At 34.1% G+C, this 72,089-nt stretch overlaps 1 long non-coding RNA gene across 1 annotated transcript; it reads right to left on the bottom strand.

The window, feature by feature from the left end:
* Nucleotides 1-17,692: 17,692 nt before the first annotated feature.
* Nucleotides 17,693-58,985, bottom strand: LOC125175631 (uncharacterized). Its single transcript, XR_007155907.1, has 4 exons — nt 58,930-58,985; nt 50,139-50,218; nt 47,489-47,605; nt 17,693-17,807 (listed from the first exon to the last, which is right to left on the bottom strand). It is a non-coding gene; the product is annotated as an uncharacterized LOC125175631 (long non-coding RNA).
* Between the last annotated feature and the right edge of the window lie 13,104 nt (nt 58,986-72,089).

Raw genomic sequence — 72,089 nt, 5'->3', positions numbered from 1 at the left:
TATAAGTTTAAAATTTCTTTTTTTTTTAACTAACTTTTCTGGATGCCATTTAAGAATGTAATTTATTTTTAATTATCTTACATTAAGTGAAATTATTGTATTTGCTTTTTAGTTCTAATATTTCTTTAGGTTTTCCTGGATTGTGTACATGCACAATCATTTGACAATAAATAATAACAAATTTATTTCATTCTTTCCAGCCTTATGTTTTTTTTAATTTCTTTTTTTTCCCTTTTGGATCCTTTAAGATGTCAAGTATGATTTTTAATTAAAATCATGAGAGCAAATACCTTTGCCTCATTCCTATTTTGGGGTGAAGAATTAAATACATTCTATCAAATTAAGAATGTCCCTTTCTCTTCTTAGCATATACACTATCTTTGTCATTAAATTTATGCTGAATTTTATAAAATGCTTTTGCTGCATCAGTTGAAAAATGTTTTTTCTCAGGATGCTTGGGCGGCTCAGTTAAGCGTCTGACTTTGACTCAGGTCATGATATCAGGGCTCATAAGTTTGAGCCCCTTATCGGGCTCTGTACTGACAGCTCAGAGCCTGGAGCCTGCTTCAAATTCCGTGTCTCCCTCTCTCTCTGCCCCTCCTCTGCTCATGCTCTGTCTCTTTCTCTCTCTCTCTCAAAAATAAATAAACATTAAATCTTTTTTCTCTTACTCTATGGATATATATTTGGTTAATTTTATTAAAAACTATATTGCATTCTTCAAATAAATCCAACTTATTTATGAGTTTTTGGATAGTTGCTGGATTTGAATCTTTCATTTATTGTTATTATTTAAATTTCAAATATTGTGTTTATGAGAGAGTTGGTCATGCAATCAACCTTTCATACTGTGCTCTAATATAGGATTTTCTTATCAAGATTATACTGGTCTCATAAAACACTTGGGAAATGTAAATATATGGAAGAAGTATTAAAAGATTATATAATTTCTTTCCTAAATGAAGGAATAAACTCAATTAATAAAACCATCTGAGTTTAAAGATTTATTTATGGGAAACCTTTCAATTGAAGGTTTATTTTCTTTACTGAGTATAGGATTATACTGGATTTTTATTTATTCTTGTGTCAGTTTTGGTAAGTTATGTTTTTTTCATAAAAGTTATCTTTTCTTTCCTAAGTTTATTTGTTAAACTTGATCATAATATCTGTTATCTCTTTAATATTTAACACAGAGTAGGTGCTTCAAAACTGCTGACTTTTTTTTAAATGCTGACTTTTCCTCAGAATGGTATTGATATGTATTAATCTGAAGTTTTCAAAAAATGAATTATTTGTACCAGATACAACTACAAGTTCCAAAGAAATGGGCGGAAGGCAAAAATATATGTTAGGTATTTACTACTCTGATATCAATTCATATTCGTAACTACTACTAGAGTTAAAGATTTATTTTCTATAAAATATAAATATGTTATTTTGAAAGATAACTGAAGCATTCTTGCTACTGGTTTCATTAATCCAAGTTTATATGGAAAAGTAAATTATTTCTAAAAAATATATTATTGTTTATACTTATAATAGATTTTAGCTAAATAAAATAACATTCTTATATACTGTTTTATTTGATTAAATTTCAATTTCCCACCTTGGTACTGTGTTGGTACTCAATAAGGACATTTTAATGAATTAAAATCTATTTTTCTATTGTTTAGAATCAACATTTATTTAAAAATAGTTTATAAAAGAATGGAAAATATGTTTTGCAACTGCATTACAGTATTCATTATCATTACGATGTTTCTAAACCATAATATTAGTAAAGGGCTTTTCAAGTGATTAGAGGTTATGAGGGTTTTTTTTTTCATATATATATTATCTTTTTCTACTTCATATGAGTCTTCTAAAATTAGATCTTGTTAATATTCAGATTGTTTTATAACAGGAAACTGAGTCTCAGTTTCTTACAGAATGAAGGAAATATTAAATAAGATATGTTCTTAAAACCTTTGAGAATATCCAAACTCATTACTCCCATGTAATGTGTACTTCATAATTAATAGAGGTCAAAAGAGCAGTTTCAGATGGTGATATACTCTGCAGACTATGTTCACTCACTTCCTATGTGGTTTTCTATTTCACATCAGCTTTGAAACACAAGCAATTAAATTTTTTACCTAACCTCAGCAATAGCACAAACTACCGTGAAAAGTTGAAAACTTTCTAGGTTATCCACAGATGGCTGAAACTATAATTGTGTACTTTGACAATCCTACATGAAAAATCCTATCTTCTTCTCAGTATAGTAAGCAAAGAGAAATCCAATACTAGTCATCAATTATTTGGCATCTCAATGTATTAGTGCATAAGCAGGCTATTCAAAATAAAAATTAATATTATAAGAATTTCATTATATTTCATATAAAAATTACAAGTACATCAAGATATTCACTGCATTCTTCTATTGTAACTTTCTGTAAGATTTATCTGTGTCATGCTATTCAAATATATATATTTTTTATTTTTACACATGAGAGCGTGTATATCCTGTTATTATTTTTTATGAGTGTTTCTCTGGAAAGAAGAATTACATACTGTGTCATCCTGAATATAAACATTCCTCTGTCTCTTTATGAGGACCATAAACTAATTTATATCAATAAGGTAAAAGAAAAATGCATATGTCTCTTTAAGAGCTTCACATCAAATTAGCAGTGATGGACTTGTAGTTGTCTATCAAATAGGTAACAATCCTACAATGAACATGATGTGTATGCTGTGCACTGAGGCATAATTGCTTTTCTAAAGTGAACACATATTTCCAACCTCAATCAAATATCTTCATCTTTACCTGAAACATTACTAACACTCTCGGTCCTGATATCAGTTTTTTGTTAATATTTATAATATAGTTAGCATTTAGCAGTTAACTAAAGAAAAGTATAAAAGTCTGCTACTGTTTATATTGCCATTTATCTTAGAATATGTTTGTATTGTTGTGCTATACTCATTTTAATTGCATTTTTGCAGAAATATTACATAGTTGCTCCACTTATAAAAGCATGATTTATAAATGCTTTTACCATAAATCATTAATTACCGCTGCTTCTTTTCTGTTTACTCTTTGCGACCGTAATACCTTTTAGTGCAGTCATGGAGGCCATAGAAAAGCAAAAACAAAAACAAAAACAAAACAAAACAAAACGGCAAAGAAAAGCCAACCAGGAAAAACAAAAGCAAAAAAAAAACCTGGCTTTTAAAGAATCAGTGAAAAGGAGTGCAAAGTTATATATCAATGATAACAAGAAAAACTATTGACAAAATTTCTCAGAGCAGTCATTAGCTCTAGTTTTGCTCAAATCCCTCTTGATTATTAAAATGCAGATTTCCAGGCTTTCAAATTTATTAAATCAGACTTTCTAAGAGTATAGCACTAGAATACATTAAAATTTCAGCTAAAACCCTATGATAGTGACACATAGGAAATTTAATAACCTAATTTGGTGGGCCTGGACTGAAGCTCCGTGAAACCTGCATTACAATAAGCATTCACTTATTTTATTTTATTTTTATTTTATTTTTTTTTTCAATGTTTATTTATTTTGGGACAGAGAGAGACAGAGCATGAATGGGGGAGGGGCAGAGAGGGAGAGGGAGACACAGAATCAGAAACAGGCTCCAGGCTCCGAGCCATCAGCCCAGAGCCTGACGCGGGGCTCGAACTCGCGGACCGCGAGATCGTGACCTGGCTGAAGTCGGACGCTTAACCGACTGCGCCACCCAGGCGCCCCGTGCATTCACTTATTTTAATGAAGTTATTCATTCACCAAACACTTTCCTAATATTCTCTTGGACTCAGAAAGATAGAACCAAAATCCTGATTCTAGAAATGAAAAAGTAATTTTGGAACATGGCCTTCACAGAGTGATAAGGCTGCCATTGATGGAAGGTTATGTGCAATGTTAGGTCCAGGTTACTTTATAACAAAAATGATTGACAAACTTGGAAGATTCACGTTAATAGAGGGTGGATTCACAAGTTGTTTTAATCTTCTGCTTATCTTTGACTTGATGAGAAAATTAAAAATGTTTTTATAATATTCTGATAAAACATGACCTCCTTTTCCAGGATGCCAGACTGTTTTATTACATACAAAAATAGAAAATTATTATATCCTAGAAATAAAAAATAAACCAATACTGGAGAACAAGCATAAGCTACCCAGAATTCTAGATCATAGAAGCTAGATTTTTAAAACCCATGCAGAGACAGGGAATGAGAACACAGGTTTAACATGAGACAGAGAGCTAAGGGAGGTTATTTGAATAAAGCAAGGAGCTGAAGCAGTGTTCCATCATCCATAAGTGGGAACCCATCTTTGCCTGGACAACCTGAAAAGAGCTGTGAATAAGATTTTAAACTGTATTATTTTTTTCTATAGCTGTGTAATAAATTACCTCAAAACTTAGTGGCTTAAAACAAAGTAGGCATCTCACAATTTATGAGGGTCAGGAACTTACAAGTCATTTAGCCGAGTGATACTGGCCCTGGGTTTCTTATATTGGTGCATTAGGGTTCTCCAGAGAAACAGAACCAACAGGAGCTAAATACATACATATGTACATGTGTGCATACATACATACATAAATGAGAGATTTGTTATAGGAACTGGCTCATGTGGTTATGGAAGGTAAGCAGTCTTGTGACCTGCCATCTACAATTTGGAGAACTAGGAAATCTAGTGGTATAATTTAGTTTGAGTCTGAAGGCTTGAGAATTGGGAAGGGATGAAGGTAGGCTTGGAACTGGTGGTCTAAGTCTGGATATGAGTCCAAAAGCCCAAGAAGTAAGAATGCAAATGTCTGCTGGAGGATAAGATGGATGTCTCAAGTTGAGTAGAGAGAGACTGCTTCACCCTTCCTCCACCTTTCTGTTATATTTGGACTCTCAAAAAACTGATTGATGCCCACCTACATTGAGAAGGGCCATCTGTTTTACTCAGTTCCTCAATTTGAATGCTAATACATTCTGGAAACATCCTTACAGAGATCCCCAGAAATAATGTTTTAACAGCTCTCTGGACATCCCTTAGCCCAGTCAAGTTGACAAATAAAACTAAAGATCCTATTCAGTAAAAAGTCAGATGTTGAACAGAGTACTGTCATCTGAATTCTTGAATGATGTGAAATAATCCATTCCAATGCATCTCACGCACATGCCTGGAAAGTTGGGCTGGATATTGGCAGAAAGCCTCAGTTCCCTACCATTTGGATGTCTACGTCGGCCTTTTGACGTGGTGACTGACTTCCTCCGGAGCAAATGATACAAGAGACAACAAAGTGGAAACCATGATGTATTTTATGACCTATTATTATTGGAGGTCACACACAGCCATTCTCACAATGTCCTTTGGGGTATTATTCAGGGTGGGAGGAGACTTACACTAAAGTATAATGTGAATAAAACGGTTTGGTGTGTTAAATTTGCATATGTCAGGGATGTTGAATGATGGGAAAGAGAGAGAACAGAAACAGAGAGAGGGAGAGACAGACACAGAGAAAAGAGAGAAAGAAAGATTATACCAATCTCTAAATTCTGAAAACCAAGATCTTTATTCATCTGAGAAATAATCAAGTTGAAGCTACTGAATATTGCCTAGGCTTACCAGTGTTCTCTGTTACACTAGAAACAAAATAGAAAGGAAACCAGCATCATACTTCTTATTAATGGAATTTCATGAACACATTTCATCTCAATTTATATTTCATGGCATCCAGGTGCTAAGTGCAGTTTCAAGCATACTCTACCCTCCCATAAATTATACAGTAAATCATCACTTGGTAATGGGCATTTTATTTTTCATGCTGATTTCCTTAAGTGCTCCACTCTGAGGTCTCTCAGTCATGGCCATATGCTTTTCTTTCCTTTCACATATTTGAATATAGAGCCATACTGATAGTTCCAAGATTTTTTTCACTTTTTTTTATGAACCCTGGGTTATTTAAAATTGTTCTTTCAGATCAAGAACAGAGTAAAAATCTTTCACAGAAAACCAACATGTAGGTAACTCTTTTTTTTTCCTTTTATCATTCCTGCTAAGATTCATTTGAAAAAGGTTTTCCTGAAAAAAGATGAAAGAAAGTATGACAACTTTTGAATCAAAAATGCCTTGAAAAGCAGAAACATAGCTCAAAAAATGTGTTTCAGTTTTTAAGAACTTTGACACAATAAAATATGTGTTATTTTATTTGTTTGTTTTGCTTTGCTTTTTTTTTTTTAACTCTCTTGCTCTTTTATTTGGGTGTAGGTATACTCGGAGTCAGACATGAAATAGAAGATAAATCATATTTCGCCAATACATATCATATCAGCTACACTAGTATAGACTGATAAACTATTCTTTTCCCTCATCTTCCTCAGAAATTCAGCACAATTAGCTCATTTGCATTGTGACAACCAAACTACTAGGCAGTCTTGGGCTGCTGTCTGGGCAAAAGTTTCTCCAGGCTGCTAATTCCATGTACTGTTCTGGCCTGTTCCCAGCTGTTCAGTTTCCCTCGTCTCAGATTGTAGTTTTCATTTTTCAAAGGTTCCTAGCATTCTTCAAAACAGGTTTTTAAGAGAAAATGTTTTCCACTTTAAAATTTTGTTACCTAATTCTCAAATATCACATGTATTCATGATTCCTGGTTTTTATGAGTTGTTATGACTTGAACTGTGGAAGATAGGATGCAGAAACTTTTGTACCTAATTCTCTTTGATTTTCTATAAGACGTGATTTCTTCCTGTATTCTCCTTTTAATATTTCTAACACTTTTTGGACCTAGTTCTGTTTGATTTCCTATAAGATGTGATTTCTTCCTGTATTTTTCTTTTAACGTAACACTAAGTAGAAAATTAAAATAATTCTTATGAGTAATTTATAAGAATTTATAAAGATGTTTCTCTGTGGTCTTAGAGATCAGGGGTATAGGAATGGTTCTTAACAAACAATGGAGAATAGAAGGAAAACAGAAATGTTCACACTTCCACAAGGGACTTATTCATTGCGCAAATGGCAGGGACTTGAGCAAACATCTATACCAGTTGCTAATCAACAAGTTTTAGATTTATGGTGAAATCTTTTAAAATGAGATGGAAAAGTGTTTCCAACAAATTTTGATGCATATTATTGTTACCATTTTAAAATTTAATAACTGAAGTCATTATTTGTAAGGATATAGGTAGATATTAAAAGTTTTTAAAAAAATAAACATAAAAAAGTTTTACAAATAAAATAATTTTGGTTATTGGGAAAATTATTTAAAGAGTAGAATAATTTATTTGGAATTTTTTGGAAAAAGAGACCTTTTATTGAAGCATATTTTGTAAGCAACTAGTCAAACTTCAAACAAGTCTTCCCTTGACTTCATGGAAATATTTCTAGAATATAAGATGCAATGTTTTGCCTTCTTAACTGAAGTATTTATATGCCCTATATCTCTGCCTACCTGAATTCTCATAACATTTTGAGCATTCTTTTGACAAAACAAGAGCATCAAGAAACCATAAAATGCTTTAAACTATTTGTCTATACTTTGATAGTCCCTAGTAAGTTTGGTTTTTGTTTTTGATGTTTTCTTTCTACTGTTTTTCTTATTCAGTGTTATACTATTATGTGCTACTCTCAAAAACATCATCTGGTCCTTTCAATACCTTTGAAAATCACATTTTTTTTTAATCCATCAAATCACCCTGAAGGTTTCTAAACTGTATGCTCATGTACTCTATAACCAAAATGTATCATTAGTAAGTTGGCATGGGCTGGATGATCTTTAATACTTTTTTCTAAAGCCATGTAGTAGTTTGTCTTATTTAGCAAACTTTCAGAGCAATTATTCTAATTACTAACTTCTCCTTGAGTGTGAGGTGGTGATTTCACGTCATATACATCTCGTCCCACTAGCCTGAAAAGAGGCAGACTATCAGTAGGAACTCAGAACAAATGTCTTTCTTCTGAAATATACGTTGGAATTTTATCCTCCCCGCCCATCCCCTACCAATTGTTCTTGTTTCCCAGATGTGTTGGTATGAGTTGTATGGAGACAAAAGGGAAACTAAATGTTCCTCTTTTAACTTTCTTTAATTACGTTAAGCAATAGACTTACTCTGTTCTTGTCTTAAAACTGTGAGAAGCTTTGCTACCTGCCACTTATATCTTGCAGTATTTTTTGTAATGTCGTTCTATTTCGGTTGACAGCATCACTTGGGCTCCTCTTTGCTGGTGAATGTTGCCACTGCTCCTTTGTTAAATGTTGTCCATCCATATGGTCATTTTCACTAGGCCCTCCAACAGGGAGTCCACAGATGTGGGAGCAGGACGTAATGCTATTAACTCCGGGTTCAGAATGGCACCAGATGGGCCCATGTCCTGCTCAACAGATGCAGCACATGGTTTGATTCCCCTGTTCAGCCCTGTGCTTTTCTATTTGAAGGATGTACCTTCGTGTCATAAGAGTTATAGGCAATAAGTGTCTAAATTAAACCGAAAGTATACACAGGTTAGAGGCTGGGCTTTAGGAGAACTATTCATGTGTCTCAACTATTTACGTGTTGTTGCCTTTTTTTAGACTGTTAATGCTACAAAGTTAGTTGGTTAGAAGTCTGACCTTAAGACATATTAATATATTATAGATTATTAATGTAGAATTAATTTCTTTGGCTCCTATGCCTGCTGTAAAATTGACTGTATTTTTTTTTAATTTTATAATGTTTATTTATTTTTGATAGAGAGACAAAAAGCATGAGCGGGGGAGGGGCAGAGAGGGAGACACAGAATCCGAGGCAGGTTCCAGGCTCCGAGTTGTCAGCACAGAGCCCACTGCAGGGCTCAAATCCATAGACCGGTAGATCATGATCTGAGCCAAAGTCTGATGTTTAACCAACTGAGTCTGAAGCCCTAAAATTGAATATATTTTTTGAATATATATGCCATAATGCAATTTCTTGTTTGTATATCTCTATCCATGAGATATGGTTGTTGGATAAGTCTATTACATTCATTAGTTTCCTCTTATATTAAAATATGAGGTACTGGTGTTACAAGGACCAAATTAACAAATCACTTGAATTACAATCATGTATTATGAATTGTTAGGCTACTGTTGGTGGCACATTGTCAAATGAGACTGTTGTTCTCTTATAGAGCTTGCATTCAATAAGGGATAATGAAAGTAATGCATAATCAAATAAAGAATATATAATTTCAGGTATAGATTCATCCTTTGAAGAAAAATAAAACAGTGTCAAAGAATCAAGAATGCCCTGGGAGTGAGAATAATGAAATCCTCTTTAACCTTGAAGAAAAGAGAAAGTAATTAATATATTAATGTCTGGAAGAAAAACATTCCAGGAAAGGAAACACAAAGGCAATCTCTTAAAAAAACAAAGAAAGAAAGAAAGAAAGAAAGAAAGAAAGAGAAAGCCAATAAATAATGACAAAGGTCAATATGACTGCAGCAGAAATAAGCACTAAGTAAAAGGGGAACATGGGATTAAAGAGAGAACCATGAAAAATGGTCACATATAACTTTAAAAGTCACGTAAGGGTTTGTATTGTGTTGTATTCTAAGAAAAGAGTTGTGACTGGGATCGGAAATGTAGATAAGTAAGATTTTCTTTAAACAAATTTTTTTAATATATAAAGCCTATTAAATATGTTTAGGAAAGAGCTCATATGAAAGAAGAGCTTTAAGAAACTTGAAAGTGCAAAGCTGATGAAAAGCAATTTAGGCTAGGAGAGGAGGTGTCTTCTATATAATGGGAAGAAAGAACAGAGTGATGTGTATGTAAGTGTGATGGTGTGTTTGCTAATATGCTCCTGGAGTTGCACCGCTCTGATCCACCTTCAAGGAGGCATCGATTGTCACAGCTGTCATCTGGTTCAGCATTGGCCTCAGCTACAGAGAGTCACTTTGCTCAAGGGAATGGCCTTCCCAGGACAGCCCACATCAATGACTGATTAAAGCTGAGGTATATTTTCCCAAAACATCACACAATTCTGATGGGGCATACATGTTCCGGAGTTCTCCATGGGATTGTCCAATGTCACGGTTCTAATTCTCTTCCTGCTGCATCCTGCTGTCTCCCACTTTCTTTAATAAATCTTGATCTCTGATAAATACCCAGCAAGATGAACTATCACAGAGACCCTAATCAGTGACAAAAAACTGAAAAAAAAGTTATCTGGTATATTGGGTTTTTGTTTGTTTTGTTTTGTTTTGTTTTTGAGTTAGAGGACAAAGTCTTCTCTGAGAATGAGTAATGAAATGCAGGTAGGTTTAGGAATGGTAAGTTCAAAGTGGATGTAAATGTTTCAAATAGTTGCTAGGAAAAAAAATGGGGTTAAGAACAGACTAAGGAAACAGAAGAATTGCTGGTCTGTCTTGTTAAGCAAATTAAGAGCACTGACCAAGAGGACTGTGAGAATTCCTTCCTTCTTTAAAAGTATCGTCTGCCAGCTATTTTGGAACACATATTTGTGATGGGTATTGAAGAGGGCATCTTTTGGGATGAGCACTGGGTGTTGTATGGAAACCAATTTGACAATAAATTTCATATATTAGAAAAAAACCAAAAACAAACAAACAAAGGAATACATATTTGTGGCTTTCTTTCCATCTGTCTCACACTGCTTCTTATCTCCACTGATGATGCCTTTTCTTATCCTTACTTACCCTGTTAAATTTAATGCTCTCAGAGTCTGTCCTGACTCACTTCACACATTTTCCTAAATGGGTTTATCTGTTTCAATGCTTCAGTTACCCTCCATATAGTGATGAATCCCGAAACTCTTTTCCAGCCCACAGGTCTTTCTTAAACATATAACCATATATCTGGTAGTTTATTGGTCATCCTTACCTGGAAATCTCATAGGTGCACCAAACCCAGCATACGTAAAATTTAAGTATTTGTTTTTGCTTTTTTTTTCAAATTTATTTCTCTCATCTTTAATATTACATTCCATAAGTTATACAGGATTTTTTTTCAGTTTTTAAATGAAGACAATTATAATTTCCTTTTTTCTTAATTATTAAATGTCAACTTCTTAGCCTAAATAGTATTTGAATCCATCTAAGGTACCAGATTTATGGCCTCCAAAGTGTCTAATCTACATTATTGCCATACCCTATAAATTGGTCTCCCAAGCTTCAGTCTTATTTTCTCCCATCTCTTTTTTTTTAAGTTAAAACTTATCATTTTATTGGATCTTCATTAACTTGTTGGAATTGAGCATCAGACATAAGTTGAAAAACCCCAAAATAGGTCTTGAAAAACACTTTCTTCTTAGGACAAGCAGTCAGAATAAGCATGTAAGCAAGCTGGCTTGTCTGTACACCAGCCACATTAGCTTTCCCCGTAACCAGTCATACTCTGCCCTCCTTTCATTTAACACCATTCAGACACCCTGTAGATCTAACTTAAGACGTATTATGTAGGACACCTTGGCCTACCCAGGAATGCTGGAAACATGTTTTTTCCTCATATCGTTGAAGAAAAAAAAAATTTTAACTTTATTTTTTTAATGTTTATTTATATTTGACACAGAGAGAGAGAGAGAGAGACAGAGACAGAGACAGAGCATGAGCAGGGGAGGGGCAGAGAGAGAGGGAGACACAGGACCTGAAGCAGGCTCCAGGCTCTGAGCTGTCAGCACAGAGCCTGACGCGGGGCTCAAACTCACGGGCTGCGAGATCATGACCTGAGCTGAAGGCAGATGCTCAACCAACTGAGCCACCCAGGAGCCTCAGAAAGAAAAAAAAAAAAAAATTAGAGCTGCCATTTGATAGCTTTCTTGTATCTATGCCATACCCCAGTATGCAATAACATTCAAGTATAAAAAGATTTCCTCCTTCCCACCAAAAGCACTGCTATCTGAAGGAAATTGGTTTCTCAGTTGCTATACCAGATACTAAGAAAGCTCAGAGGACCAGGTTAAGAAAAAGTTAAAATTCTAGGATAAATTGTTGTGCAGCATTGAGCCCTCAGTCTACAACCTATATAGCCTCGGGTACTACCATGTGACTTCTGTTTGGCCACAAGGATACCAATGGCCTATTTTTCTTGAGCTTCCAGTCTGTGACATTTGGCTAGTGCTGAGTCTGATCTAGTTTTTGAAAGAATATCTAGAATACCTCTTCTGCTTCAAATGCTTCAATGATTTCCCAATGTTCTTGTAATAGTTACAAATTTGAAATGTCTTAACATGGCTCACCTGGTCCTTTAACATCTAGCTCTTGCTTTCCCGTCTCATGTTTTGCCAATTACCAGCTCTATCCCCAACCTCACTCTAAATTCTAGGTTCTAACTACACTGAATCTTTTTAGGTTCTTAGAACATATCATGTTTCCATGAAGCTTTGAGACTTTCATGGAGTATCAGGTATCTTATTCACGATAATATTGTGTCACAAAAATCACAAATTATTTGTGGCCTCCATGCTAAACATTTCTTTAGTCTTTGACTCTGTGATTCTGATTTAGGCTGGTCTTAGTTGGATGCACTTACTGATCTATAATGGACTTGGCTGGGATGACTGCACGTGGTAGGCTGAAAAATGCTACCTCCCGAAAGATGTCAGGTCATAATCCCTGGAACTTGTAAATCACTATATTTGGAAACAGTGACTTTGGGGATATAATTAAGGATATTGATATGATTGAGCAAATTATTCTGGATTATCTAGGTGGATCTAAAATGTAATCATATATATTCTTATAAAAGTGAAGCCAGCGGTAGGCTGAGAGGGCAAAACCAGGAGTCCGCAGGCTAGAGCCTCTAGCCTCAGAGGTTTATTGTTAGGCCTTAAAAACTAATGGAACTTGCCCTGCTGGCTAATTTGAAGTGGCTTGAAACTGGTGATCTTTTTCCTCCTTCCATTTTCTGCCTTTGGGCATAGGAATAATTATAACTGTTCTCTGCCTGTCCCACCATTGTATATTGGAAACATATAACCTATTTCCTAGTTTCACAAGTCTACAGATGGGGAGAAATTTTGCTCCAGGGTGAATCATACACAGTCTCACACATATCTGATTTAACTCATGAGATATGAGACATTTGATCTGATGACATTTTGATAAGATCTTGGAATTGAGTTGTTGCTATAATTAATTAAGCCATTTGGGAATGTTGGGATGTGGTAAATGTATTTTGCATGTGTCATGGATGTGAATCTTTTGGGCCAGAGAAAAGACTGTGTTAGGCTAAAAAAAAAAAAACCCACACTAAACGATATCAGACACTAATCCCCAGAACTTGTAAATGTTGCCTTATTTGGAAAAAGAGCCATTGCACATATGACTGAGTTAAGGATTGTGAGATGAGGAGGTTATCCTGAAATATCTGGATGGGCCCTAAATGCAATCACAAATGTCCTTATGAGAGAAGCAGAATGAGATTATACAGAGACACACAGAGAAGAGAAAACACTGTGACCACAGAGGCAGATTGGAGCGATGTGGCCACCAGCCAAGGAAAGTTGGTGGCCACCAGAAACTGGAAGAAATTTGCATAGATTCCCTTCAGCCTTTGGAGGATGTGTGGCCCTTGCCAACACCTTGACTTTAGCCCTGTGACACTGATTTCAGATTTCTGACTACCAGAATTGTGAAAAAATAAATCTCTGCTATTGTAAGCTACCCAAGAAACCAATACGCTGGGATGAATGAGCTCTTCCACGCGTTTTTCTCATCCTCCTGCATTCTGTGCTTCTTTTCATGGCAATTTCAGAAGCAAAAGCAGAAGAGAGTCCTTATAAGTTTCTGTTTGCATATGCTTTGCTGACAGCCTACTGATAAAAGTGAGTCACGTGACTCTGTCCCAGAGTGCAGAGAAGGTACTGCAAGTTTGCATTACAAAGGATGTGGATGTGGGCAAAAAATGAAGAGTCAGGAACATTTTTGCAATCTGCCATCCATGGGTTGATTTTCTTTTAACCTGCTTATTATCTTTAATTCTACCTCTGACTAAATCCCATTCATTTTCACATGTTGCTTAGGTGTTATGCTATACTACTGTGGCGTAATTGTATTTTCATTATTACAACTATCTCAACATTTTAATTTAACAGGTCCTCACTAGGCTGTAATCTCAGTAGCAGCACACATGCAATCCTTGTCTTTATATCTCTGGTAACTAATGCAGAACCTTAGACATAGTGCATGCTCAGGATACGTGAGCTGAATTAATATACATATTATACTCTGTTGCAATAGACATTCTGCCAATGCACTAAAAAGGTTAATTTTTATTTCAAGGTATTGTAAACAAATATGCTTTTTTGAAAATAAATTTATGTACTTTCATTCTCATGTCCTTTATTATGAGTAGTAATAAAAGTTGAAGTTGAATATCTTAGCTACTATTTAAAAAGTTTCAGGAAGGTAGCATTAATTGCCATATGATTATATTCAAACTTGCTGGACAGAAATTACTAAATTAAAATTTTCTTTACTGTTTATATTTTCTATTGTTTACCTTCTTAGTTGTCCAAGAATCCTTAGGAAACAGGTTGAAAACACTACGAAGTTACTTTTGCCCACATATGCCCACTTAAACATTTACCTATTGTTGAATGAATATGCTCAATTACCTGAATTTTCTATTTATAGATAATGTGTTGTAAATGGTTTGATTTTAATTCAACTCTGTTAATAACTGGAATGACGATAAAAGAGTAAGCATCACTCTACCTTTATTTTTTCCTTTAGTTTTATACAAAGTGAATAGAAATATTTTAAGAGTGACATTAACTTAAAAAAAAATTTTCTTAATGTTTATTTATTTGGGGGACAGGGAGAGACAGAGACAGACACAGAATCCGAAGCAGGCTCCAGCCCCTGAGCTGTCAGCACAGAGCCCAATGCAGGGCTCAAACTCATGAACTGTGAGATCATGACCTGAGTTGAAGTCAGATGCCTAACCAACCGAGCCACCCTAGCGCCCCAAGAGTGACTTTCACTTTCACCAGAAACAGAGGGGAAAAAATTGAATGCTATAAAATGTAATTAAATTACACACCCAGGCACAGACACACTGAGTCACCTTCCTATTTATTTTAGATTATTTCTTGTTGATGTTACTTTTTGTCCTTTTGCTAATATTCATAATATTCTTTTAAAATTGTAATGATAAATATAACCAATTCTAGCAACTTCTCTTTCTTTCTTTATATTTGTTTGCTTCTAAATTGATAACTATTTATGAAAAAGAAAAAAAGAAAGTAGTGGTTCATACTGGCTAGAAAAATATTTGAGACACATTCCCCATCAGGTTCCCCCAAACAGCTGTGCCACTACACCTCCATCCAAAACCCCTTGTCAAGTTCTGGGACTTTGCAGAGCGCAAAATGCCAACTGTGCTGGCCTGTGCCAGACTGTGGGGAAGTTGCCTAATGCTGATTCAGATCCAGTTGGAATTGTGTTTGAAAACTCCAAAATTCAGTACATTTTTTATTTTAAGAAGAAAACCACACATGCCTGTCCTCTTTTTCTTCATTATATGACTTCTGAAATGATATGAACTGTATTGAATAAGAATCACAAAATGAGCATCCTTACTGACATCATGTTTGCCATTTTGCAGCTTCCAGACCACAAAAATCTCATAATCTCTGGAATATTGGACCTCATCCATTCAAACATAATTATTTATCAAACTTTTTCTGGCAAAAGACTATAGTACATAGACGCCTAATTTGCACACATGCAAGCAATACACACATTCTGAGTTATTAAACACTTATTAGCTGTGTGGTAATCACTACAGTCAGTTATTCTGGTCAAGGTAGTGGTCTGTATAGATGTAGTGTCTATGAGAGTAGAGGCAAGTCTTAGAATAAATAAGTTTAATATATTAAATCACATAATATAATAGATCTTATGACTTTTTAAATAAATTTGAAGATATCATAATAAAGTAAAAAGAAATCAACAACAAAGAAATGCTGTAGATACCTTTAAAATACTGTTTCATCTTGAAGCAATTAAAAGAAAATCATCTACATTCATTAATATAGCAATGTTGTAATAGGTTTCTTAGGAAAATGAACCAGCTATAAAAATAGGACAAACATTTATCACAGAAAGTGTATTATCTGTAGCCTGATCTTATCACTTAGAAAAAAATAAAATAGAAAACATTAATTGAAATGATACTTCAAAAGTTGAAAAAGTTAACCATGAAGAAAATAGAAAATCAAAATATAAATTTGATTCTCTAGTAAGCATGAAATGTTTCAGTATTGAAAAACACAAAATATACTACTCACATTGGGTCATGTTATCTACTTAGTGTGCTGTTAGGATAAAAGCAATTGTTACAGAAGATAACGCTCCCCTTCCTCTGGCCTCAGTGGACACTGACTTATTGAATTTTTCTCCATTGCAAAGTTTTCACAGCCCTTTTCAGGCTGACATTGTGGAATCACTTTTTAAAAGTATTTTTGTATGAAAATTGTGTAAACGGTAATGATCTCACAGGGTAAATGTAAATGAAGTGTTAGCATATTTTGTGGTTCAGAGTAAATGTTGGTTAATTATTGTTTATTATTTTTAAAATTGTTATTGAATTTCACTAAAATGAATGTCTACTTTCACTAGTTAAATCAATTGCAGTAGGATATTAACTTTTGATAGTGCACACAGATCACCAGTGCAAAATCTAATCTAGGTCACTTTAACTGTCACAATTCACAGATAAAGTGGGAACTTGGAAGATTTTCTGTAAGCTAACTGAAAATTTTAAATTTCACGTATACACTTATAAATGCATGCCCCCTTTAGTTTTTCTTTTACTGGTGTTTTACAATAATCAGTGACATAATGGTTTGCAATCAGTAAAATTATAACGTTAGGTGGATATTAGGGATGATAATTTTTGAATCGATATTTTTAATAATTATGTCTAGGTTTTGTAGAACCTCTTTAGAAATTCAGTTGAGAGAATTTAATATTGATTTGAGGGACAGTCATAAGACTATAAATTGACCATTTTTCTTGGTTACATTAACAAAAGAAAGGAGCAAAAATCCTATATCTTCAATAAATATAATTGGTTTGTGAATACATAGATATATACGACATGCACATGCATATATTAATTTGTTTGCAAATAAAAGTTATTTCTATTCTATATCCTTTATTACATATGCTAAATTATTTAATTATAGAATTTGTGATCATATGAAAATCTTCCGGCATCTCCTTTTAAAGTACCAAGGAGAATTTAAGAATAAGTAACTTACTTTTAATGCATGTTTTGGCAACACTTGAGACAAAAGCAAAATTATAATTATAAATAAAATAAATCTCTCAGCAGGTATTTTATGATGCCAGGATTTTTTTTTCTAACAATATTTCAAAATGACAGGTCCTTCTACAAAGACAAGTGAAAGTGCCTTGATGGAGTAGGGTAACACTCATTGCTGTTCTTGTTACAAATCCCCCTCAGTTTCTCCAAGGTCCCAGTAGAGTCTACCAATATTAAATAGAACTAAATTTACCACACATCAAAGAGTTTACTAAATTTAGGGCTGGCTAGGGGCCTATGAAATTATTATTTTGTAGCCTAGTAACATACTCAAAATTAAATGCTAAGGAGAAAATTGCATAAGATAAATAAATAATAAGCAGAATAAGAGAAGCATGCAGAGAATCACTGTGAAATAATTTTATGATCTTGTGTCTCCAGAGACTCTTTAAACTCTCAGTGGTCCTAAAGAAGAGATTCTTCCAGCTTACTTTAGTTCTTCCTCAGCTTGAAATGCAGACTTGAATTATGATATGCAACGCCACTTATCTGTGAATATCCTAAATCAGAAGACAGAGAAAAGAGAAAGAGAAAATTGTTAATCCCATCAACTTTGGAAAGAAACAAGGAATTGTTTAAAAGCAGCTGGCAAGAGAAAACTCAAGTCACCTTCTGAGAAAGAAAGTTAACTGTCATGAGTATTTGATGTGTGACTGAAATAGGGAGGAGAAGCAGCAACAAAACTGGAGGGATTTTTTTCTACTCAATAGAACATCTGCTGTCATCCTAACAAATCAAAGTATTCGGGGAACTGGGATGGTTTAGGATTTATTCAAATGAATTAATACTAAGTAGAAAACCACCAAAAGATTGCCCAGCAATCTAGAGAAATATTGACAAAAAGAAGTTTATTTATTTGGATTCTTTTAGAGGGTAGAAAAGGGCAGTTTCATTATAGTTACCCAGTGTGTTGAAGCAGTTCTTACAACATAATCACTAAGAACACATAAAAATTTAGACAATGGAACTCCACTTATGAGACATTATACACTATTTGCATATTAATTTATGTAGCAATCATAACTGTTTTAAAATACAGTATCTTAAATATAGTAACATCTATGTAATGTTTTTGGAATGAAAGGATGCTTGCATGGCTTAACATTGTACCATGATATAAGTCTCTCCATTCTAAATAACAACTATGTAAGTACATATTCTAAGTTAGTTTTTGAAATTGGGAAAAATTAAAAATGTGCAATTAATTTGGTTGTATGAACTAATATGAATATTTAATACATTTTATAGTGCTCAAAGTAAAGTTTTAATATTGCCCAGATGTTTTAGAGTGCACAGCCGTGTATTTTTAAAGGCAGCCATCCTGCCATGTTAAATCACAATTTCTTTTTTAAGCTAGCCCTAACAGACACTATCCAATTAGAAGCACAAATAAGCGAACTACAATTTTTTTTTTTTTTTTGAAAGAGACAGAGAGAGAGTGAGCACTTGCCCAGGGAGGGGCAGAGAGAGGGGGAGAGAGAGAAACTTAGGTAGGCTCCATGCCATTAGCGCAGAGCCCAGTGAGAGGCTCTATATAACCCAGGTGAGATCAAGACCTGTGCTAAAATTAAGAGTTGGATGCTTAACTGACTGAGCCATCCAGAAGCCCCACATATTTTTTTAAATTGTAATACTGTTGATATCTGATCAACATCAAATGGTTTCACTGTAATGTGCAAAAGTCGCATGCAAATATTTAATATTAAAGCCTATTTTTAATGATTGCTGGTTCCTACTTAGTTCCTGTATCATTATTGTTGAAAGCAATATTTCTTGCATTCTTTTCTGCTAGGCATATGGGATGATGACACTTCTCTGTCCCCTTGAAATTTATATGACTTACTTTTGTCAATGAAAAATAAACCAATGAAAAGTAAAGCAATTCTTGGTAGAAATACATAAGAATTAGTATGATATTCTCCAGTCTCTCTTCTTCTGTCGTCCTGATTATGGAAATAAAGAATTCTGGATTCTGGATTCTCCCTTGATGTGGATTGTTAAGATGTCACATTGAAAAGAATAGACCTAGAAGGACACTCATATTCACAACTGATTTGATGAGTAAAGTGTAAAGATTAATTATTAAACTACAGAGGTTTTGAGGTTGTTTGTCAGCTTAGTGTAACCTAACTTAACCTGATTCATTAAATTTTCTTTTCCCTAATGCCTGCAACTGGATGATGTGAGTCCTAGCCCACTCCACTGACTAACTTCACATGTTTAAAGTTATCCTATTTCCAGAGAGAAGAGGTACAAAGGACACTAGTTTAAAATCTGTCAGAGGGGCGCCTGGGTGGCGCAGTCGGTTAAGCGTCCGACTTCAGCCAGGTCACAATCTCACGGTCCGTGAGTTTGAGCCCCGCGTCGGGCTCTGGGCTGATGGCTCAGAGCCTGGAGCCTGTTTCCGATTCTGTGTCTCCCTCTCTCTCTGCCCCTCCCCCGTTCATGCTCTGTCTCTCTCTGTCCCAAAAATAAAATAAAAAAAATAAAAAAAATAAAAAAACGTTGAAAAAATCTGTCAGAAACATCTAGCTGCATTTAGTGCTTTGGTGAACATAATTTAAGTAACAAGCTTAATGCTAAGTTATTTATTCACAATCATGACAAGATTAGTCTTTGTTTTCCAGGGCATATGTTCTAGAGACAAAGCAGATGAAAACAAAAATGAATTGGTTTGATACAATGTAGTCACTGCTTTAATAGAAATATATGCAGAGTGAAAACAGACAGGAAGAAATCATGTCTCTGCCTGAGGGAGTTACAGGAAATTTTATGGGGTAGAATAGGTTTGGGGATAGTATACAGAATCTGAGTATATTCAAGCAATGAGAATATGCAAAAGCCTGACAATGAATATGTGAATTCAGGACAAGTTTGTGGTTAAATATTGCTAAATACAACACAGAGTAGTTATCAAGACAGGTAAGGTTGGACAGCTGGAACAGGCCATAACACAATGAATCATATAGTCCATGTGAAGTGTTCCATATGTTTATAAGTGAGAAACTCTGAAAGAACATGAAGTCAAAATTGAGATGATCAGGTTGCACTTTAGAAAAAAAAAACTGGTTGCTAAATTTAGCATTCATTAGAATAAAGTGAAACATTGTAAACCCAATAGAAAACTAGAGATTATAGAAAAGGAGAGCAATGGAGATGCAGAAAAAAGGAATGAACAGAATAATATTCTGAATGGAGGAAAAAGTCTGCGTAACAAGAATTGGAGAATGAGGGATATGGAGGGATCTTGGATGTCTCTAGCTTTCAAGTTCGTAGAAAAACATATGGGGCCGTTGACTGAGGTGGAGGATTTGAGAAGAAAAACCTTTCTGAGGAATGGAAAGAAGACACAGTGGTGAGTTCATTTTGGGACACTCTGAATTTGTGTTCATGTCTCATTTGCGTAAAGATTTCTAGCAGGGTTCAAACTATAGTTTTAGATCTCTCATTCATAAAGTGTGAATCAAATTAGTGAATGAAAATATGTGGATTGAGTTGAAAAAAGTGAGGATGAAGTAGAAGGAAACAGCTAGGTATAAGTCTGTCTGAAATCTCACATGCTTACTTTTTTCTCTGTGTTTGAATCCCTAGCATGTTTTCTTAGTTTCCCCGAGAAGAATGCCTTCCTTATTATTTATTAGAACGTGAACTTTGTGAAATTAAGGACTTCACTTAGTTCATATTTTAGTCTACAGAAGTTATAACCATGTTTATAGTTAGGAATTACAACAAACTATAGATCAGAGAGGAACCTTTAATGAAATTATTTAAATATGTAGGCACTAACAGAATTGTATGTGATGTCAGAAACTGCTAGCAAAAGAATTTAACTTCAAAAACCACTGTATACATTGGTTCCCCAGGTATGGAGTCGATAACAATGAAACTTAGCCATGAGATCATCATTACATAGGAAGTAAGTAGATATAGTTGATGTATATCTATTTAATACATCTCCAGATATACCAAATAGAAGTGACTGACCATTGTCCTACATTATTCTGATATGCTTTTTCATCACCTTTGCAAAGTTAGGAAAATCTGAAAGAAAGTATTACCTTTTGAATAGTCTTTGTTGGAAATAATTTTCTGATCCTGTAGCAGTTAATACCCCATTTGGCTTCACAAACAAGAGAGATAATTTGTTTGGTTTGCTCCGTGATGATGAGAGTGTTTTAAAGATCAATGCCCTATCCAAGCTCCTGAACCTTTACAGCATCTGTGACATCTCAGTGCCCAAGGAGGCCTGTGTGCAATAAATCATATATATTCAATGAGACACAAGTCTATTCACATTGTCAAATAACAAATGAACATATCATAGGTCTGATTGTACCTGAGCTCTGTCTTTGTACTCCTGTCCTCATAAATATTTATCTGTCCTTAAGTTTTGCCATTTAAGTTTCTCTATTGAGATTCCATTTTCACTTTAACAACACCACAATACAGATTATCTGACTTCTGTAATGTTAATTGCCATTCTAGAATAATTGCCAGCCTTTCCCTGCCTGTCTTCCATGGCCCTGGTCATACAGACATACAGGTATTAGATTTTGGTTTGGAATCATCACTTACAGTAATAATGCCAGGTGCTGACTATACAACTGTAAATCAGTTTTTAGTCTCAAAACTCTGTTTGGAAGCATATTCCTCTGTCCTACCTCTAAAGCCTTGACCTTGTTCTCAAATCAGACCCCTGGATATGTACACATTCTTGTTTTAGCCCACTGCCAACTGCCATAAAACACTATGCTTTACATTCAAGCAGATCTGGCATATGGTTTCCTAATGTTTATTAATTCAAAAGGCTTGTTCCAAGTGAAGAAACAAGCATTTTGTGAAAGATCAAAAATCTGTGGAAAACAAGGCAAGTAATTGGGTTTACATGTCTTTGATTCAGAATACATTTATTGGAAGAACTATTTACTCATGCTATTTAATAATGGCACCACAGATCCAATGATGTTAAATTGGCAAGAGTTGGTTTTGTAGAATAGGAAGTATGTATTACAGAGATTACCAGAAGATTAAAATGACTTTTGTGATCCAAAGAAAGGACAACTAAATACATGACTGGCATAACTTAATATTATGTGGATGACACGTATTTATAAGTATTCTGAATCATAGCATGCCTACTATTTCTAACTCAAAACCTAAAACATACATAGCTAATTTGAATTCACTTTTTTTGGCTCTCTCCAATTTGGCTTTAAGCCTTTTTAATTTACTATTGATCGTATTTACTTTTAAGCAGTTTGTCATTTGCATGATTTAATCAGAATTTACATTCTACTAAACAGCATGGTTTGGGCTTTATCGCATAGAACCACTTTTTTTTTTTTAAGAAATTAGACTAAGTTTATACTTATTTCTCACTCCATGCTTATTCTCATAATACTACAGATCAGGTGTGAATTGCAATTGGCTTACAAATATGTTGTAATATATATGTGTTTTGTTATCTTTCATGTGACCTGATGATAGGAATGCATCTAGAGACTTTTGGCAATATTCTGGTGCGAAACTTTCTAGAACTCTTTGAAAAATACACAGGAATCCTTAGGAATCATGGAGGATAAAATGTTTATTGAACACCAGTATGTTAGTGTATTCATAAGTTTCATGCCTATTCAATAAATCTCAATGACAAGTGGATTTTTATAAAATTGACAGTAGTGCTAAACCATAATAAATAATAGAAAAGTAGAAAATACTTTGAGTATGCCAATCACGTATATTATTTGCAATTTCCTAATTCAGAGTAGTGCATTTGATACAACGATGGAAATAAAGTAAAGAGATGGAAAGGATCTTGAAATTGTGTGTGTTGGGGATCTGAGTTCTGCGATGAGCTCTGTCGTTAATGATCTCAATGAACGTGGATTGAGCAAAAATCTTAGAGGTTCTTTATAAAGATTTGTCAAATAATTTCTTGGATAATTTCTCTTGTTATGGGCTCAAGTGTGTTTTCTAAAAATTCACTTGTCAGTGCCCTAACCCCCAGTACCTCACTATATTTGGACTATATTTGAAAATATAGAATTGAAACAGGTAAATAAGAACATTCGTTACAGTGGTTCCTAATCCAATATGCCTTTATGTCTTTATAAAATGAGATTAGGAGAAAGAGAGAGAGAGAAAAAAAAGAGAAACAGAGACAAACATATTAACACACAGCAAAAAGGCAGCAGCTGCAAGCAAAGGGGAAAGGACACAGAAGAAATCAAACCTGCTGACACCTTGAACTTGTAGCTCTACCTTCCAGAACTCTGAGAAAATAAATTTCTCTGTTTAAGGCACCCAGTTTGTGGAATATTGTTATCACAACCCTAGGAAACTAATATTTCTCTTTTGGCCCCTAGAAATATGAAATCAAATACCCTTTCAACTATACCTATTAATTGTATTTCAAAATGGAAGATGACAGGGTGAAGATTCATTTTAGTGGTATGAACATGAAGGACTTACAGAAGAAGAAAGGTATTTTGTTTGGTCCACGGTTAACATAACATGGAGGAACATCAATCTCCTTAATCTTGTACTCTGGTCCTATAGAAAATAGAGACTATTGAACTCTAAGATCTCTTCTCTTGTGGTAGATGGGCGAATATTCAGGGAAGTCTTCACCAAGTACGGTACAACTCGAATGGAGAATGTGTAATCATTTGGCACTATGATTCTAAATAATCATAATACATATGACCTCTACAGTGATTCTTTTATCATCGATAATTACCTCTGTTGGGTTGCATGACCATATTAAATGCTTTTCTTGATATGCTTATATCAAAAATGTATAATATTCTTTTAGAAATGCTTACCTTTAATTTATTACTAAACATTTCATACAAATAGACAATAGATGAATATAATTTAAAACACATTGACAATGTAAGTCAGCATTACTTAGGAAAGTAGGAGCTACACTAGTTATTTTAACTGAGGGGGCTTAATTATAGGGAATTGGTTAAATTCCCAAAATTTTAGGTGTCAGAAGGATAATAGTGATATGGAACACTGACAGAACTGAAATAGCTGTGGGAACCATCCACTCTCTCTAGCACTACACGAACTGTAGGGGATATCAGAACCTAAAAGACAAATACTGCATGGTGTCACTTACAGATGGAATCTTAAAAACAAAACAAAACAAAATCAAACTCATACAAAAGAGAGTAGAAGTGGTTTTCAGGGCTGGGGGTTTGGATAAATAGGGAGAAGTTGGTAGAGGGGTACAAATTTACAACAATAAGATAAATAAGATCTGAAGATTTAACGTAAGGCATGGTGGAAAAAAACACATATATTTAGGCATCATGTGAGATTTGTTGACTACTGGCTTCATACAGATTTCTGCATAATTGAAATGTAAAAGATGTAAATGAAGGCACCCTCTGTCCAGGCACAAAAGTTCAGGACTAACAGTTTGGTTATGCCTACCTACACTTCTATAATAAGCTTTAATGTATAAAAATAAGAGAAAATACAGGTGGAAAAATAGAAAATAATGACACAGAAAAATATTTCAAACAGATAATCATTATTAACTTTTTTTTACGTTATCTCTCAGACTTCTGTTTCTTATGCAAAGCAGATAGTTTTGTTCTCCCAAATGAAATCTCACTATTCATATGATCTTCTAACCTTAATTTTCAACTTAAAAATATGCCCTGGGTCACCTGGGTGGCTCAGTAGGTTAAGTGTCCAACTCTTGATTTCGGCTCAGGTCATGACCTCACAGTTCGTGAGTTGAAGCCCCATGAGCCCCGTGTCGGGCTCTGCAGTGCAGAGCCTGCTTGAGATTCTCTCTGTCCCCCTCTGTCTGTTCCTCCCCAGCTAGTGCATGTGCTCTCTCTCAAATAAATAAATAAACGTAAAAAAAGAAAAATAAAAAAAAAGAATGTGTCCTGAATACCAACAAGACAACACACACATACATACACACACATAGTTAATTTTAATAACTGCATGACCCACAGACTATTGATGGACCTTTAGGTTATTTTCAGTTTTCTTTCTTTCTTTTTAACTATGATAGAATACTGAAGTTCCATTAAACAATAAATAGAGTGGTGATTTAAACATCCATATCACATTGTTCCATACCAGCTTTAGAAGACCAAGTCATGGGGTCTTGCACTTTTTGAGGAATTTCTTTCAGTTATTCTTTGGGTTTATAATTAAAAATGTGATTGGAGAGACTTTTTTAATGAATACTAATGTGTGGTATACAGTCCACACAGACAGTCCTGCTATTCTTAAGGGATGGAGTTGGAAGTTTAATTGATTAGTTTATATTTAAATTGATCCACTGGTATCTTTCTCCTGATTGGTTGTGACGGTAAAGATACATTTTTTAAAAGATTCAGATTTAGGACCAGCTTATACCTATGAGATATGGCAAAGCTAGCGAGAGAGAATTGCACCCTTGGCTTTGGTATGAGTACACGATTGGAACAAGTCTTAAGAATTTTAGGTGTACAATCCATGTAGAAGATTTTGGCTTGAGGAAAGTTTTGAATTTATCCAAAACCTTTTAAACACTGTTGTGGCAGTAGTTGAGCACTTTGTAGCATCCAACCCACCCCAAAAAGATAACTCCTGAAAGCATCTGCTCATTCTAGGGCTGAGTGAACGAAGCATATTTACTATTATCTGTGTATCTGCAGGTCTTGTACTTTTTGTCTTGGACTGCATTGAGCTTCCTGGATTTGTGGGTTATAGTTTTTCAGCTAATGTTTGAAGTTTTCAGGTCTTATATCTTTGAATAATTTTTGTGCTCCTCCCTCTCCTTCTGGTATTCTCACTAGGCATATGTTGGTGTACTTAACAGTTTCCCACACTTCTCTGAGGCTCTCTTCACTTTTCTTTATCCTTTTTCCTTTGTTCTCCAACTTGAATGAGCTCCCTCAATTTTGCTTCAAGTTCACTTTTTTCTTGTCATTTCAAATCTACTGCTGAACCAGTTTAGTGAATTTCTATTTGTTATTATCCCTTTAAACTCCAGAGTTTACATTTATTTCTTTATTATACTTTCTTTTTATTAATAGTCCTTATTTGATGTGATATTGTCAAAATTGACTTTACTTCTTTAATCATAGTTTCCTTTAGTTCTGTGAAAATATTTATAATGGCTATTTAAATATTTTTCTGAAAAATCTGATTTCTGGTAGATCTCACAGGCAGTTTTTGTTGTATGCTTTTTAAAATATTTTTTTCACTGTATATGTCATACTTCTTTCTTGGCATGCATGCCTCAAAATTTTGTGCTGAAAATTGTACATTTTAGGGGCACCTGGTTGGCTCAGTCAGTTAAGCGTCCGACTTTGATTTTGGCTCTGGTCATGATCTCATGGTTTGTGAGATTAAGCCCGAAGTGTGCTGACAGTGCGGAGCCTGCTTGGGATTATCTCTCTCTCTGCCCTCCCCTGCTGATGCTCTCTTGCTCTCTCTCTCTCTCAAAATAGATAAACTTAAATAAAAAGATAAAACTGTACATTTTAGATAATATAGTGTAGTAATTCTGGGTATTATTCCCTTCTTCTCATCTCTGGGCTTCTTATAGTAACCAGAGTTTTATCGGTTTGGTGACTGGCTGGATTATTTTCGTGATGTTTTCTCCTCACCTTCCTACATACATTATTAGCCCTCTGATTTTCTCCTAGGGGAGACTGCTCACTGGGCACTCCCATAGTCACCCTGAATCTTGAAATAGCAGGAAACTGGGCAGTGCTCTTCCTGACTGCATCAGCTACTGAATTCCACTAATTAATTCCCTGCTGATTTCTCTCTCTATTTTCATCAGTAGTCCTCTAGAGCATGAATTGTTCTACACACTAATCCTACCAAATTTTGTCTCCTTTGAAGAAATAGTTTTTAAGGTCAGTGTTTGATAGTTTTTCAGGCCCAAGGAGGGCTTCTTCCATCAGTTTTATACCTAGATTGTCTCCTGAAACCTACTACATTTTAGTCAGTCTTTGGTCTTTTTTTTTTTTAAGTTTATTTATTTATTTTGAGAGACAGCACAAGTGAGGAGGGAAGAGAGAGACAAAGAGAATGACGGAGTATTCCAAGCATCCACTTAGTGGTCAGTCCAGAGTCCAATGCGGGCTAGATCCCATGAACCCTGAGATCATGACCTGAGCCGAAACCAAGAGTCAGACGCTCAACCAACTGAGCCACCCAGGTGCCCCTAGTCTGCCTTTTGAAAGTCCTCCCAAATGCCCATCACCACGCCTCTACTCTCTTTAAAAATATACTTAGTCTTGAACTTCTTTGTGCTCTGTTGTAAATGAAGTCAGTTTTTTGGGAAGAGATTAGGAGCTATTTGTTCTATGATCTTCCCCCAGGCAAAATTTTCAATTCAGGGCTCTGGAGCCCAGGATGGGGACACTGGCAAGTTTTGTTCTGAAGCTCCAGCTCTAGAAGGTGATATTTTGGGCAACAGGGTTTGTTCACCTTTCCTCTCCTGTAGTGAAACCACCATCTCATATGTGTGCCATCAGAGCCCCAGTATTTCCAACACACTGTGCCCAAGGTGAGGCCTCCATTCCATGGGGGGAATTGGCAGAAGGATGTCCCAACCATTCAAGCATTTACTTAAGATTTACTCTTGGCAGTAAGTAGTTGGGGGCAGGACGTAAACACTGACATCCTACTCCCCCTGACAAGAATGTCCTTGGTTGGGGGCTGAGGAGACATTCTTAGATTACTGATTCTTGGCTGCAACAGTCAAGAGTAGAATGCCTACCTCACTGCACTGGGATAGCAGAGAGAGGAAATGATCTTGATTCAAACACCATATACTGTCATTTTCTTACAAAATTTTTGGAGGTTTTTCTTAAATATTTAATTGCTTATTTTGTGTTTGTTCCTGGACACTCACCAGAGATATTAAAGGTCGCCTTATTTTAATTTTCATCTGTTGCACTGGGGAACAGGTGAGCAGATCTCCTCACATTGTTCTGTCACAGGTTGATCTCTTAATAGGTTTTGCTTTTTATTTTCTAACTGATTTTAGTTGTGCCTTTATTCATTATTTTATTAAAAATTTACATGATTTGAAGAACTAATAAATGAAGTGACTACTCACTATTGTGAGATATGTCACCTCTCAGTGTGGTATTTTTTAAAACAGTATTTTTATAGAAATGTTATTAATCACACAATGGTTACAAGAATGTCAGATATAATGTATATCTATTGTATACATGTATATATGTATTGTATGTATTTCTATTGTATAATGTATACAATGTAACTTTAAATACTACATCTTCTTATGAAGTTAGCTAAATTTTATTTACTCTAAGACTTTAAAATATATTTTCTTAATAATATTTACTTAAATACATAAATTTATGTGAATATATACACATATGTGTGTGGTATATATCACATATATCATATGATCTCATATATATCATTACTTTACAAAAGAAAGCTTAATTATATAAGACAACAAATTTAAATTTTAAATACATTTTCTTTTCAACAAAAGCTCAGCTAATTATACATTTTAGATCATAACCTTCTGAAACACTATCATTTTGTTAAATACTCTTGACTGAGCTAATATTGTTAAAACAGAAATTCAATATGATTTTTATGAGTTTTCCAAGATTAGGAAAAAGTATCTTTATTATTCAAAAGTTAGAAGAATAAATCCATAGTTTCTAAAAGATGGCTTTGTTCCTATATGAAAAAAAATAATAAAATTACTTAAAAATTAAGCTATCTGGAGCACCTGGATGGCTTAGTCAATTAAGCGACTGACTCTTGATTTCCACTCAGGTCATGATTTCACAGTTCTGTTTGTGAGATCAAGCCCTGGTTGGGCTCCCAGCTTACAGTGCTGAGCCAGCTAGGGATTCTCTCTCTCTTTCTCCCCCTCCTCTACTCATGGGCACGCATGCTCATGCGCTCTCTCTTTTTCTTTCTCTCTCAAAAATAAATAAATAAACTTAAAAACAAATAATAATAGGGGCTCCTGGGTGGCTCAGTTGGTTAAACACTTGACTTCGGCTCAGGTCATGATCTCACCGCTGGTGAGTTTGAGCCCTGTGTCGGGCTCTGTGCTGATAGCTCAGAGCCTGGAGCTTGCTTCCAGTTCGGTGTCTCCCTCTTTCTATGCCCCTCTCCCACTCATGCTCTGTCTCTTTCTCTCAAAAATAAGTAAATGTTAAAAAAATAAAAAAAATTAAGATAATAAATATATATTATATGAATACACTAGGGGAAATAGGTTTTAATAAGGTTAAAACCAGAAAGAGAAGGTTATTTTTCATTGAATTGACATGATAGGGACATTCATATATACTTCTAATTTCAAGATAGTCTATTTTTAAAAAGAAATCCTACTAACGGTCTTTTCAAAATTTACAATATGTATGAAGTAGTCTTTAGAATGGCATTAGTAAAAACCAAAATCTCTACAAGTTTATCAACTAGGGCATACCACATATATTTTGCAACCCTTCCAAAAGATATTTTATTTATCTTCTGATTCTTGTAAGGTCCACCTACAATCAATTTAATTTTGGCATTATGAGAATTTTGTTTCTATGTCTTGGAAGAAGAAATTTCTGAAAAGATCTATAAAGGCATTTGATTTTCCACTTTTATTTGGCAAAATGTTGTCTCCTATGTGAATTAAAAGTATCTTTACATAATGAGCTTTTTTTTTATGTGCTTTCTAAGATTTTTTAATTTATTTTTTATTTTTTTAACGTTTATTTATTTTTAAGATAGAGACAGAGCATGAACGGTGAAAGGGCAGAGAGAGAGAGGGAGACAGAATAGGAAGCAGGCTCCAGGCTCTGAGCCGTCAGTCCAGTGCCCGACGCGGGGCTCGAACTCACGGACCGTGAGATCGTGACCTGAGCTGAAGTCGGACGCTTAACTGACTGAGACACCCAGGCGCCCCTCTAAGATTTTTTTTAATGAGTATAAGGACTTACATGACAATCAAACAATAACAGCAGCAACAACAAATATCTATTTTCAGGCAGGTACAGAAACACATTTGTTTTATCATTTCTTCACTGAAAAGCACCCTGTATTTTTCTAAGAAATAGATTTGCAGAAGACTTCTTTCAGAGGGCGTTATCTTAATCTTGACACATTTACTAGAAAAACAGCACTAAGAAAGAAAGAAATAAAGAAAGAAGGAAAGAAAGAAAAACAGCACTATATTATGAAGAAATTTACTTGTTAGGATAATGATGATAAAATATTATTAAAAAGCATATTTATCACCATATTAACTGATAAACTGAAATAAATGTTCTACAGAAGTTTTAAATACCCAATCTATAGAATTTTACTTGGTGCCTATTTTATTGATAGTTATAACCCATGAATAAAGAAATAACCTATTATTATCATATGTAAATCGAACTTGATTCATCAAATTTAAATAATTTAAAAATAACACAATAAACATCCTGGGTCAGTAAACCTAGAAAGTCAACAATACTATCTTTTGTAGTTTTTTGTGGTTGCATCAAAAAATGGTTTGGTCCAGAGTCAGTTCTATGATTAGCAGATAGGAAAATTCATACAGACAAATATGCCTCATGAACAAAAACAGATTTTTGGTTTGTTTCTAGTGCGGGACTACATATGTGGAAAAGAAAGAATAGAAATTCCAAATGCAGCGATTGTGTGTTTTTCAATTTAAATCTCCTGCCTTTTTCTTCGCCCATTCCATCCAGCATCTAGTAGAAATGTAGTTCCTAACCAGATTTCTGACCACCCAAAGCAAAACGGAAAGAGAAATTGTCTACTTATCAACCAAAGATAAATGTAAGAGGAAAGAGAAACAAAGGAGAAAAAATGAAAAAAAATTAAAAAAAAATTAGAGTGAAAAAAGAAGTATATGAGAAAGGAAATAAGGCAGGAAGAGAGACAGAAAAAGAATGTAAAAAATGACGATGATCCAGAAATGGCACTACTAGGTATTTACCCAAAGAATACAAAATTACTGGGGCACCTGAATGACTCAGTCGGTTAAGCATTTGACTTCGGCTCAGGTCATGATTTTGTGGTCTGTGAGTTAGAGCCCCGCATTGGGTTCTGTGCTGGCAGCTCAGAGCCTGGTGCCTGCTTTGGATTCTGTTTCTCTTGCTGCCCCTCCCCCATTCATGGTCTTTCTCTCTCTCTTTCTCTCTCTCTCTCTCTCACACACACATACACAAAAATAAACATTAAAAAATACAAAAACACTAATTCAAAGGGATTTATGCACCCCAATGTTTGTAGCAGCATTATCTACAATAGCCAAATTATGGAAACAGCCCAGGTATCCATTGACTGATGAATGTATATACACACAATAGAATGTAACTCAGCCATCAAAAAGAGTGAAATCTTGCATTTGCAATGACATGGATGGACCTAGAGAGTATTATGCTAAGTGAACTAAGTCAGTCAGAGAAAGAAAAATACCATTATGATTTCACTCATATGTGGAATTTAAGAAATGAAACAAATGAGCAAAGGAAAAAAAGAGAGATTGAGAGAGAGAGAGAGATGAATAAAAAAAGAGACTCTTAATTATAGAGAACAAAGTGCTGCTTACCAGAAAGGAGGTGGGTGGGGGAGGTGTTAAACAGGTGATGGGGATTAAGGAGTGCCATTGTTGTGATGAGCACCAGGAGTGTGGAAGTGTTGCACCATTATATTGTACACTTGAAACTAATATTACACTGTATGTTAATTAACTGGAATTTAAAATTAAAACTTAAAAAAATGGATGAATATCTTTCTTTCTTTCTTTCTTTCTTTCTTTCTTTCTTTCTTCTTTTCTTTCTGTTTTGGCTTTTCAGGTTAATTTGTGACAATGTCTATAATTGACTGATAACTCAGAGATAGAGCAGATTGGCAGAAGTGATTGTAACCCTTGAGACTATGCTCCTCTGGGTTGATACTGTCCCACAGCTATTTCTTTGGAGAGATCCAAAGAGATTTGCTTGAGGATATTCTCACAGTAGAAACCACTTTTGATAGGAGTTAGTAATGTAAACCATTTTTTACATATATTTCTAGAGGAAAATGAGGTGGGGGCTGGGGATATCTGTAATTAACTGATGTTAAAATAATTTAATTTTGTGCCAGTGGCTAATATTCTTATTTTGGAAGTATTTGAATTTAAATACCAAAACCATCATTAAATATTTCTGCCGGTTGGAAACACATCCATAAAGTTGCGGCCATAAAAATTACTTAGGAATTAATAAAAAAATAGGTTGAACTTTCTATATTGCACCATATATGCTTACACTAAACTTGAAGTCTGATAGAAAAAAATCCTCATTTAAGCATCTTCTTATAAATTTCTCTAGTAATCATTTATTTTAATTTAATTTGTATCCTTTTTTAAGAACTTTGAAGTTTCTTCAAGAAAATAAATAACCACACAAAGATGTCCCCCCTTTACCTTCTTTCCACAATTGGGCACAGAGCAATGTTGTAACCCTATATATCAATCATGCTGCTATACTTCTATGTCTCAATATTGTTTGATATTGTCTTGATGAGCTAAATCATTTCAGTATTACCTGATAGGACTTGTCTTTTGTCCTTGTATCTAATATTTTATATCGGAAAAAAAGTATAGAGGAGTGCCTGGGTAGCTCAGTAGGTTAAGCAACTCATTCTTGTTTTCAGCTCAGGTCATGATCTCACATTTCATGAGTTTGAGCCCCTCATTAGGCTCTGCAATGACAATGTGGAGCCTGCTTAGTATTTTCTCTCTCCCTCTCTCTCTTTGCCCCTCCCTCTATCTCTCATTCAAAATAAATAAATAAAGATTTTTTTTTTAAAGTATACAGCAAGCCAAGTTATTGAAATTGACTGACTGGGGAAAATGTGGTTTAATTTGCACATACTGTGGGAAGTAAAATGGAAAGCCTTGTTAGTTAGACATGTGTTCCATAAAGGAAAATATTTGTGCATCAGTTTTTGTATTCAGTTTTGAAAAATGCCAAAACTGTATAATTCTAGGAAGAGACACACTGGTTTAGTGGTTAAGAGAACAAAGAGACTTCAGTTTGAATCTTGACTCTACTTACTTGGTTTTATTACCTTCCATATGGCTACCCTAAGCTCAGTGTATGCATATTTTTTAAAAGAGGACACTAATAAGAATTAAACAAATAGGTCAGGGTTATTACTTATTTCCAAACATGTCCAAGGATTGACTTAAACACTAAATATTATGCTCCTTTTTATGATTGAGATTAGTAGCTATTTTCATTTAACATTAAAAACCATTTTGAGAGCACCTGGGTGGCTCAGTCAGTTGAGCACCCAACTCTTGATTTTGGCTCATGTCATGATCTCATAGTTCAAGGAACTGAACCCCATAGCAGGTTCTGTGCTGTCAGTACACAGCCTGCTTGGGATTCTCTCTCTCTCTCCCTCTTTTTCTGCCTCTCCCCTACTCACTCTCTCTCTCTCAAATAAATTAATTCAAAAATAACATACTTAAAAAAACATTTTTAATGTTGATATTAACACATAACTAGAACAGTTATTATGAGTTGTTAATGAGATAATATTATTGCACAATGGTTTTCATACTAATCATCTAATAAATATTTTCCAAGCAATATAAAATTATGGAGCAGAAGATTATATTTTATTTCTCAAACACATATTACTCACGGTTGATTTGTCATTGTTTAATATGAATTAGTTTTGTTCAACAGGAAAAGCCTTACTTTTTTCTTTCTATCCACTCCCAATTCTCTGAGTGTTCACATTTTGATTAAAATTAAAACTGCATTAAAAGCACAGAAATCACAAGAGGCAGACTCATGAGCTATTTGCTGCTGTTTCCAAATCTCTTCTCTCTTTCCTAATTTTTCTTGGATTTAGAATAATGTGTTTCTTATTTCCTTTCGTCAGTACCCCTTTTTGGATTGCCTTAAGTGTAGGCCAAAGAAACTGGCAGTTTTAGGTTGGGGGGGATGTGTGAGAGACAAAATAAACCAGGAATCTTTAAAGCATTTGTTTGGTCAACAATCTTCTCCCTTTTCTTTAGCTAAATGAAAATAGCAGCAATCACAATGGTTTATGTTAGCATGACTTTAATGTGTCAAATTCACTTTTATAGTGATATTTTAGCTTAAATTAATATTGTATTTTAACAGTAAATTTTACTTGAATACCTTTTTTCCATTGATTATCATCATGCTATATTGTTGTTATAAATAATAAATATAGGGATCATTGGTCACATGTTTCTGCATGACAGATAAACAGAGTAAGCCATAAGCCATGTAAACATTTGTTGATCACTAGTTAATACATTAATTATAGTTATTTCAGGGGTAAACATGACCTAGTTACTTCCCAGAGAAGCATGACATATACAAAGCGGGTAAAACAAGTTAGTAGGCAATTACTCTGATAAATGCTTGGGAAGTCAAGATAACACAGAATAGTCATGGACTGTGGTCCTGTTGACTTATGTAGCAGGGAGGGAGCCATCTGGCAGAGACCTAAAGGATTCACAAAACAAATTACACATACACAATTCTTAAGATAAAAAAGAAGTTAGCCACTCAAAGAAGGTGCAGGAGAGGTTTGCAACATTAGCAAACCATTCAAACTTTCAGAGGCTAGAGAAAGCATCACCATCAAAGAATTAAAAAGAGATCCTGTGGGGACATGCTGAGAAATAGCTATAAGAAAAGAGGGTGAACATGTAAGCAAGGGACCAAACATAAATGATTTCAGAAGTCATGCAAATAGTTTGAATGTTATTCTCAGTTCATTGGTTTATAGATCTTTTCTTGCTTTGTAGGAAAAAGCAATAAATGATGTTAGTTGGCAAGGATAGTCAGGTCTTAGATGTCCTGAATCAGTCAAGAAAGAGATTATATACCCACCAGACATGTTATTTACACAGAAACATAGAAAATGGGTATTTATTAATAATTAAATTATATACCTATTTTACATGGAATTCAAAATGTAATTCATAGGTTTTAAAAACAGAATTCATTGATTATGTTAGCAGATGTTTTCTCTCTTCTTCCTGAAATATGTGAATTTCGATTTAGTAAAGTATTAGCTAGAGGAATACATGTCCTTATTATCATAATTATTATAGAAAGAAGAAATTTTAGAGTAATCAATTTTGAAGCTTCCGATTATAAAATATGCTAAAAATGTTATAAAAACTTGAATTTTAAATAATTATGTAACAATTGCTTTCACTTGCTTGATTGTATATTGTTCTTTTACATACATAAATATAGATATTTTAGGGATAAATTAAGATATATTTTCAAAAGAGTTTATAATAGTCTTGTTCTTATTTAATGTAGTTATTTTTAAATAGGAATAAAAGATGTTCATTAAAAAAAACTTTCATGATTCCAATTTATTTTAGCAGTCACTGATAACAATTTCAAACTTTAAGTTTCATAAGAAATCTTCTCCTTTTCTCAAGGAAATTTAAAACCTAGCGTTAGGGCCTGAACTATGTCCCTTCAAAATTCATTTGTTGAAATCCTAACCCCTGGTATTGCAGAATGTGATCTTATTTGGAAATAAGATTGTTGCAACTGTAACTAGTTAAGATGAGGTCATGAAGTTGTCCTGCAATGCTATAGGACTAGTGTCCTTATGAAAAGGGGAAATTTGTAGATGGAGACACACACAGGGAGAATATCACACGAGGAAAAAGGCAGAAATTGGGCTGATACTTCTACAAGTCAAAGAACACAAAAGATTGCCAGCAAAACACCAGAAGCTAGATGAGTGTCAAGGAACAGGTTCGTCCTCACAGTCCTCACAAGGAAACAACCCTGTTGAGATCTTAATCCCAGACTACTAGCCTTCGGAACCGAGGCATGTTTATTCTACCCAGTTTGTGGCACTTTGTTATGGCAGCCCCAGAAACGAATTCCCCTGGAAATATATATTTAACACATTTATATGGTAGTCTTAAAAAACATTAGTCAATGAAAAATATTTTTTTTGGATTTCCTCTATATTACAAATTGTAAAATTGCTTCTCTTTTCTATATATTAGCTAGATGAAATATAATATTTTCAGTTTAAGACTAAATTTCATACTGAATATGACAATACTTTTCAAATGTTAAAAGCTAAAAATCTGAAACTACCTTGGGAGAATCCATCATTATTAAAGCAGTTATAACTAGCTAGCCATGTGGCTTGAAGCAATAGCTTAACCCTTCTGGGTCTCAATTCCTCATAAAGTATAATGTAGTCTTTGAAGTAAATGATCTCTATGGATCTTTCTAATTATAAATTCTGTAATTTGTAATATTTTTAGGGCTTTTTACATGTTATTAAGTTAAATATGCTCAGTAACCTATTTCAGTGCTTCTCAATCTGATGTGTGTAAGAACTACTTGAAATTCTTATAATGCAGATTCTAAGTCACTAAATCTGGTGTGGTCCTGAGATTTTGCAACTTTAACAAGCTGCCAGGTGATACCCATGCTGCTGGCTCTGGACTCTATTTGTGTAGCAAAGGTGTTTTTTTTTTTTTTTTCTAATAAAGATTTTTTAAATTACATTTATTTACTTTTGATAGACAGAACATAAGTGGGGGAGGGGCAGAGAGAGAAGGAGACACAGGCTCCGAAGCAGGCTCCAGGCTCTGAGCTGTCAGCACAGGACCCGACGCGGGGCTTGAACTCACAAGCTATGAGATCATGACCTAAGCTGAAGTCGGACTCTTAATCGACTGAGCCACCCAGGCGCCCCTGTGTAGCAAAGGGTTTTAACCTCTTCAGGGTTATTAGATGAACTTTAATCGTTACCCTCATCCAGGCTGTCATCATTAATGACATTAGTATCAAGATGTTCATTTTTTAAGAACAGCCTAGAACTGAAATTCTTCTAATTATTTATAATTACGCTAACAATAAAACAGTTAACAATAAAAGTAGCAATTGCTAACCCCTTATTGACTGTTTATTATGTTCTAAGAAGATTAAGCTGGCTGAGGTCGGAGTTAGTGTTGCTAAAGTGGCTGTGGTTGATCAACCTCATTTTAACTCCAGGTCTTACCTCATGAATCACTGCACGCACAGCCACCTTGTGTGCATGTACGAGTGTACACATAGTGTGCACGTATTCATGTATGCTCACATGTATGTATGTGTGTATTCTTCCTCTGAGACAATTTCAGACACTATGAGCAACTTCAAAATTTAGGAACTGTTTTTTCTTGGTTTTCCATCTCTAACTTCAATGAGCTTACTACGTGCATCTTAACTTCTTCATTTCTTCTCTATTACAACTTTAACCTCTGCTTTATGCTTCCTAGTTCCCTCATAATTCCAGATTCATCAACCAGTCACCACAATAAATTAAATTCTACCCTTTGTACCAATCATAAATTGTTAAATCTGCTGGCCCCTCCATCCCCATCAGGCCAATCTATGTTTTATAGTCCAAACTCCGTAATCCCTCATCTATCATCTCCATGTTTTGACAGCAACCTTTCCAAAGAAGTCTCACAAAACACAGGTTCATTGGATCTATTTCACATCTAAGTACCACACTCATATAAAGTATGTAAATTATTGTTTACCTGTTTCTATTTGAAAAATTTTACACTATTTTAAGTAAAAGGTATATCAAATAAATCAGTCAATAATATAGGACCCAAGGATTATTTTCAAATACATGGAGTATAAAGGGGTTTGTCCAAAATTCTGTACTTATTTAAAAAATGAACTATAGGGGCGCCTGGGTGGCGCAGTTGGTTAAGCGTCCGACTTCAGCCAGGTCACGATCTCACGGTCCGTGAGTTCGAGCCCCGCGTCAGGCTCTGGGCTGATGGCTCAGAGCCTGGAGCCTGGTCCCGATTCTGTGTCTCCCTCTCTCTCTGCCCCTCCCCCGTTCATGATCTGTCTCTCTCTGTCCCAAAAATAAATAAACGTTGAAAAAATAAAAAAAAATAAAAAATGAACTATAAAAATATGCCAATGTAACAGTTAACTATACTTTTACATCATTGAACCACATTTGGGATGCCAAATTCAATTATGATCACCACATATGTAGAAATTTAAACAAGACTACCAAATTTCAGTACAACAATGAAAATGACTAAATTATTTATACATTTAACAGCAAGTTTCAATTCTTCAAACATGAGTTTGAGCAAAATAAGAAAGACAAAAAATTATCTATATTATGTGATTGCTTTTATTTAGTGTTCATAAGCAATTCAACTCCTCTATATTTTTCGAATCAGGATAGCTGTTGCCTTTGGAGGCATAGTGGCTGGGAGATATAGATTTGCCAGACAAGTTTGTAAAATTTCATACAGCTGCATTCCCCTGTCTGGTGTATTTTTCTGTATGAATAAATGTTTCAATTAAAAGTATTTTCAAAATAGGAAAAGCTTTTGGCTATTACAAAATGTTAGAAGTTGGTAAGTTTGGGGGTTAGCATGTTATTTAAAAAATTTTTTTAAATACTTTATTATTTCATACTAAACTAGGAAACCAGACCGTATTGTATTTCCTTCATTTAGTCTTGTGTCATATTTGTCAACATAATATTAAAGTAAATGAAGACAATATATAATATAGGATTGAATAATCAGCTGGCCATTGTAGTAATTCAATGGAAAATGACTCTGAGCATCACTAGATATGGTCTAGTGGCTATAGAAGGTTGGGCCCTTGGTGAATGTTTAAGCTCAAGTAGCTGCTGTCCCATTCTCCACTCTCTACTCTGATTGACAGGATGGGTTCCGGGTGCACTTGAGAAGATAGCATTGTGTCCTTTCCTCAGGCTAAAGGACTGTTTGAATATTGTCTCGTTATTCTCAACTATCTTCTACTCTGTTGTCTTGTTTGCTGCTTATTCTGTTCTCACAACCTTGGATGCTGACAGCACCACAGCTACCTTTTAATTTTTCTTCTTATCTTGTTCTTTATCTACAGTCTTCCTCTTGCTATTGCAACAATTTAGTCTTTTCTTCCTCTCCTTCTCCTTCTCCTTCTTCTTTCCCTTCTCTTTCTCTCTCCCTCCTCCCACTTCTTTCCTTCTGAATCTAAGTATTTTTTTTTATCTCAATATGAAGGAATGAAATTTGGAAACCTGTGTGTGTAGATGTGTTTGTGGATGTGTGTGTGTGTGCATGTTGTCTAAAATTGCCAATATTAGCTCATATTTGCAAAAGTATGAAAGATACTTTGGTAAAATTAATAATTTAGCTAGTGAGGTAATGATAAGTGAAGGGGTACTTTGTAGACTTGCAAAGGCAAGAACACATGCAGAGATGTGGTGCGAGTCATTTATTTTTCAAATATCAACCTTTAAGGAATTTTAGGCCTCAAATGAATCAGCCTCTCCAATCCTGTATTAATACAAGTAGTGTAGAATTTTAAATTTATTTGAATAAATTGTGCTGAAAAGGTGTATGTAATTACTAACTTAAGCTCTTCCTACACTGTTTAGGAATCTCTGAAATTCTGCTACATAGATAGATAAATTGTGATGCTTCCTTATTATTTAACCTGAATAATTTTTTTCAGGCAGGGGCTCAAAGGAGCTTCTTTTCTAATCTATGTCATTGCTTGGTTTGCTATTTAAATGTGAATATGTCTTAAAAATACTTAGATTATGCCTAATATACAATAAGATCTCTAAAAGGAATATTTATATTTTTTTGTCTATTACTATAATTTTTATTATGTAAGTTGGAAGCATTATTTTTGCTCTTACTATTAAATGGGAATATAATTTTTAAAAAAAAATGTCAATTTCTAAACTGCTAAAGCCAATCTTTGAAGAGTAGTTTCAAGACATGGAGCAGAAATTATATATATCTGGGATATGTTGTTGCCAGAAAGAAAGTATGCTTGCAAGAAAATCAAGAGAGAGTTCTAAGTTACCAAAAGGCTTAGGTAAATTATATTTATGTATTTTAGTCTTTGCAAGCAGAAAAAAAATATTGTTTAATGAGTAAACCTAGTAGTCTCTTAAATTAAATAAAAGGTAATGTGCTAAGACTTACAGCATTCATTGGCTTTGGTGTCCACTTATTATCCACATACAAAGGAGCAGAAAATAGTCCAATAATTAGTTCAAAAATAATGAAATAACTTAATGCCTAGAAGAAAGCTAACTCCACAGATAAGCCCCAATTCCCTACAAAAGTGTAGCTGACACTTCTGTTTATTAAAAAAAAAAAAAAAAAAAGCATTACAAAAGAACAGACTTGGTCAAATAATGAGTATAGAACAATGGGTCAGATACTACTGTAAATGCAAATAGATGCATTTACATCTTCTCCATTCTGGAGAAGACCTATGTTTCAGAAATTAAAATTCATAAGCAAAGTCTCCGATATCATAATCTCATCATGTAAAAGTGATATTATATTTTAAAAATGATCTAATGACTGGTAGCTTAGTATGGTATTAATTCATAAGATTCATACATTCACTAAGAAACAAAGTTAACAATAATTATGAATATAAGTTCTTGTGCACAAAAGCCACCTAATTATAAAATAATCTATAAATGTAGTCTTGTTAGTAAGAAAAGACTTCTTTGAAAAAGAAGTGTTATTATTTTCAATTTCTTTCTTCCTATTCATGAAAATATCTTTGCTCTGCTCTCAAATAACAATTCAGAATACTGTTGAACAGACAGAAAAATTTTGAGTCCCCATATCTTTCATCATTATTTAACATTTACCAAGTACACTGTATATTGCCAAGCTGGTGAAATGTCCAAATTTTGCACTATAAATTTCAATGATCTGCCTTTACTTTGCACAGCCCTCTTTATGGGCAACTCCACACCCGCAAACCCCATTGTGTTGGGTAGTTTAAAGAAAGATATTTTCTATAAGATGTTTCTGTCCTTTGGGCCATACCTTATTGGTTCAAAAGTGGGGTGCAAAGAAGTCAAGCACAGCTATAGATCTGCAAAATGACTGTGATATGGGATAGAAGGATTAAAGAGTGACCAATTTACATTGTGGTAGAGACTAAGAAAAAAGAGTTGGGGCTCCTGGGTGGCTCAGTAGGTTAAGCTTCCAACTTCCACTCAAGTCATGATCTCGCGGTTCATGAGTTCGAGGCCCGCATCAGGCTCTGTGCTGACAGCTCAGAGCCTGGAGCCTGCTTCAGTATCTGTGTCTGAGTCACTCTCTGCCCCTCCCCCGCTCGCACTCTGTCTCTCTCCCTCTCTCTCTCTTTCAAAAATAAACATTAAAAAAATGGTTTATATCAAATAATCTTGATTTCAGCAAATAAATCAACTTATGTGCAGATTATTGTGGTGGTAGAAGTAGATACTGGATGCCCAGATTTCTGAAAAGTAAAGGGGAGAGAGTAATTGACACTGAAAACAGGAAGGTATATTTTAAAAGCAGGGTCTTGAATGAAGGGTAGAATGAAGGGTAGAAGGGTAGAATGAAGAACATAGAGATAAGTTTCTGAGGCAGGAGTCATTTTTAAATAGTAGGTACACTTTATAAAGGAGGAGTGAAAGTAACAATATACAGAGAATGTTTATATGCTCTGATCTGAAGTTTCTTTTAATGGTGTTTTCTTTTAATTTTGATCTAATCTACTTTTTAAGCTTTAGCAAATTTAGACATCTCATTCTCACATGTTATTTTTTTAATTTTATTTTTTTCACTCTCACATTTTAGATTATGACATTTCCTTCCTCAAGAATGTTCATTTGGATCATCTGTATAATTTTTCTTGTATCGATTATTTTGGCCTATCTCTGATAACATCATATTCATCAATGTTTCTAAAACTGCTGGCCATTAACCTTTATTGGTACTTTAATTTATAATTTTGGTGGATATTCTAAAATGTAAGTAAGCTTGTTAAGAGACAAGGTTTTTTTTTCATCATTTTCTGTAATACCTCAGAACACAAATGTGTATTTTGTTCACATTTAACTATCAAATAAATGATTGAGTGTTAAAATGTTTATTAAAATTAAGTTAACTCAATTAAAATTTCATACCTACCTACATTAATATCTTGAAGAAACTCGATGTGAACTCATTTATAGGTAAAGAAATTAGTTATTGGAGGGCAGGTGTAAAATTTTCCGGGGGAAATTCATATTGCTGATGCAAATAGTCTAGAAATGTGGCACAATAATTAAGATTCTGCATGGTTGCAAAGGAAAGCACTCTACTTAGATTTAAGATCAGAAACAGAATTATTAATTACTATGTAATTTTTTAAATTGCAATTATTTTAATTTTAAAACATTTTCATTTAAAGCAGTGACACTAGCTCATTGTTTAGAAGAAGCTAATAATGTCAAGTGTATATGTTAAGTGTATATATATATATATCTCTACATACATAGGATATACATAAGGGTATATTTGTTTATGAGTGTAGGCCAAACAATGTCCCATCCCAAAGATTTCCACAGCCAAATCACTGGAACATGTTAGTTACATGACAAAAGGGATTTTACATATGGAATTAAATTTGCAAATTAGCTGATGATTAAATAGAGATCATCTTGAATTATCTATAGCCTCTATGTAATCACAAGGGTCCTTAAAAGACAGAAGAGAGGCAGAAGAGTCACACAGAAAAGCACTGCAGAAAGGAAGCAGAAAGGGAGGTCAGGGAGATGTGAAGCATAAAAGGATTTGATGCAGTTTTGCAGTTCTGAGGCGACAGGGCTCTCACCCGGGGACTGCAGGCCGCCTGTAGTAACTGAGGAGGACCCCCAGGCAAAGACCGGCAAGAAAACAGGATGTCAGTTCTACAACTACTTAGACCTGAATTCTGTCAACAATCTGCATTAACCTGGAAGCATATTCTCCCTGAGAGCCTCCAGAGAGCAACAGAGCCCTGTGGACTCCTTGATTTCAATCTTGGGACACTAAGCTGAATCTTAGCTGAGCCCGCTGGACTTCTAGAAAACTGAGATACTAAATGAGTGTTGTTTAAACCACGAAATTTGTGATAATTTGTGAAAACACCTTTTAGATTTAGATCCAAATATTTTTATATAAAATATTTTATTTTATACAAAATAAAATATATGAAATAAAAATAGAGTTATAACATTCTTAATCTCTGTTTTCTTATCATGAAGTTTAAACTTCAGAGATTTCAGGTACCTCTGACCACATTGGCCAGCATACCTGATTATGGGCTTTGGAATATGGTACACATATTTTTCAAATATGGAAAATATGAATCTAAACAGAGTCAGGATTACAAAGCTCTGACGGGATTGTTGAACATCATATAAAAATGCTGACTCTTTTGGAATTTCAATTTTCTAAGAATAGTTATCTACTTACTCTTGCTAAAATGCCAAATAATAAATTTTTGAACAAAATGTAAGCAACATTTACTCATTTTACCAAGACTACTTCCTTCTTTTTATTTCTTCTTCATTTTTTTCCTTCAATGTGTATATACCCTTTCATACTCATCTTGGTTTTTCATTTTCTGTTTTTATATTTTACATGTTTAAAATTTTATGTACAAATGTTTGTGGTTTTTGCTGGGAAGGTAGTATAAAAATAAAAAAAATAATATATACAGTGGTCCTTTTAAAAAGAATGCTTTTATTGCATAGTGAGATCTGCAAATGTTCAATAAATGTTGACTTCTGCTGTTTCAGCATATTTCAAGAAGTCAGGAAGAACCATATACTTCAGACTAAACTGAGTATAAAAGGAAAGAAATTACTTAAGGCACAGCTGTTGGAATAGCTACTCTTTCCAGTATAAAAAGATAGCAAAGAGTAGCTAGTCAATGGGTTTTAGAAAATGAATACACCGTCCAGAGAAATAGAACTTGTCAGTGGTTGTATTCTCAGATTACAATTATTAATGAGTTCTCTTAACGTTTGTCGTTCACTACAATTTTTGTGAAAAAAATTTGTCCCAAATTAAATTTAAAACATAATTCTTAGAACATAGTACCTGATTGAAAAATATTTGTGAAATTAAAGACAGATCAGTTTTTTATTATATACATTTAAGAAGAAAAGAAAGATTCAAGTCTCAGAAAACATACTTCACTGAATCACACTAAATGCTGTATTACTTCTTTACACATACAATTTGCTGTGTGGGAAGCAAACTGGACTATCATAATATGTATTTTATATTTCCTTGAATTTAATATTCCTGACATACGTTAAAACAATGTTAAATATTCTGAATACTAACATAAGAAGTTGTTCCGGATACATGCTTATACTCGTTGCCACAGTAAATGCTTTATGAAATATCCATACATTTAAGTTGCTACCAGAAGTCTTTGGAAGTTTACATCTTCTAAATCTCCCAATGACTTCAGATGTGTTGTCGCTGTGAAAAGCATTCTCCTTGCCATTATTTAGTACTTCAGAATGAATTAATATTTAACCAATATTACAATAATCATACTTGGATACTTACTTTCAATAAACAAATAATCTTCAAGCACTTGCTTTTTTTTTCTTGCCTCTCTACTCACTCTCTTACCCTCTGTCATGTGGTAATGAGATATAGATTTTATAGAGCAAGGTATCATGAAGAGATATCATAGAGAAATATGATATAATAAGAATTAAAATAGAGCATTTGTCCTAGTCTTAAGGATCATAAAAAGTATCCATGAGGAAGCAATGGTTGGTTATAAAGGTATAAAAAATGAGTAAAATTTTATTACGCAAAATAAAGAGAACCTAATTCAAGATATTAGAAGCATGAGATCTTGTCAAAGATGAATATGACTTTTTTCTCAGACTTGAAAAAAGAGAAGTGTGGCTGAAGCACAAAGGGTACTTGATAAAATAGGGTGAGAGCTCCATATGGACTTTTATGAAATTTTCCAATGATTTTGTTATATAAAAAAAAATGGAAACCATTTAAGAATTTGAAGCAACAGGAGGAACATCATTAGGTTTATAATGGTGAGATATTGCCCACTTGAGTAGACCATTGACCTGGAGAGTAGGGCCTTTTTTATTTCTTATAACCAGCCATTTTTTATATTTCAAATTTCAGTGCACAGAACAGGCCTCATTTATTTTCTCCTGCCTCTCTTTGTTTGTGGCTAGTGTGATGAAAGCTCAGAGATTGTCATACATGTTGTATTAGTTTTCTTTTTTTTTTAATGTTTTTAATGTTAATTTATTTTTCAGACACAGAGTGAGAGTGGGGAAAGGACAGAGAGAGAGGGAGACACAGAATCTGAAGCAGGATACAAGCTCTGAGCTGTCAGCACAGAGCCCAATGCAAGGCACGAACTCACAAACTGTGAGATCATGACCTGAGCCGAAGTTGGATGCTTAACAAGCTGAGACGCCCAGGCACCCCAGTTTTCTATATTGTGTAACCAACTACCATAAAATTTGCAGTTTAAGTAACACATGCATTATCTTAGAGTTTTTGTGGGTTAAAATTTTAGGCATCATTTAGCTATGCTCTCTGCAGAGGATTTCCCATGTCTGCAATCTAGGTGTTGGCAAGGTCTGATTTCTCATTTGGAGAATTGACTAGGAAAGCTTCTGCTTTGCCACTTCTGTGGCTATTGGCAGCATTCAGTTCATTGTGATTATAAGATTCATGGCAGCTTGTTTCTTGCCAACAAGGGAAGAGAGGGAGACTAGAAAGAGTGTGCTAGCAAGACAGAATCTTATACAAAGCAACTTAATTACGAAAGCGACATCCCATCACCTTTGCTATACTATTGGTTGGAAGTATCCTGCCCAAAGTCAAGGTCAGGATAGTGTGGAAAAGGTGGTGATTACACAAGAGCATTTTACAAGAGGCAGAAATCATGGGGCCATCTTAAAGTCTGTTTGCCACACTGCTGCTTTCTGTCTTTGTCTTTGGATGCTCTTTCCTCCCACAAGGCAACATTTGTGTCTTGATTTACTGCCCTGGATGCATATTAGATGTACAAATACATTTTTATTGCCACCTGTTATTTTCTGGTTTCTTTCTCCTGGGTGTTTATAGCATGAAATAATTTCATAATTTATAACGGTAAGGTTAGAACTTAATGTTTGAGTAAGTAGGAGTTGAAGCAGAAAAGGATCTTGTACAGAATTCTTCCATTAAGATGTTAGATCAACCTTCTTTTTGTAAATCATATATTTAAATAGTTATTTATTAACAAAATAATAAAACAAAACCAAGAAAAAAAACCTTTACATAAAAAGCAGAAACAAGATGATTATATTTTGTTTTGTTTTGTTTTGTTTTGTTCACCAAAATATTTCCACACCAACATTGCCCAGGTCAAGGTGAATGGTAAGCAAAAATTGACTAATGTTTGAATACATGTTTGCATAAAGAATAACAGATTAAATGGTTGAATCATTCTGGTTAATATGCCTCCAAATTGGAAAGCATGATGTCAATGCCTATGCTACTCAAAAGAGTGATCATTTCAGGTTCCGAGGCTAAAGGTCATGCCATTTGAAGTGTAACAACCCTGAAAGATAATCAATGTTTTCTCCAGAGATGTACTGCACTAGGAAATTATTGAATGTGTTTTCTTTTCAGAAACAAATGCACATGTTACATCTCTTTTGTTTTTCCAAACAACACTTAAAAAAATTAGAAATTATTTCTTATCATAAAGTTGGGAATACCTTACCTAATTTCAGAACAGTCCACAACAACTTTGCTATCAAGATTTCTGTTAATTTGCCAAGTGTTTTTACATACTTCTTTTACTTTTCTCCAGTGTTATAAATCACTTTGGGCACCAAATGAGGAATCTAGTTCTTAGAGCCATTCAAGTTGCATTAATTTGTAAATAATAAAATTGATTTAATAAATGTACTACAAAATAAAACTAAATATTTATAAACCACAGAAAGTTTCATGGTTAAGTATAGTTACTAGCCCATTGATTTCTCCTCTCACAATATGAAACCATATAAATACTTTTCAAGCTGATCCAATAATTTTTCTTTCTTGGATTTTCTTTGTCATCTATAATCACATGAAGGAATATGTACAAAAAGAATGTTACTGTCACCTTCTTTACAGCAGTAGAAAAAAATCAAACAGCATAGGAAGAGTGTTACTGAGATGATCTACAGCCCTCTTAATGCTGCAGTTGGTCCCAGGGTGATAATTGACATTCATCATTGCCTTACTAAGCTCCTTCTAGATCCCTAGCTAGTAATTCTACTGGTTTAAGTAGCTTACCTGCTGGAGTGACCCAGACGCTCATCAATAAAGGATCAGTGATTCTCTGTCACAGGTTGCGTTCCTCAGAAGAGAAAGTAAGAAGTCTGGGGTCCAGGATTTATATTAAGGATGACCCTTGTGAAAGAAGAAAGAGGAAGCAAGATCAGGCAAAGAGAGAGCACAATATAGGCATGATAAAGTCTTGACCGAGCCAGCAGTGAGTTCTGGGGCAAAGGTTGCCTTTTGGAGTTACCCTTTGCCAGTACAAAATGGCCAGACTTCTATACCTGTGCCATCAGATGAAGCTTCTTCTAGAAGAGTGGAAACATGGGAGAAGTGAATCTGTGCAGCTGAAGCCAACACTGAAGAAGTTGACAGCTAGAGGCTATCTGCTAATGACACTTCCTGAAACCTTCCTTAAAGAGAACTGAGTGCCACTTCTCCATACCTACCATATACCGATTCCTACTCTTAGCAGGCTATAGCTGTTGTATGGACCATTTACAGTTACAGCCAGCCAAGAGAAGTTCTGCTGGATCAGCTGTATGTGAAACATTCTTTCCTATATCCATTATATAATTGTAGCCCTACATCCTCATGATAATCAAGGTAAATAACCCATGTAACTCACTACCAATCAACTGAATGTGGAGACCAAGATGTGAAGGTAGTAAGTAGAAGGGTACTGACTGGGAAACATCTGGATATGTAGAGTTGCAATGGTGATATATAGAAGATTCAAATGACTCTAGTATCCCAAACGTCATTTGTAGCTTTTTTTTGTTTGTTTGTTTGATAAAGTTTTTTCTTTTTGGGAGAGGATGGTGTGTGGTGGGGAACACACTGTAATGACTTCACAAAATTTCTAGACTTATGATTACAGCCAGATTTTATCACTACTTGAATAGTTTATCACAAAATCAAATTCAGGAAAATTACAACAAAAGACTTGATAGATACATAGATCTACATGGTATACAGATATCTATATTTGTACATACATGTGGGAACAAATACTAATCCTATGTCTTGATAATCAAGACAAGATATAACGAGTTTGAACATGCCATTGTGATATATTTAACAGTCTTGCCCATGGGCGCCTAGGTGGCTCAGTCACTTGCATGTCCGACTCTTGGTTTCAGCTCAGATCATGATTTCACAGTTTTGTGGTTTCAAACCCCATGTCAAGCTCGAACCTGGCAGTGCAGAGCCTGCTTGGGATTCTCTGTCACTCTCTACCAGTCCCTCCCCAATTTGTGCTGTCTCTGTCTCTTTCAAAATAAATAAATAAACATTAAAAAAAAGTTTTGATCACATATATAGGGGAGTGAACACTTCTCCCTCTATTTTTCTTGATTCTCCAGATGAGGCCCTCCAAATTAGACTGTCAAAAGACAGATTAACAAAATAAAAATACTTTCTTAGCACATGCAATGATCGTCAGCAGAGAAACCCCAGTGATGACTAACTCAAAAGGGTAGTTAGAACTTGGGCTTGTAATAGCATCTTAGCAAAGGATAATAAATTTGTAAAGAAGTGACACGCAAAAGAAAAAGCTTTTAGATTTTTTAGGGACAGCAAACCATGGGAAATAAATATACGGGGAAATACAAATATATGGGGAAACTATGGAAGACAAGGGCAAGTTAATAAAGTTTGTTATAAAGACCCTTTCTCGGTGCCATCTCAACTCTAGTGATAAAGATGTTATCTCCATCCTGGTAGAGGAAACAGGTGAGGTATACCTTCACAAGGGAAATTTATGTTCACCTTTCAGGAAGATAAGGGAAGGACAGAGAGCTTATCCTGTGACTGCTTCTTTTCAGTTGCCTTCAGTTCAAAATAATTTCTTATGTCAAAGTGACAAGTTTGGGGTCTCATGCTCTGAACCCCTTTACATGCCTTTTGCAATTACCTAGTTATGTTTCTAATCATATGCTTGTTGATTTCCTGAAACCCAGATTCAATAGTGGCCTATTATGGCTAAGATCCCAGAAATACTTGGATACAAGACCCACTACATGATTTGTGGGACACAGTGCAAAATAAAAATGTGACATATCCTCATTCAGAAAGTAGAAAAACTGTTCTGTTAAAGTCACTAAAAATATTATAAGACCTTTCCCTTTTTGGGCTCTCTCTTGACCTGTAGTATTAACTTATTTGCTATTTGAAATTTTAAATTATTAGCATGGATTTTAAGGTTCATTTTTATATTGTGAAATTCAGTTTTCCATACATATATAGGAGCATTTAACCCATATAGAATCACTGAAATTTGTATTCCATAGCTCTTGATGCACATGTATTTCATTTTCTCAGAATACTGCTTGAGATTAGCTCGACTGCTTTTATTCTATTTCTTCATACTTTGCATATTCTTTCAACACTCTCTTCCTTTGGGTTTGCTGATGAGTAAGGAAAAAAATCTGGATGGTGCCATATTTCCCTAGTTTTTGATGACATCATTTTCAGTGTGGTTATCAACAAACACAGGGAAGTAACACAAGCAAGATAGGAAGGGATAGGGTTCCTTGGTCATTCAGGTTTTTTAGAATGCTATTGCCATCTTCAAAATTTGAATTAAGTCTTAGCTTGAACAGAAAGTATGATCCCTCAGGGCTGTCAGCACCCTTGCTTTTCAATCATAGATGTAACAACTTACCTTGTACTTGTTTTCTTTCTTGTTGAATTCCATGAATTGTGGGTCACCTGAAATACTGTGCTCATGGGGCTTCACAAATGCTATATGAAAACAGGAAGGCAAGGATTAGAGAGGATAGATATTGTACTTATCTCCTTTGCTAACATGTATGCTGAATTGTCTCTTGGGCAGCTGAACATTAAGCCAATTGTGGGGGGCTTCTGAGTGCATGTCACTGTGTGACTACAGGAAGCTGATTCTGTCTTTGTATGATGTATAAAAAGAAGTTTAAATACTTAGGAAAATAGAAACATTGTCATGTTTTATCACATATGACATATAACCTACTATGGAATTCAAATACAGAGTAAAGTAAGTACTTCATTAGGAGAAATACACTGAAAAAATAGATCATTGAATATTGCACCAGTATTTCTAAAAAATTACTGTAGTGGACCTTTCCCATATATTAGTGATAAAAGTCAAAGATGATGCCATTGAAATGGGACCTCATGTTGGCATAATCTAATCAGGAGGTATTTAACAAGAGCAAGAAGGGCAGGGTTACTATGATAGATAGCAGGGCAAAATGGCATTCAGAATGATCTGATCCAGTGCTGTATTGATCATCTATTCCCTAGAAATGAATTGGATGTGTAATTGATCTGTATAACCCAAACGTTCCGTGGAAAACCTGAATTAGAAAACTACAGTAATGTTCCTGAGAAATATGGAATAAGGTCCTTCTTTTTATGTCAAATAAACCTTGACTTGCAACTGTGCTCTATCAGAGGAAACAATCACCTGTTAATGAAATCACAGATTTTGATAAAATAATAGACCTCTGAAAATGGGCCTAGGGTTTGAGAGTGTGGTCACATACAAAAGAACCTACCTGATGAGAAGGATTTTAAAATCAAATGTTCAATAATGACTTGGCCTGTGGATATGAGTTACCTTTTACCCCAATGCATTAGTCTGTTAGAGCTGCCATAAAAAAGGACCACACACTGGGTGTATTAAACAATAGAAATTTATTTTCTCACAATTCTGGAGGCTCAGCAGGTTTTGTTTTTCTTAGAGCTTCTCCTTGACTTGTAGATGGCTGCTTTCTCCCTTGCCTTCACTGGCCCTCTCTCTGACCTTGTTTGTATTAAAATCTTTCTCTTTCACTTCCTCTCTCTTTTTTATCTCTCTCTCTCTTCTTTTTTTTTAAAATAAACACAAAGGTCAATAGGGCCTCATTTTACTTTAATTGCCTCTTTTTAGATTTTATCACCAAATAAAACCACATTCTGACAGTACTGGGGGTGAGGACTTCAATATTTAAGTTTCGGGGGAAACACAAATTAGCCTATAACAGGCAGCCATGAATTCATGGACAAAGTAGCCATGGCAGTAGGAATATAGGTTAAGCAGGAACTCAAAGACATGGCCTCCTTTCATCAAATCTATAGTGATTGATGGTTGGGTGTCTTTTCTTACACCAGCAATGACCAATGTTGTTTGTACATGAGACATAATATCATAACTTGTTACTCCAGTGTTACATCTAGTGGCATAATGATTTGATTAGACCCTTTCCATAACAACTACTCTGTCAGGGGGTTATTCAGCAGCCTATTCAATATTCACCTACTGCACTTACTGTGAGCATAATTTTAAGAAGTGGGTTTTCAGTCCTATATGCACTGAAACAGTGGAAGATATACCATGTTGTCTCTTCCAGAGCCACAATACATGAGTCCAGGAACCAAGGAATGGAATTGGGGGTAGTATATATCACTATTACAACTGAAAACCACTTGTAAAATGCTTATTCTCTGACCCCCAAATCTGGACTTCTGCTGATTTAAGAGGCTCTGCTGGTTTAAGAAGTTTGACCCTGAATCTGAGCTCTGCTGGTTTAAGAGGTCTTATTGGTAACCAAGGGAGTAATCCCTCCATCAGGGGATATAAGAAATTTCTATTAAATTGGAAAGCAAGATTCTCACCTGTCCTTTTGGCTCCTAATGACACAGGATAAAAAAGAAAACAGTATCTGGTATAATGGATGGAATCTGAAGACTTTCTAGAAATGAAGTTATAGTTTTAATAAATTGTGAGAACTGGTCATCTTCTCTAACTAGACCCTGTCAGCTAATATTTTAAAGGGTAAAGTTGCAAAACTAAGTCTGCTTTGGTTGATTATTTCTGCAATTTAGGTTATATAGCAAACATTTTCCCTAACCTGAAAGAGATAAATCTGCATTTTTCAATTTTGCCAAAAATATAAGGAAAGCACATGAATAGATAAAAATACTTTAATCAAACATGATATTATTGAAGATATTTTTTAAATTAATGATATTTCAATTTTCACAATCCTTTTTGATTATGGCAGCTTTAAAAATGTACCTATAAATGAAAGGATAACAGATAAAATTAAGTCACTTGGTAACTCTAAGTAAAAAAACTTCTTTTGTATACTTCCTTCCCAGAAACTGTGAAAGTGAATAATTTAAATGATTGGGCTTTCAAATATTTTTGTGATTTATTTGCTTTCTAATTCTTTAATTTCAACAAAGTTAAAATAAAACCTAAACTATCATTAGCCAAAAGAATGTTATTTTTTTACTAGTCATGATATGCCTTTTGTCATATAACTCTGAAGACTTCCTATTAAAAACTCCTCAAATTCCTATTTTTTTAAAGAAATAATTTTTTCCAGTGTTTAAATCTATAGAAATGAACAATGGATAGATGATCCAATATATTATCGAGATCCATTCATCTCATTAAGAAATGAATTTTAGGGGCTCCTGGATGGCTCAGTTAGTTAAGGGTTCAATTCTTCATTTCAGTTCAGGTCATGATCGCACAGTTTGTGAGGCTGCTCGGGATTCTCTCTCTCCCTCTTTTGTAGCCCCTCCCTTGTTAACAGTTTCTCTCTTTCTCAAAATAAACAAACTTAAAAAAAAAAAAAGAAGCGTATTTTATTTTATTTTTTTTTAATTTTTTTTTCAACATTTATTTATTTTTGGGACAGAGAGAGACAGAGCATGAACGGCGGAGGGGCAGAGAGAGAGGGAGACACAGAATTGGAAACAGGCTCCAGGCTCTGAGCCATCAGCCCAGAGCCTGACGCGGGGCTCGAACTCACGGACCGCGAGATCGTGACCTGGCTGAAGTCGGACGCTTAACCGACTGCGCCACCCAGGCGCCCCAAAAGAAGCGTATTTTAAATACAACACTATTCTTTTTGCTTCAAAGTTACATATCAAAGTGTGCAATATATTTATGTTGTTTTGAGTAACTCTAATCTAATAATTTTCCTGGAAGATATATTTTTAATGTATTGGAATTTATGATAACCTAAACTTTCAAAAATTATTTTTACTTTATCTACATAATTTTGGGGCTGAAAACTATAATAGGATTATCAATAAAAGTCTTTCTAGAGTAAATAATATATTAGGATAAAATTTTGTTGAGGAAGTGGAATAAATTCAAGCTCAAGAAGAAAAAAAACATTTAATTACTTTTTACTTATAAAGAAGAGCTTAGTATTTTTTCCTAAGGGATGATGATAAATATTGAATACCTATGACATTTAGATTCCAAAGGATATATTTTTAAAAGTACTGTAGCATAGTTTTTTTAAGATAAATATTTAAAATGTATTTATTTTTCAACTTTTAAAATTATGACATCAATAAATTTGGAGACAATTGAGGAAGAATAAGAGGGACTGGCGGTGAAATTTCAAATCATGTACTGGGGACATAGGAGTAAAATTATGTGCACGTGGTATTCTGAAAACCAAATGCAGACTTTCATGAAGTAGGGAATTTCCAGTAACATACAATACTGTTAAGAAGTAAGAAGAGACAGAAAACCAAGCATTGATTTTGACAAAATAAAATATGTTAATGTTGGCCTTAATAAGACCTGTTAATTTTAATGGTAGAGGAATTACAATATACTGGTAGCCTAATTATAGTGTACTGAAGAACAATTAGGATGAAACAGAAACAATAGGTGGGCACAACTTTTTGAGCCCTGGAAAGGGGAATAGAGAGAGAGGACAAAAACTGAATGATACGGGGTTTACAAAATTTTCTTTAGGTAGGCGGTGACCACTAAAGGAATGGTATATGCCAATGGTAATTGTATGACCATAACAATGTCAATGGTTCCGTGGAAAGGAATAAAATTATGTTAAAGGAGAAAACTGATACAAGTACAGGATTGAGGGATATCTGTTTGATTACTTTTGTTTTGTTTTTGCTAGTAATATAGGATGGCTAATAGAACATGGGTTGGTAATATGGGTAATAGAGGTGTAAACAGAGAAGTTTTCTTTAGATTGGGACAATCACTTATTATTCCATGCTAATAGGAATGAAAGCATAGTGTGTGGTTGCAGGTACAGGAAGCTGAGTGAAATGACAAGGGTAGTAGCAGGGTGATGGGCAAGTTGGCTTAAAGGAGTGATGGACGAGTTGGCTTAGAGGAGACTGACGAAACAGGGGATGTTGTAAAACAGAAATTCAGAAAATAACTTTACTAAAGAAGTCTGGTATGATTGTTTGGCAGTGGTGATAAGAACTTGACAGTTTTCATCATAATTTTGAAATACTTAGCACTTCGTGTGGTTCTCTAAGAACAGTCAGCAGCTTTAAAAAGTTAGATTAATACATCAGAGAGGAGAAGTGTAATGGAGTTAGCCACATTTTTCAGTTAGTTATAGAGAATGGCAATTAGCTCTAGGTTGGGTTAAGAAGGAAGGGGCACATAAGGCTGGTGAAGTATAATTTATGTAACAAATTCCCCCACTTTAAGTGTACAATTCAATAGTTTTCAGCAAATTTACCAATTTGTGCAACAATCACTACAACCCAGTTTTAGAACATTCCTAGAAGTCTAATAAGATTCCACCTGCCCTTTTGCAGTTAATCCCTATCCCCACCTCCATCCCAGGTAACCATTATTCTGATCTTTTTCCTAAATATTTACTTTCTCTGAACTTTTCATATAAATGAAATCCATGGTCTTTGGGTCTGGTTTCTTTAACTTAACATAATTCTTTCAAAGTTTATCTGTGTTGTAGTATGTATCGGTACTTCTTTTAATTAATATAACTAATACGCCAAATAATATTCCATTCTATGAATACACCAAATTTTATTTAGCCATTTACCAGTTGATGGATATTTGGGCTGTTTTCACTTTTTGACTATGATGGATAAAAGAAGTAATATTTGAAGTCAATAATGAAAAGACAAAAATACAAAAAAGTGTTTTGGGGGCCTATGATTTTGTCAAGAAAGATTACTGTCCTGGAGAAAGAGGTAAAGAAACTGAAACAATAAAAGTTTAGATGGATCACTGATGTGATGGTTTAAGTCATCAATGATAATGAGAAGAGTAGTGGAGGAGAAAGACAAGGTGAGTTAGGTACTGAACTCATAAGTGAACTTCAATAAATGACAATAACATGAAGGGATGAAATGCAGTGAACTCTGATGACCTTTCCATGCACTGGACTATACATGAAGAAGGAAGGATGTGAGACCACTGGCAAGCAGCAATGTGAAACAAAGTTTTACCTATATCTCCTTTATGGCATTGCTACATAGAATATAAGAGAAAGAAATTAATAAATCTACTTAAGAGGGATGTAGATGAAGTAGTACATTCAGGAATAGCAATACTTAAATTAAAGCAAGAACGTTATGGAGTGTCAGGGCAGATTACTTAGAAATGACACAGTGAAACTGTTTGGGGGAGAAATGGGAATGAGATTAATTCAGAGCAATATTTCTCAGGACACATATCAGTTTCAAAGTCCCATTTTATAATAAACATTATGTGATACCACTTTAAAATTGTGAAGTGAAATTCATAGAAAATATAAACAACTTAAAAGATACTTTAAAAATCAATGCAATATCCTAGGATTCCTATGGGTAAACAGAAGGAAATCGTTTATATTAAATAATGTGCATCAGTATATAAATGTTCAGACATGATTCTACTATAAGATATAATAACATAGTTAGAAGCCTGCATTTCTACTTAGGATCACCCTGAGGGAGGTAAAAATGCAAATTGCTTGTGGTATGCTGTACCACAACTCTAACACCAACAGAGTCTATTGGTGAGTCAATTTTCCAATATGGTGAACAATTTTAGTGAAGTTCCATTTTTTTTTAAACATGCAGTCTTCCCTTGATTGGCATGGTTAAAATCTGGGGGGAAAATCACAGAACACTGAAGACATACCAAGTTCCTTATATTCATATGTAAAAGATAATTAAGGTCCAGTTTATGAATATACTAAATAGCACAGATGGCTTGAAAATCAAATTATACCTATTATTTCTAAATGCAGACTATTAAATAACAGTAGTCCTCCTCTTCACAATAATTGCACATACAAAAACACTGTTTCATAGTAAGAGAAAATGACATATTTAGCGCTAGTAATTCAAGGGAATATGCAGAGTAGTGTGGGAATTAGCACTTATAAATGAGGGATTATTTTTAACACGTTTACATTAAATAGCCAAAAAGATAATAGAGCATGATAGGATCGCCTCTGGAAATCAGAGTATGAAACTACTAAAGACCACAGGAAGCTTTCATTTTATCCCTTAACCCCAGGTTAAAGTGGGAGAGGAAAATCTGAAGAACACGGTATGCTGTTCCTGCGTCTCAGAGAGAGGCTTCTTTGATCTGATCATTTGGTAAAATAAATCAGTACAGAGCCGGGTCTTGTAGGTATCTAATGCTTTTGTGGCAATTGTGAATGCTTCACAAATGAAGAGGAGACAGGTAGTTAGCACATTTATTAAATCTTCAACCCATAGCATTTTAGAGATGATTCAGAACCCATTCAAACTACTACACCCCAAGTAAGCTAATTAATAACGGGTCATGTCTGTTTAAGTGGCATTTATTAAATATTTCTCTTATGGAGAAAAGAATCTAAGCACCATGAGGATGAGAGGAAGGGGGAAAAGAAAAAGAAAGAGAGAGAGAGAGAGAGAGAGAGAGAGATCCCAGTACTTCTCTACTAGAAGTACTCAGCTTCTAGTGCATTGTCCTAAGTAAATGAATTGTTGACCCAAACCTGCATACTATACTTACCCAAACAAATGTCTCATAGGTGTGAAAGTCCAGCCTTCTTAGAAGTAGCTGAGCAAACAAGTGGTATCATCTGGCTACACACGCATTGAGGGGATCATATGGGCCTTTACCCTAAGTGACTTTTCAAAGTTCTACTTCTAGCTACATGTTCCTTTTTTCTGGACAGGCATTTGACTGAGAAAGACTTTCTCTATCTCATTTATTTATTTATTTATTTATTTATTTATTTTTAATTTAAGTTCCAGTTAACATACAGTGTAAAATTACTTTCAGGCATACAGTATAGTAATTCAACACTTCTATACAACACCCGGTACTCATCACAAGTGCCCTCCTTAATCCCCATAACCTATTAAAATTTTTTTTACATTTATTTGTTTTGGATAGAGAGAGAGAGAGACAGAGCACAAGTGGGGGAGGGGCAGAGAGTGAAGGAGACACAGAATCAGAAGCAGGTTCCAGGTTCCTAGCTGTCAGCACAGAACCTAATGCGGGGCTCAAACTCACAAACCTTGAGATCATGACCTGAGCCAAAGTCGGACCTTAACCGACTGAACCACCCATACACCCCAAACCCCATTACCTATTTAACTCACCCCCACCTCCTCTCTGGTACCAGCAGTTTGTTCTTTTTAGTTTAAGAGTCTGTTTCTTGGTTTGTCTCTTTTTTTTCCCTAGGCTCAAGTGTTTTGTTCTTAAATTCCACATATGTGTGAAATCATATATTTGTCTTTCTCTTTCTCTGACTGACTTATTTGTATCTCATTTAAATTCCTGTGGTGCTATAGTGCCCTTCAAGAGTGGTACACTTGTCTCCAGTATAGCTGGTTAATCACTTTGTCTGTGTTTCACAAGTTTTTGGAAAATCTAGATAATCTAAAGGCAAAAGTAATGACCAAAGAGGCTATCTCAATTCTCATAGGTAGATAAAAGCATAATTATTAACAGAACCAAGATGAATAATGCACTTTCTTGTCTCAATGTATTTTTCCTCTGTGAGGAAAATAATATAGGTTAATAGAAAGACCGTACGTAAAACTCTAATGCTATTTGCATCTTTTTGCTTCTCCAGTTGAAAGCAATAGTGATGATTGCATTAATAAGGTAAAGATAATACCATTTATAACCTTCCAGGTGATAACATATTTTCCAATGTGTAACTGCATTTTTATATTTTAAACAACTTTACAGAAAGTAAGAAAAATTTAGTAGTTCATAGACAATATTCAAAACAGGTGTCAGAAACAGAAACCCATGGGGGAGGGGAAGGAAAAAAAGGGGGAAAAAAAAGGAAAAAAGAAAAAAGGAAAAAAAAAAAGAGGTCAGAGTGGAAGAGAGCCAAAGCATAAGAGACTCTTAAAAGCTGAGAACAAACTGAGGGTTGATGGGGGGTGGGAGGGAGGGGAGGGTGGGTGATGGGTATTGAGGAGGGCACCTTTTGGGATGAGCACTGGGTGTTGTATGGAAACCAATTTGACAATAGACTTCATATATTGAAAAAAAAACAAAACAGGTGTCAGAAATACAGATGTTCGCACATATCAATATTCAATTAGGGAACAGCAATTACTTAATTCTCATTCTAATACAGAATCTTTATATATGCAGTTCTTTATTAACCTAAAAGTATTGACTAGGTTCTAGTCTTAAAATTAACATTCATTTGTGATTAATTTACTTTTGCTCTCTATGTGAAATGAGTGCCCAGTCCAGGTAAACACAGAGTTTTTAAAATCTTCATATACAAGTAAGCTTTCCACTGCAAAAGAATCTTTAGTTAATATATTGTAAGTTTAGTATATATTAAGTCAAAGAAGGCAGAACATGTTTTCCTAATTTACTCTCCCCAAAGTTTTTCAGTCATAATGTTTAAATTTCAATTACATTGTTTTATCTCCACATATGAATGTTCAATCTATGTAGATGAATATGAATGTATAGTTATTGTAGTTTGAAAAAATATACTTCAAAGCATCTGATGAGCAACCAGTTTGAATAATGTATAGTTTTACAGTGATTTTCCTCAGAAGAACTTAAAGTGAATACTTTTATATTAAATATGCTAAAATTATTTCAAATAATTAATAGAGAGAAATATTTTATAACTCCACTTCTTTACAAAGACTGAGTTTCTTAAACAATGAGATCAGCCATACTGCATAACTAAAATTATCATATAAGCTATCATATCATCTCAAAAATGCTTTAGAACACAAACTGAAAGCAAATCTCATTATGCATATTTCAAACCCAAACAATGTATGAACTCATTTACATCACAACTACTGAGAAATTATTTGAAATGTGTTTTACAGGTTTTTCTTAGATGCAAAATATTTCCTTTCCTTCCAAGTAGCTTGTAAAGTTCATAATTATATATTTGATTCTTTAATTTTTCATACAAATCTGAAATCTACCACAGCAAACTAATAATGAAATGATTTGCTGCTTGTTCAGCAATCCTTAGTTTTTCCACAGGTTCATTTTTTTCCTTTCTCTGGAGGAACACACCATTACATTTTCTCAATCCTTAACATGTAATGATCTTCCATTTTTAACCTGTTGCCAATTATCAGCCCCACAGAAGCTATCTGAACATGTGGTTAGTGCACAGATTAATAGCATTGCCCAACTGTTTTCCATTTCATCCAGTGCTCAATCTAGAATCCAAAAACAGAAACAGTCTTGCATTGAATTACTCATAAATTGCTTATTAAGGTGCTAACATTGCATTCTTACTGCTTCTTGACATTCCACAGGCCTTAGGAACTATCAACCATGGCATTTTATTATTATTCTTGCTCTCCATTTTAGGTTGGCTGGGGAATAGCTTTCGGTGATACCTTTCTAATTGGCTTCAGCTCCTTAAGTATGGTTGGCTTCACATCCTTCCCATCTGCTACTCCTTTTTTCATCCCTTCGTGTTTAGTTCTTGACCATTTAGTATTCATACTGTAAAAGTTTTCGACTTTAAAATTGCAAAAATATTGCTTGAAACCACCTACAGCTTAATCATTAAAATACAAAAAAAAAATGTTTCAACCAGTGGACATTGATCTGTTGTGTGTGTTAAAATAAATGCACATTTTAAAGGAACAAGGGCACTTCATAATTAAAATTCAAATCTTAAGCAAAGTTTTTAACACATTTTTTCTGAGCACCACCGTTCTCAAGCATAATACCTACGTGTTTAATAAAATGAAACTTAAACCATATTAAAAGTATCATTGGTTTGAACTGATGAACATGTAGTTTTTTACATGAAACAACATCTTTAATTTTCATATATTGTTTCCCAATCAATAATATGTAGCTTCATATTTAAAATAGTTCCTTCATGACTGTAAAGTAGAAATGACAATATATTGCTTCCCTTATTAGTATGTTAATAAACCCGAATGTCAGTATAGAATAGAGATTTCTATTAGTTGCTTCATATGTCAAAATATATCTTCTGCTTTCTCAATAACCTTCTCAGAGGCCTGGAATTCTTAGTATATTTTAAGTTCTGACTGAATAACAACAACAAAAATGTATGTCTTAGAACATCAGTACCATTTTTCCAACTCATAGGAGGCAGGAGAATAGCTGTCAGTTTGTTAATCCTTTCACTAAACAAAAAGGTATTCAAATGCTTGGAGTCCTGTTACTTAGCAAAATGGACTGCATATGTAATTATGTATCTTATATTCATTGGCCAAATTAAAATTTTGAAGTCTACAATTAAAGGGCTTTACATGTTTATCTGGAAAACTTCTACAATTCCTTAATCTGTTAAATAGTTATATATCTTAATATATCAATCTTATTGAGGTATTTTCTTTGCCTCATAGTGTGTTAATATTTTATGGCTAGCTCTCAGAAGTACAACTACATGTTTCATTTATTTTGCTCACTTTATAAAGTTTCAGTAACAACATTTTGTGTCACGTAAGAATTTGCTTTATTCAAGTATCTCTACAATGAATTTTGAGAGATTAAAAGATGAATCAGGTAAAACACATTTCCTATGTTAGTGTAAAATTAACTTGATATAGCTTTCTATTGTATTTTTCTGTATACCTGCTGATCTCTTGCATTCTAGTGTTCTTTCTTTCTGTGCCACTGGAAACATTCTATGATGTCAAGTTACTTCACACTAAGGTTTTTTTTTTTCATATATATATTTTTGGATTTTTTGCAGGATTGGATTCCAATGCCACTATTTTTTCTATATTGATAATATCTCTGATTCTCCTATTTTTGGCTACCTTACGTCTCTTTCGCTGTTACTCTTTTTTTTTTCTTTAATCATTAACTTGAAAAACATCTGAAGGCTTGTAGTATGCTCAATTCTGTCTTAAACTCTTTTTATATTTATTTTTCTACTGGGATCAGCCATTTATGTTCTCTTTCTTTCTTTCTTTCCCTTACTCTTTCTTTCCTTCTTTTTCTGGGTTTGATAATGTACAATATTCTCTCCTGTCTTCTGAGAGTCATTCATTTATATTACTCATCAATACATTTTTGCTGATTCATTCACAAATCCAAAATGGATTGAATTATATAGCAAAACAAATTTAAATAAATAAAATAATAAATTAGTGTGCACCACATATTTTCTTTGAAATTCTCAGTCCTATCTAATATCTCTATCACTCTAAGTAAGTCTTGTTTCTCTCATATGTGACTTAAAATCACATATATCCATGTATTCCACAACTTTTCCCATTAATGAATCTTGGCAATTTTGTCTTTAATAAATCTGTATCCCTACAAATTTATATTTCACTTTACAGAAATCAGCTATGTTGTTTCTCTTATTTCAGTCATTTGAATTTTGATTTTTCAATTCACACCAAACTCTAACATTGCTGTTAGGATTTTCTTTTTCAAATGTTATATGCTCCCACACTCCTCTTTGAGGACTTAGATTGATTTTGCTTCTCTCTATAAAATGCAAATTCTTCCTCTAGGTGAGATTGAAGATAACTGTTAGCTTTCTTCCATATACCTCTGTGTATATCCTCATTTTAATTTATACTATGTGCTACCACACTAGATAAATCAAATTATCTATGCTATCCAATGCACATTTAACTCACCCTTGTTCTTTTCTTGTTTCTAAACCTAAATTTAACAAAACTCTAAAAAACAGTTTGTAGAAATCGATTATTCCACATATAAAGTGATGGTAGATAATAATATTGATTATTTAGTTCCTTTATTTTTGTCTGTTTTTCCTTCATTTTTCCTTTTCCAGTAAGTCAACAGCACCCATCATTACTTTGAAGAATAGATTGTTATTTCAATAACGTTAAGAGAAATGAATATTTCATCTTTTTTGTTTGGCTTTGAGATGGTTTATTTGCCAATTCTTTTTGTGAAAACCATAAAAAAATAACCACATGAATGGGTGCCTGCTGGCGGGGGGATGATGCTGAGGGGAGAAGCTAGGAGACACTACTGGAAGGTCACCTGAGCTGGGGAAAGAAGAAAGGAAGGAGAAGCATGAGCACCATGTATGGCCAGCATTAGGCATTTGTGAGTGGAGCGACTTCAGAAGACCATCTATCCACTGGAACGAACAAGACATTTCATCTGTGCTGAGGAACAGATCTTTAAGTCACTGGTGAAGAAGGGTATCTGCTAACAGAGACTGAATTTTGTGCATCATTCAGAAAAAATCAAATTCCAGTTTGGGGCTTCTCTATCTGAATGATCTTGGGAAAACCGCCTTACTTTTTTTCTGTATTCTTAGTTTCCTCAACTATAAAATGAAACCATAATGATAAGAATATTACTTTTAGAGTTATTGTGAGCATTGATGTGACAATATATATAAAGAGCTAAGAATTCTTAATACATTGTCTTCAAAATTACGGTGCTTTAAATGTGTTTTGATAATAACATCTTAAATAAACATTTTTACAACAATTACTTCTGTGTGATTTCTAGTGCCTACGGCTTTCCAAATTAAATAGAAGCTTTTTTTTTTTTTTTCCTTATTGGTAGCTGGGTGTTTGGGACTGTTTATTTACCATTTCAAATCTCATAAGTCCCACCTTTGATGCCAGAACCCATCAACTTTTGGTTGTAATTTGACAATGCCTTGACATAAGCCCATGACATGTAAAATACTGCTTTCTTCTCTTATATACAATAGGAAGATGACAGTAATCTGGTCAACATTCACACATGCACAACCCAAAATTTCCAGGTGGCATGGGAGAGCAGGAAATAATTCTTAGCCACTGGGGAATGAAAACCAATGTTTCCCTCTTTCCTCCCTCGAATGTGCATCTCTGGAAAAAATATTTCAGAAGGGTCCCCAAAAAGCACTGTGGGATCTAGTACTAATCAGGAGTTGCCTCCTTTTTGCTGGATTTCCTACCCTTCCTATTTTAGTACCTGTCCCCCCCACCCCACCATTCTGTTCCTCCCTGGGCTCAAATTCCAAATAACTCCATGCATACAAGTTGGCTTCAGGAAGAAGAGAATCTGAGCTATGACAGGCTGCTAATCCTCTGCCTAGGTAGCGAAAATAATTTATCATGCAGATTTTAATATTAATTCATACCTTATATATGTTCAAATATACTTTGCAAGGATGTGTTTTAACTGTTTCATATAGCAGTGTTTTGCTCTCAGGCAAAAATTTGAAATTCTTAAATTTGGGAATTTTATTTCAACGAGCACTTTTAATGTTTCATAACAGTGTGTGTGTGTGTGTGTGCGCGTGTGTGTAGTGTTTTCATATCATTTTCTACTAACACATTCTTAGAAATAGGAAACTACCTCAAAATGGTCGCAATCTCACAAGGTAGCCAAGACCAGACCACAGCTACATGACCTCGACAAAATCTCCAGATGCGCCTCTGTTGCCTGCCAGTATACAATTAAGAAAAGGAGCCAACAGAGGTGACACCAAGGAGTTAGCAACAGGCCCTGATGCTTTGAATAGAACATACATTCAGACTTTGGCATCTGGTTCCTACTTTTGCCAAATGTGCCTTGTTTGTATCCACAGCTGTTAAATGTGTTTGTTGAAAAGGGATAGATCAGGGAGAAGAAAGAGATTGGCAAGGGATATGCCAGCTTCTGTGGGAGGCAATGTCAAGCCAAAGTGCAATTTACTCACAGATAATTATTTGTTTTAGAAATCTGGTGTCATTTATTAGAATAACTGTGGTATGTGGTAAGCATGAACCTCATGTTATAGCTGTAATCTTTACACTTCATTGTAAATCAAGAACTTGTAATTGTGCTGAAATAATTTACACATAAAGAGCAAATATGTATTCATTTACTTCAAATAACACAAACTATTTAGATTGAATTATTAAAGACAGGGGTTTATACAATTCTCTAATCATACTCATGATTTTTGGCCTTTCCAAACATATTAGCAAATAAAGTGCCTTTCTATTAACTATGTTAGGTGATACTACTAACTATATGAAATTGTTAACCATTGAAAAATGGCTGAATAATATATGTAATATTTAAATCTTTAAAAGTGTGCATGTTTATTCATATTCTAAGCTTTATTGCTATGACGAAAATTTATTTAAAATATTTTGAAGGTAGAAGGTCAGTCCATTTATGTATTAGAATAATTGACCTGATGCAAATTTATTGAGTTCACAGTTTTTCTATTATTAGAAATATTTAGAAAAATGGTATAATTTTCATAAAAAGAAATATATAAGTTTGAGAATATACACAAACAAGTCATGTTACTACTACTAGTTTTTGTTAACTTCAAATAAAGTCATTGATGTTCCACATCAAGGGGCAACATAAAATTAATCAGAAGTTGGATAGCTTGCATAGTGTGCATAGCGTGATAAAAATTGTAAAGTATAGTTCATCCATTAAGAAGTCAATTTTCACTTGTCATTTTAAACTAATGACTGTTGACTAAATCTTAAGAGTTCTTTTTACTCTAAAGTCTTACATTATTTTACGTTGCATATATTGCATACATTAAGATTTTATATTGTCCTATCTTCAGTATGCTGAACTCAAGGAATCACAGGAGTGGATAAATAAATTTATGAAATACTGTATTTTTCTATTTTAAGTTTTCTAATGCCTCAGCCATTAGGGATTAAAACATTAGGGTGGTTTTTATAGTTGGAAAAGTGATCTTAGAAATTAAACAATTTTTCAAATTAGAAAATATGCCTAGAAATTCTAAACTATTTCAGAATCATATTCTTCCTTTCTAAAATTTATGATCCTCTATTCCAAAAGTGTTTCAAAAGGAAAGATGGGAAAAGAGATTCACTTTATTTAGGATAAAGGGAGAGTCCTGCTGCTCTTGTGATAAAAGAAAAAGAATTCTCTTGTCATAACTTTCCACTTCCTTTGTGATTAAACTATCTCTCATGATCATAGGAAAATTTCTCCTACTCTTATGACAATAAAATCTAATGACAAGGACCCTGATTTTAAAAAAAAAGAAAGAAAATATTTTTCTTCACCTATGTCCTTTTTTAGATGTAACTCACAAGTGAGAAGTCTAAACTGACACTGTAATTCAGGGTATTGTAAAAGAACGGTCAGTCCCATGGATAAATTTATGTGGGGTAACTGTGCTAATACAGACCATACTATATGATTGAAAAAAAGAATCAGCTAACATGAGATGTGATGTTTCAATTAGCTATTGTTGAAGTCAACATGCTGCCAGGACCGGCCAGTAGACCATGTTCATGGGCTCCCTAGTCCATCTACCTCTTTTTTAGTGTTTATCTCTGCACATGTGTGTTGCCTACCTTTACACTGCTGCTATTGAAATATCTTTATTTATGATTTTATCATGATCTTGAAAATATAGTTTATGGGGTAACATGATAACTAGGAATATCCAGGCTCACACAGACATGAAGCACATAAATATTATGTAAAAACTAAAGGGGTATAGTTTAATTTAAAAATAAAATTTAGATTACCCGCTTGAATGCTTTCATTTGCAATTAACAACACCCAAACTAAATTGGTTCAAACAATGTAAAGTTTCACTGGTGGTGTAACTGAAAAATGGAAATTTAGATTGCTCTTCAGGGCTTCAGTTCCCACTTTAAGAGGACTCTATTTCACATTTTCATGTGTCTTAAATTCTTTTCTGATTGGCAATTTGCTATCACCAGTAATAGATACATGTTTCTTCATGCATAAATAAGGGAAAACACATCACTGTTTTTCACAAGTGGGAACAAACTTCTGAACCTCGATCTAACTGGATCTACCGGAACTACTCACTGTGGCTGGTATAATATTAGGCAATGACTGATTTAACTAATTGGTTAACCTGGATTACTGCTCATTCCAGATCTAACCTTCTTTGTAATGGAAACTTCTTGATAACATATAAAATTCATTTATAACATTTGGCTAACTACAAACAGTGTCATTGCAACAGAATGGTTGATCTTCTAATATTTGGTTAATGTTAAAAAGAGAATTGTATATTGGGTAAGTAACGATTTCCCCTTCCTAACATTTCCAAAAACAAAAACAAAAAGGGTGTCCAGTTGCAGTTTAGGATCTCACTAAGTACGAGTTTTCAGACTTAACTTCTTTGTGTCTATGAAATAGTGTAAAAGTAAATTTTTTACATTTAGTTAACTTGAAAATATGATGTATTTTACATGCATATTTCTAAATTTGTGGAAGTTTTGATTATTATGTTTTGTATTTTGTAAATACTTAGCCAAAAATGATAAAATCATTATTTGATATTGGGTTAAAAAAATACAGAATAAAATATCTATTAGGGAGCACTAAACTTCTAGCTGTTTTTCTCATTACTCTCCTTCAAGGAAAAAATCAGGATACACACACCCAAACTAAATTGGGTGTGTACATACACCTGTACACACACATATATATTACACATATGTATGTGTATATATGTATATACAAACATGTGTATAAATATATATTAATGCACATATGCAAGTGACAGGGAATTACACACCAATTAACTCATTTACTTTTCAGTTATTTGCAGTGAGTGTTAGTCTTTATTTTGCAAAGAAAGTTATATACTTGAGGGATTGTGAATTTTCAAAGCATTAAATGTTCTCACTGGGACCCCTACCACTGTTTGCTATGCAGTGCTGGTTGTTAGGACCATAAATCTGGGCATATAATATTAAGGATAGGGTTGGAGCTGTCTGATTTGAAGCATATAAAGTCTTAACTGCCACAGATAATGTCAACCCAAATTATTATTTCCATTTCAACACAGATTATAGGACAGAAAGACATAAATGGAAATTAAAAAATAAATTCACCACATATTTCAGAAAGTACCTTTTCATGTTGAGAATAATAAATGCTTAGATGAGCCTGCAGGCAAAGTTGTTGAGGCAAAAAGCAGGAATGTCATTCAAGAAACAATTAGATGCCATCCTTGGGGAAATGGAGTACTAAAAAGGATATGCCTTGATGGACCAAATGACCTTTATTCTCTCTCCAAAAATCTCTCATGTTCTTATAATTCTAATCAAGAAATATTTCAGCAATTTGGCCTCCAGCAATGTCAATTCTTACGTGAATTATTCACCTTACCAGTTCACTGCTGAGGAAGAACCTTTCTCATAGTTCCACAAAGAGCACATATTGACCAGATGTAATTCCCAACATTGTTGTTCATAGGCATTTTATTCACAAAGATGCCTTAGGTCTGAAATTATAAAGTGCTTGATTATAGAAAAAGGCTCTTTTAAATCCAATGTGATTGCATACAGGCCCAAGCTAAAGAAGGGGGGCTTAACTAACTTCATTAATTATAGAGGGAATGAGGATTCTTAAAAATATTTTCTTGGCAAAAGTTATTTCTCAATACAGTTGATTCTTAAGGAATGTGGCATATATAAATGTTTCTTAATTATTTTGGGTGTATTAATGGACTGTCTCTAGCTACTGACTTTATTTCAATAGAATATTATAGAATTAAGAATTTTAAAATAGGGATCTAAAAGGAGGTTAATTCCAGTTGATCTAAAATCAAAATCATTCAATAATTACACACTTTTGAAAGCTGGCAATGGATACTGAATACATGTAATATACAAAATTGACTCAATACATTTGATTAAAGTTGGGGGAATCAGCTATCTACAGTCTTCTAATTTTCAAAGGATTTAGCTGAACACAGAATTCTTGAGAATCCAGGGATATTGTGAAAGCTACATTCCCCCTATTATGTTCTTAAAGTGATATTCAGTGAAAGAAAAAGAACATGTTTCTATCTGTCATCTAAATGGACTCCTAGAGTTCCCTCTGTGTATCACAAATTGGAACTCAGTGGTGAACTGAGTGTTGAGAGCATATTTTCAAAAGCTAACAGAAGGTCACATAAATTTGACAGTTCAAAGCAAAAGAAACGAGAGGCTTGACAAATGCCAGTATATTTAAGTGTTTTTAAAACAAATAAATATTTTATGAATTGTTGCCAAAGATAAAAATTATATCAATTATGTTTAAAAAATATATGTTTATTATAGTGCAAATTGTTTTCACAATAGATTATATCTGTTAGTAATCTGTAAATGACACTTGTATGAAGTACTATAACAAAGCATTATTACTTATAAAATTAGTGGTAAAATTTATAAAATAGTCTGTGCTAAAGAGAAAATAGGTGAAAATAATATGCTAAATAATATGTTCTGTGGACTAGCTCTTATAACCTTTTAAATTATGCAGCCATAGATATAATAAGAGCTCAAACTGAACTTTCAATTGATGGAAAGATTATCTCCCATCTAGAAAATGAATTTTTAACATGGTGTTGAATGTATAGAGAATGGTCCTATGACATAAATTATAAAGAAGGACAAAAACAAATAATTAAATCAAGTAACTCTTAAACCATGCATAATCAAATCAGACCTGCTGTAACAAAAGTAGCAGTTAATCGCTGCTAATTACAAGCTGTTGCTTGTAATAATTATATCAATTAGGCTATTGTTTTAGTCATTTATGTGATTTTTTAAAAATTCATATAAATATAAATGTTATTAAAATTAATTAATCCAATAGTCTGTAAAATCGCCTTTTTCTTGTTCACTTTCATTAAAATGGCTTTTGGTCAACTATACATCAATTAAGAAATTGCATTTGGCCTTTTTGATATTAAAGATAGCTGGAAGTTAGTTAGAGGTCTTTCTTGTGAACAATGTGTATGATCACTCTGGATAATCAATCCAGTGTTTGTGCAATAATAGGATTATAATGTAGTAAGACCAATAGTGTGCTACTCTGGTATAAAAATTAATATCAATATTTGCTTAGACTGATGGTTTCTGCATAGCACAGAATATGGTATGTTGTGGCATCTAATTTACTAGGTAAACTTCTGCCCAATCAATCAACCAATATTTCATTTAGAATCTGTTCTTATTTAACTATTAAGCTTATTAACTTTTCCATGTGTTGAAGTTGTTCTAAAAGCATCAAAATTACAAAGTTAATATTAAATGAAATGGCATCTTAATAAATTAAAATTTCACTTAGTTCTATCTTTCTGTAAGGGATTAACAAAAACTATAAACTTTAAAATGATGAAAAATATTATTTTATTCCATGTTATGAATAAAACAGGGCTTACACTGGATCCAAAATTATAACATTTGGAAATTAAAAAAAAAATTCAACACAATTCTCTTCCTTGTCAAATCATGCAAGTTGGTAAGTGAAAATTTTAGACTAGATAATTGATTCTAGAAATAACAAAAATACTTGACATTGCTGAAAAGTGAATTGTATTCTCTGTTTCTATTAAAGGAGGTCAAGGTAAGTCAGACTAACAGATTCCTACTGAGAAGAATTAGGAAAAACTTGGAAAACTACTAAAAAATAACCTTTTTGATAGCATTAGAGAAGTGATAGTGAATAATGACTGATAGAGTCAATATCTAAGAGTAAAGAGAGAAGAGAGACTTATTCCCTAGAACACTTCTACTTATCAGCTCATGAATCAGCTGAGAGTCCTTGAACTGCTTGTTCCAATCAGTGACAAAGTAGGGAGGCACTTTATTTAAAAAAAAAACCAATGGACAAGAAGCATATGGAAAGATGTTTACTTTTTTAGTCTTCAGACAAATGCTAATTAATACTATAATGAGAAGCCTTCATTCATGCTGGTGGGAATGTAAACTGGTTATACAGATTTTGGTAAACTCTTTTGCAGTATCCAGAAGAACTGAATTTATGCTAACTTTTAATGCAGCAACTCTACTCCTCGGCCAGGACTGTCATAAATGAGTATATACTGCCAACAAAAAGGAGTTACATAATAACATAACAACATTACTTATAACTATAATCCTGGAACCCAAATCCTTATCAACACAGATGTATTCCTAAGTGTTATATACATGTAATGAATACCTTACAGTGATGTAAAATAACAAATTAATATACCTAAATAACATGGATGAATCTCATAGCACATTAAATTGATGACATAAATCAGATGTAAGTAATATTGATTGTATATTTCATATATATAAAGCAGACAACTTGTTAAACTATTTATTTATTAATAACTAAATTTATTAATTTATTAACATTAATGTTAAATGCCAGGTAGTGGTTACTTTGGTGAGAAGGGAAGGAGTAGTAACTACGAGTGGTCACCAATGAGGATTCTGGTTTGCTAATGATGCTGAGTATCTTGACCTGGAAAGCATTTATATTCTATTTTTACTTGTACCTTCTCCTTTCTTCCTTCCTCCATCCCTCCCTTCCTTCTTTTTTCATAATACTTCAATAAAATGTGCTTCAGGGTTAGATTACTCTGCCCGTTGAGTCATACTTACCCGGTTGTAGATCTTGTTGAGAGTTTGAAGAAAGTTATGGGCCAAACTCTAATTCCAGGAAATTTAACAAATGTCCAGGTACATTTCTTTGTTAACATTGCAATATGCAAACAAATTATAAATTCATGGCTTCTGAGTCAACCTATGGATCAAAGAAAAAATAATCTAGAACCACAGTAGCTATATTCTAAAATATATGGTTTTGGGCAGCTAATCATTAAATACCATTAAAATTTCCTAAGGTGTCTCCTGTGGGAATTGGGAGAAGAGGGGAGGAGACAAGCATCAACCAAAAGAACACACACAGAAACACACACAGAATGAAATACAAAAAAAGACATGTTGTAAAGGAAAAACATATTATCAGGGCAATTTAAAATTTAAAACTATTCCCTTGAAATCATCAATACAGAAGCAATTTGTGGAAATAGTCTAGTAGTGGCTTGCAAGTGGAGATGCATATGTCCCAATGAATTGTGACACTTTTTCTAAAATCCATATGTGGGGCCCCAAATCTACCTTACATAAATACTGTATAATGGAAACCTTGGGGTTAAATTCAAGCATTTCTGTATTTTAGCTCCACAGGTAATCATGCTCCACAGGTAATCATGATATGAACAATAGGTTAAGAATGTTAGTTTAAGGTATAAAGTCAATGCAACACCAAAATTTATTTTTCTCATTCAGCCATACATATTAATAATTCAAGTAGCCAGTTATTTTACTTAGTGATTCTAGGGTGGCCCCCAATGGCTTTCAATTCCTATTACTTGCTTCTAAACAATAGAACACCACAAAGCTAATAGAATGACACTTGCATGATTGTGTCACATCATGACTATTGCTAACAGGCTTGCTCCAGAGATTCTCATTGTTGGCTTGAAGAAGTTAAGTGCAAATCCTGGAGAAGCCCTCATGGCAAGGAAATGAGGGCAGCAATTACAAACTGCAGGTGATTGCTAGGAACTACAGGTGGCCTCTAAGAAAGAGGGCAGGCTCCATTTTTTTTTTTTTT

The sequence above is a fragment of the Prionailurus viverrinus genome, chromosome C2 (genome assembly GCF_022837055.1).
Source record: "Prionailurus viverrinus isolate Anna chromosome C2, UM_Priviv_1.0, whole genome shotgun sequence".
Taxonomy (NCBI): domain Eukaryota; kingdom Metazoa; phylum Chordata; class Mammalia; order Carnivora; family Felidae; genus Prionailurus; species Prionailurus viverrinus.
Note: the sequence above shows the minus strand (reverse complement) of the source record. Positions and strands in the feature narration are given on the sequence as shown.